Source organism: Moschus berezovskii, chromosome 22 (genome assembly GCF_049115385.1).
Source record: "Moschus berezovskii isolate FMDL1 chromosome 22, NW_MosBer_1.0, whole genome shotgun sequence".
Taxonomy (NCBI): Eukaryota; Metazoa; Chordata; class Mammalia; order Artiodactyla; family Moschidae; genus Moschus; species Moschus berezovskii.
Window position 1 is genome coordinate 9,038,454 of NC_142481.1, and position 71,137 is coordinate 9,109,590.

Below are 71,137 nucleotides of genomic sequence, written 5' to 3' on the forward strand. Positions count from 1 at the left end.
TGTAATGTCGTGCTGGAATGGGGTCTTGGACCAGAGAAAGGATATTAGGTAAAAACTAAGGAACTCTGAATAAAATATGGACTATCAGAATTCTTTTATTATCTTTACCATTTTCCTATACCCCCAAAAATATTGAACAAAATAATAATAAAGATTATTTAAAATATTTTTTCAGGCTATCCTAGTGGTCCAGTGGTTAAGATTCTGCCTGCCCACACAGGGAACAAAGGTTCAATACCTTGTCCGGAAAGTTTCCACATGCCATGGGGCAGCTGAGCCCCTGCGCCACATATTCGGCCCAACTGCATAAAGCCTGTGCTCAGCAAAGAGAGAGTAACCCCTGCTGGCTACTACTAAAGAAAGCTTGCACATGGCAACGAAGACTCAGAGCAGCCAAAAAAATAAATACATAAATTTTAAAAAACAACACTTATCAAAGTGATTCATTAAAAAAAATAAAATATATTTTCTTAATTCACCACATGTCTACACCCTCCATCTTGTTACTAAACTCCTGGTTCCCTCCCATGACGTCAAACTCAGGTTACTCCAGAATGTTCCCTGAATGACTTCACGATTGCCCAATATTGTCAGTCTTGTGACCCTCTATGAGGACAGTAGGCACAGTCCTCAGTGAACCAGGGAAGATTAATGATTGTTTGATGCTGACTATAAAGCAGACCTCCCAGACCAACAGTGACTATACTAAGGCTGAAACACCCACGAGAGGCACAAAGGTCTCACTGTCATGACAGGAGAGTGTGTGTGGTTTGAAGGGATACCCTTCCCGAGCATGGGATGCCCATTGGAACACCTGAGAGAGGTGCAGGAAATTTTATTATTAAAGATGAGGATGTCTTACTGCTGACTTACCCCAAATCAGGTAAGGAAGCAGGACCAGAAGCTGAGAAAGGCTTCCTCGTTCATTCAGCAGACAGGCGGAACTTTTTCTGTATGCCGACAGTGCGCTGGGGGAATGGAAATGCACACCAATACCGCTGAAGAGCTGACTCACTGGAGATGACCCTGATGCTGGGAAAGATTGAGGGCAGGAGGAGAAGGGGCAGCAGAGGAGGAGACGGTTAGATGGCACCACTGACTCAATGGACATGAGTTTGAGCAAGCTCTGGGGTGTACTGGAGGACTGGGAGGCCTGGTGTGCTGCAGGGGCCACGAAGAGTCGGACATGATGGAGCAACTGAACAACAAAAGCCACTGGCTTTCAGAGGAAAAGGATCTAGACAGGCAGTTACACAATAAACTGAGTGCTCAGAGGGATAATCTAAGGCCTCAGGGGAACCCACGGGAGTGAGTCACAAGGCAGACTCAGGTGTGGAAGAAGATGGCTGGCCAGGGAATCTATAGAAAAAAGGGGGAGGGAGGTAATTATGTGAGATGCACATGTTAACTAGTTTGACTGTGGAGGTCATTTCACAATGTGGTGTTATTGTTGTTGTTTAGTCGATAAGTCATTTCCAACTCTTTTGGGACCCCGTGGACTGTAGCCCACCAGGCTCCTCTGTCTTAGGGATTCTCCAGGCAAGAATACTGGAATGGGCTGTCATTTCCTTCTCCAGGGGTTCTTCCCAACCCAGGGATGGAACCTCCTACATTGGCAGGTGGATTCTTTACCACTGAGCCCCCGAGAATCCCTCACAATGTATACATATATCAAATTAACATGCATACCTTAAAGATATACATTCTATTTTTCAAGAATTTTGCTTTTTACCTTTTGATTATTATTATTACTTATTTTTGGCTGTGCTGGATCTTCATGTGAGTGGGCTACTCTCTAGCTGTGGTGGGCAGCTTCACTTGTGGATCACAGACTCTAGAGCTTCGGTAGGTGCAGTGTGCAGCTCAGCCATTGTGTACACGTGCTTAGTTGCCCTTAGCAGGTGGAATCTTCCTGGACCAAGGATGGAATCCGTGTCCTCTGCATTGGCAGGCAGATTCTTAACCACCAGGGGAGGCCTACACTCTTTCGCTTTTTAACTTTAAACAATATTTCTTTCCCTTGAAATTTATATATATATATATATAATACTTTAAAAATACATCATATGCGTTTCTATGTAAAGTATATCTTCATTCTTTTTCTCTTACTATTTCTGCTTTATTAAAGAAACCATAAGCTCCGTGCTAGCAAGAACAAGGCTTATCTAGTTACTTGTGTAACATAATGGGGCAATGGAGGGTTTAGTATTGCCGCGTTGACTCTCCTGCTTTTGAACTGACAATGTTAAATACATACATTTTCATTTGTTAGTTATAATCAATGGGGAGGGCAGGGAGTAAAACACAATTATCTCAGCAAAAAACAAAAAAGAGGAAGAAATGACATCTGTATTGAGATAAAAGGAATGAATGTGAAATTATTCTGTGAGAAGGGATAGCTTCTGATAAAGGTATCAGTATGGATCGTGGTCAGGTATTGGAAACGAGCCTGACAAATCCAAGGGACAGAAAGGATGTGAATTATGCCTGTGAGGGGTGGGGTCGTCGCAGGACTGTGGTTAGGCAAGAAGGAAGGCTGATGACCTTAGAAGTGGCGTGGTAGTGAAACGCCAAGGGCAGTGGGGACATAACCTATCACAGGTTTAATAAATACCCAAACGGCGGGAGCAACCCAAATGTCCACTGACAGATGAGACAGAATGTAGTCGCTGTGTATAACAGAACACTATCCAACCTTGAAAAGGAGTGAAGTTCTGACTCACGGGACAACATGGCCAAACTATGAAGACATTACCCGAAGCGAATTAAGTGAGACACCGTATGCCTGCACGTAAGCGAGGTTATCAGAAGCTGAAAGTAGAGTAGTTGGTAGAGACTGGCAGGGACTGGAAAGAGGGGAAATGGAAAGTTGTTACACAATGGGTCCAAAGTTTCGGTTTTGCACGATGAGAAAGTTCTGGAGGTTGGTTACACAACAGTGTAAATATACTTAGCCCAGCTGAAATGTACTCCTGAAAATGGTTAAGATGGTGCTTTGGATGATCTGTATACTTTATGAGGATTTTTAAAAGTCAGATTGAAATGGCTGACTGGAGAAGGAAATGGCAACCCACTCCAGTATTCTTGCCTGGAGAATCTCCGTGGACAGAGGTGTCTGGGGGGTACAGTCTGTGGGGTGGCAAAGAGTTGCACATGATTGAGCGACTAAGCACAAAATGACTGACCATGATTTTCCTTTCTTTATCTAGGAACGAACTGGTTGATGGAAACTGTCTGCCTGATTCATTCTAAGGGGGATCCCAAGTGGATCCAATCTGTGCCCATTGCGGAGCGCTCCCCTTGGGTAGAGGCTTTCAGTGGGTATAATCTACTAAAAGATAAGGAAGGCCCACGTTTCATCACTTCTCACCTGCCTGTCCAACTCTTTCCCAGGTCTTTCTTCAAGTCCAAGGCCAAGGTCAGTGCACGTAGTCAAGATAGACTTGATCAACACTCATTAAACTTTAACTTACCTAGCAACCAGTTGAAGATCTGATTGAAATGCAACTGTATTCAGTAGGTATGTGGTGGTCCTGAGATTCTGCTTGTATACACCACAGCCATACTAAGTACAAAGCTATAGATCATTCCAGAGGTTCTACAAGCCAAATGTAAACCAGAGACAAAGAGAAACCATAATGCCCAAACCTTAGGAAACCACATTAAAGCCTAACTAGAATTCATAACTGTATTATACCCTCCATAACACTCCTTTGAGAAAGAATGTTCAAACTACCGCACAATTGCACTCATTTCACATGCTAGTCAAGTAATGCTAAAAGTTCTCCAAGCCAGGGGTCAACAGTACATGAACCGAGAACTTCCCGATGTTCAAGCTGGATTGAGAAAAGGCAGAGAAACCAGAGATCAAATTGCTAAAATCGTTGGATCATCAAAAAGCAAGAGAATTCCAGAAACACATCTACTTCTGCTTAATGGACTACACTAAAGCTTTTGACTGTGTGGATCACAGCAAACTGTGAAAAATTCTTCAAGAGATGGCAATACCTGACCACCTGACCTGCCTTCTGAGAAATCTGTATGCAGGTCAAGAAGCAACAGTTAGAACTGGACATGGAACAACAGACTGGTTCCAAATCGGGAAAGGAGTATGTCAAGGCTGTATATTGTCACCCTGCTTATTTGATTTGTATGCAGAGTACCTCATGTGAAATGCCAGGTTGGAAGAAGAACAGCTGGAATCAAGATTGTCAGGAGAAATAATAATAAACTCAGATATGCAGAATGCAGCACCCTGATGGCAGAAAGGGAAGAAGAACTAAAGAGCCTTTTGATGAAAATGAAACCGGAGAGTGAAAAAGCTGGCTTAAAACTCAACATTCAAAAAATGAATCATTTTTTGATTCATTCAATTTAGTTCAGTCCCATCCGTTCAGTTCAGTTCAGTTGCTCAGTCATGTCTGACTCTTTGCGACCCCGTAGACAGCAGCACGCCAAGCCTCCCTGTCCATCACCGGAGTTTACTCAAACTCATGTCCATTGAGTCAGTGATGCCATCCAACCATCTCATCCTCTGTCATCCCCTTCTCCTCCTGCTTTCAATCTTTCCCAGCATCAGGGGTCTTTTCCAATGAGTCAGTTCTTCCCATCAGGTGGACAAAATATTGGAGTTTCAGCTTCAGCATCATTTCCCTTCCATTGAATATTCAGGACTGATTTCCTTTAGGATGGACTGGTTGGATCTCCTTGCAGTCCACGGGACTCTCAAGAGTCTTCTCCAACACCACAGTTCAAAAGCATCAATTCTTTGGTGGTCAGCTTTCTTTATGGTCCAACTCTCGCATCCATACATGACCACTGGAAAAACCATAGCCTTGACTAGATGGACCTTTGTTAGCAAAGCAATGTCTCTGCTTTTTAATATGCTATCTAGGTTGGTCATAACTTTTCTTCCAAGGAGCAAGCATCTTTTAATTTCATGGCTGCAGTCAACATCTGAACTGTTTTTAGAGCCCCAAAACAATTCAGAAAACAGAAATAGGAGCCACTGTTTCTATTGTTTCCCCATCTATTTACCATGAAGTGATGGGACCAGATGCCATGATCTTCATTTTCTGAATGTTGAGTTTTAAGCCAACTTTTTCACTCCCTTCTTTCACTTTCATCAAGAAGCTCTTTAGTTCTTCATTTTCTGCCATAAGGGTGGTGTCATCTGCATATCTGAGGTTATTGATCTTTCTCCCGGCAATCTTGATTCCAGCTTGTGCTTCATCTAGCCCAGCGTTTCTCTTGATGTTCTCTGCATATAAGTTAAGTAAGCAGGCTGACAATATACAACCTTGACGTACTCCTTTTCCAATTTGGAACCAGTCTGTTGTTCCATGTCCAGTTCTAACTGTTGCTTCTTGACCTGCATACAGATTTCTCAGGAGGCAGGTCAGGTGGTCTGGTATTCCCGCCTCTTGAAGAATTTTTCAGTTTGTTGTGATCCACACAGTCAAAGGCTTTGGTGTAGTCAATAACGCAGAAGTATATGTCTAGTCCCATCAGTTCATGGCAAATAGAGGGGGAAACAATGGAAACAGTGACGACTTTATTTTATTGTGCTCCAAAATTACTGCAGATGGTGACTGCAGCCATCAAATTAAAAGACACTTACTCCTTGCAAAAAGAAAACTAAGACCCACCTATATAGCATATTAAAATGCAGAGACAGGCAGAGGGTTTCCTGCTCGGCTCCTGCGGAGGACCAGCCTGCGACACTCTCAGACCAGCATCGTGACTGTGGACCTCTGGACCCTCAGCCCCGGCCCCTCTTCTGGAGGGTCTCTTGGAAGTCGTTCCGTGTCTCCAGACTCCACAGCCGGCCTTGAAGTCACAGCTGGGAGCCCAGATTGCTATGGAGGAGCAGAGACCCGCCAAACGCTTCCACTCGACGGCCCCCAATCAAGGTGCCCACGCGGCGCGCTGCCCTGGGGGAAGAGGAGGAGACCCTGGGGGGCCCGCCGGCCCCGCGCAGCCCTCGAGACCCTTGGCTTACGTGAAGCCCGTGAGATGTGAGGTGAGATGGGAGGCCTCCGGCTTCGTGGGAGGCGCCGCGCAGAGAGGCCGAACCCGCCGCCGACGGAGCGGCCACCGGGCCGGGAGGGACCCTCGCGCCCCGGGGGAGCTGGTGCGCCAGCTTGGGCCGCACCCGCGTGTGGAGCAGGGGCCCCGCCGGCCCCCGGAGCCTGAGGCCGGGCAGACGCAGGCCCTCGCGCCCAGCAGAGCGGCGGAGGCGGCGGCCGCGCGCGCGCTGACCCGCCAGGAGCTGCTGGATGCCTACGGACACTGGGACCTCAGAGAGGTCCGGCCTGCCCACTGCGCCTAAGTGGGCTTCGTGCCCGCGGGCTCTGCCGCGATCATGGTGCAGACGCAGGCCGGAGTCTACCTCTACTCTATCCCCGGGGCCCAGGTCCAGTCCCGCCAGCCTCCTTCTCTCTAAAGACCCCCGAGCCGCGACAACTGCAGTCCCAGCCCTGTGCCCTGTGCCCACCTGCATTGTCCGGGCTGAACCCTGAACCTGAATGCTCCCCTGCCAGCCTGCCAGCCCAGGTCTGCTTCCCAAAGACCAGCAGGACTGACGGGCGGGCAGAGGGGCCCAGGACGACCCCCCACCCCCACCCCGACACGGGGAGAAGCTGTGGGCGGTGCTCCCCAGCCAGCGGGGGCAGAGTCAGGATGCCCGGGTCCCTGGCGGCCTGCGGAAGGTGGCCAGCGGCTTCCTCTCGGAGGAGAGAGGCGGATGCTAAGCCGGGGGTGGGAGTGACACAGGGGCGAGGCTCCATCCTGTGATACTGCTGCCTGGGCAGGCCTGCAGGGAAGGCAGAACCGGCCAGACCACAGCGCTCCTTCAGCGGCATCGCGACTCCGGAGAACCCCGAGGAGACAGCCTGGGAGTCTGGTAGTCTCCGGTTCCATAACCCGTTCCAAGCTGGACCCGGGGGCTCGCAGACAGGAGGGGCTGGGGTAGCATCGAGGCATGGAAACAGGCCTGAAGGAAGCCCGCACCACCTGAGCACAGAAGCACACGGGCTGGTAGTAAAGCCCTTACTGGGAAAGCGCTGAGAACGTTCTTCAGCCAGGAGAGACAAAAAAGGGGGAAGGAAGAAGCAGGAAGCAGGGAGATGAGTGAACTGCATTATTATAAAGTCTGAATAAAGACAACCTGGGCTTCCCCTCAGACAGAACAGAATCTGCCTTCAATGTGGGAGACGAGAGTTTGATCCCTGGGTGGGGAAAATCCCCTGGAGTAGGAAATGGTAACCGACCGCAGTGTTCCTGCCTGGAGTCAGGGACAGAAGAGCTTGGAGGGCTACAACCCAAGGGGTGCCAAGGAGTCGGACACGACTGAGTGACTAACATTTTCTTTAAAGACAATCCTCAAAGAAGACAGAATGATCCAGAACATAGAAACCTGGGGGATGGAAGCGTTCAAAGGAGCTAAAAGTGACTGAGATTCTATCTGGTCCCTGGGGTCCTGGGGGTTGTTGAGCTGAAGGAGCAGAGCCCTGGATGTCTATAAGCAGGGGCGCCCGTTGGCAGCCTCTGAATGAGCTGGCATGAATAACTCCAAGCAGACTGAGGAACACGTGGACCCCTGACTCCTATGAATCAAACAAAAGGCATGGGAGTGACAGAAACACAGAGAAAGCAGGATGCTTTGGAAATGCCAAGGAAAGAGCAGGTGGAGGTGGCTTCTGCTCCCAGTTTCACTGGGAGTGCCTTACACACTTCACCACCAGGCAGGGGTTTTCCAGGGTTTCCTCCCAGCCCTGCTTGAACAAGTTGAGATCACTCCCATCTCCTCAGTCTGATAAGAGGTTTATGATTAACTGGATTTCCTATTTTGTTAAGCAGACTTTGACTGCCTGATTCATTTGTAAGAGAAAACATCCATGGAAAACCAAGAGAATTCTTCCTGTGAAAAATGTTTTCTTGTGTATTCAGTGATCTGCTTGAATAAACCTTTCTCCTGGCTTTAAAAAAATAAAAAATAAAAATAAAATAAAATGCAGAGACATTACTTTTCTGACAAAGGTCAAAGCTATGGTTTTTCCAGTAGTCATGTATGAATGTGAGAATTGGACCATAAAGAATGCTGAACACCGAAGAATTGATGCTTTTGAACTGCGGTTCTGGATAAGACTGTTGAGAGTCCCTTGGACTGCAAGGAGATCAAACCAGTCAATCCTAAAGGAAATCAATCTTGAATATTCTTCAAGGACTAACACTGAAGTTGAAGTGTCAATACTTCGGCCACCTGATGTGAAGAGCTGACTCATTAGAAAAGACCCTGATGTTGGGAGAGATTGAAAACAGGAGGTGAAGGGGATGACAGAGGATGAGATGGTTGGATGTCATCACTGACTCAATGGACATGCGTTTCAGCAAGCTTGGGAGATGGTGAAGAGTGGGGAGCAAGGCATGCTGCAGTCCATGGAGTCACAGAGTCGGACAAGACTGAGAGATTGAACAACAACAAACCAACCTTTGTTGCTCCAAAAAATACTTGTGTGCATGCTCAGTTGTGTCCTGGTTTTCCGTGGTGGCTCAGATGGTAAAGTGTCTCCTTGCAATTCAGGAGACCCAGGTTTGATCTCTGGGTCAGGAAGATCCCCTGGAGAAGGAAATGGCAACTCACTGTAGTATTCTTGCCTGGAAAATCCCATGGACAGAGGAGCCTGGTGGGCTCCAGCCCATGGGGTTGCAAAGAGTCAGACACGACTAAGCGACTGCACTTTCACTTGCTCTCAGCTATGTCCAACTCTTTTGCAACCCCATGGACTGTTGCCCCCCAGGCTCCTCTGTCTATGGGATTTTCCAGGCAAGAATCCTGCAATGAGTTTCCATGTCCTTCTTCAGGGGTCTTCCCAACCCAGGGATGGAACACAAATCTCCTGAGTCTTCTTGCATTGCAGGCAGGTTCTTTACCAATATACTTCAATTTAAAAAAGAGATTGTGAAACTTAAAATGATATTCACCTTTTTCGAAATTTCAGTATGTCACAGCACAATTAAGTTTTTTTCAACCCATCATTTTCTAAGATTATTTAAAATCAACCAATTTATATGTGACTGATTGGTGTTAGTGAAATGCCTGTACAGGGAAACTGAAATTTAGAGAGAGATGAGTGAAAGTCGTTTATTCGTGTCCGACTCTTTGCGACTCCATGGACTATGCAGTCCATGCAATTCTCCAGGCCAGGATACTGGAGTGGGTAGTCTTTCCCTTCTTCAGGGAATCTTCCCAACCCAGGGATCAAACCCAGGTCTCCCGCATTACAGGAGGATTCTTAACCAGCTGAGTCACAAGAGAAGACCAAGGGCCTAGAATAATGTCACAAAGAAAGCTGATACCGAATAGAGATATGATTCAGATGTTGAAATGCCAAGTATTCTTGCGTGTGTATGTGTCTGTATGTATGACTTAATCTTACGGGTTAGCTTGTTGAATCTCTATATACATAGCTAACTCGGAAACTTTCTTCCAGAACCTTGATTTAGAACATTTCTACTCCCCCAGAATGTTTCTCCACACACAGCCCCAGTCAATGTCCACCCATAGAGGCAACCGCTGTCCTCTGACTCTTCACTCAATAGTTTAGCTTGTTCTTGAACTTGATATACACAGACTCATATCACATGAACATCTGACTTCTTCTTTTTAATATCTGTTTTTCTGGAGTCTTAAAAAAAATTTTTTTTTAATTTTTAGCTCTGCTGAGTCTTTGCTTCTGCTTGGGCTTTTCTCTAGTTGCCAAAAGCAAGGGCTACTCTCCAGTTGCAGTGCTCGGGCTTCTCATTACGGTGAGATCTCTTGTTGCGGAGTTCGGGCGAGGGCTAGGGTGCTTGGGCTTCAGTAGTTGGGGCTATCGGGCTCTAGGGCACAGGCTCAATAGTTGTGGCACACGGGCCTAGCTGTCTGAGGCACGTGGGATCTTCCCAGACCAGAGATCGAACTCCTCCTGTCTCTTGCATTGGCAGGCACATTCTTTATCACTGAGCCACCAGGGAAGCCCGAACACCTGACTTCTTTCACTCAAGATAATTGTGGGTACACAACATCCTCAGGAGCTGGTTGGGTATAATATGAAACTGGACCCCAAGGCAGACCATTCCAGATTGGTAGGTGGCAGGTTTAATAAGCAAGGGAGGGGCTCTCCTGGTGGCTCAGTGGTGAAGAATCTGCTTACTAACCCAGGAGACATGGCTCCGATCACTGGTCCTGGAGGATCCTACATGCTGAGGAACAATTAAGCCTATGCACCACAGCTACTGAGCCTGGGAACCGAAACGACTGAAACCCACGTGCCCTGGAGCCTGTGATCAGCAACAGGGGAAGCCAATGCCATGAGAAGCCTGTGTACTGCAATGAGAACGCTGGCACAGCCACAGAGACCAAGCACAGTCAAAAATGAATCAACAAAATTATTTTTAAAAATAAGCAAGGGACTTACTGATGGGATGTGTCTTAGGCAGCCACAAGATGGGTAGCTTTCTGCCTGCCTACCCCATCTTAAAAGTTTGTATAGAGGACTTCACCTGGCTTGAGACATGTACAGGATCCCCATTGTTTCAACACCACATTACAACCTCAAGGCTCTATCCTTGGGCAGCTTCTGGTGCAGAGAAGTCAAGTGGAACACACTCCTTCTATAAATGTATAAGGGGGAGGGGTAAGGTGCCTCTATTTGCCTACATCCAGCTCACAGGTCAGTGATTCAATGAGTCAAACCTCCATGAATTTCCCCAACAATAACTGGGGGGAAATTCATTCATGATGTTGTGTATGCACAGATATATATTGTTGTGTGTCACTAAGGATCACATGATTTGTTCATCTATTCTATCAGTAATCTTTACAGTATGCAAATATAATATCAGTGACGTATTAAAATCTTCCTGTGCTTCCCATTATGTGGGTGCATGCTAAGTCATGTCTGACTCTTTGCAACCCCATGGACTGTAACCCACCAGGCTCCTCTATCCACGAGATTCTCTAGGCAAGAATACTTGACTGGGTTGCCATTTCTTTCTCAGGGATCATCCCAACCCAGGGACTGAGCCCACATCCCTGGCATCTCTTGCAATGACAGGCAGATTCTTTAGTCTATAGTATCCCAGAGGAAAAGAACAATGCTTTCCTCTTCCTAGTTAGGGCCTTACTGTTGGTCCAGTGACTAGTTCACAGGAACTTTAAAATACACATTTGATTAATTAATTTAATAAGTAATTCATTAAAATAACCCATTGGTATTTAAAGGGCACTTTCTAGGAATTGGTTTTTTCAACATTTTTATAACGATCAAGAAGGTTGGAAAATGACTATTGATTTTTCATGATCCAATTTTTCTCTTTAAGATGATCTACCTCATCAGAAATCCCAGAGATGTTTTAGTGTCTGGTTATTTTTTCTGGAGGAGTGCAAAATTTGTTAAGAGACCACAGTCACTGGAACAGTACTTTGAATGGTTCGTCAAAGGAAATGGTGAGTGAATGTAAAACATGAAAGCTGGGAGTTGTCAGAGTCCTTCTGCAGACCTCTTCTTATTTTTTTACCCAACTTGATGTCTCTACATCTAACCAATGCAAGAGTGTAGGGTTCCATCACCACTGGAACCCAAAGTTTCTAAATCCACATACTATCTTGTAAAGCAGGAGAACTTCAACCAGCCCTTTTGTTTGCCCCATCAGAAACCATCCTAGCCGTTTTCTGAATCTCCATGACCTAATACTAACACAAAGCATTCACATTCTTCTCCTGTCCCCTCCTAAAATTGAGACTCTCCTAAATCTCCTGACTAGGAGACTTTCTGAAAGGCAGCTTTCCTTGGCTTCCTGGACAATACAATCCTGACTTTCCACCATTTAAGGGTGCATCTTTCTAAAAGTCCCTTAATTCTCTTGTCCTCTGTGTCTAAAAACTGTATGCATTACCCCAGGTCCTTTATGGGCTTCCCAGGTGGCTCAGTGGGTAAAGAATCTGGCTGTAATACAGGAGATGCAGGAGATACAGGTTCTGTCCCTGGGTCGGGAAGATCTCCTGGAGGAGGGCATGACAACCCACTCCAGTATTCTTGCCAGGAAAATCCCATAGACAGAGGAGCCTGGCAGGCTCCAGTCCCTGGGGTTGCAGAGAGCCAGACACGACTGAAGTGACTTAGCACGCACACACCCAGGACCTCTATACTTTTTTAAATTAATTATTTATTTATCTGGCTGCATCAGGTCTTAGACGTGGAAGGTGAATTCTTCCATCTTAGTTGTGGCTTGGGGGTTCTTTCATTGCAGCATGTGGGATCTAGTTCCCTGACCAGGGGTAGAACCCTGGCCCCCTGAATTGGAGCATAGTCTTAGCCACTGGACCACCAGGGAAAGCCCTCTATACTTTTAATTATGCAGAACTTCTAAGCATTCTCAGATACTTGAAGTGTTGCAGTTTTTCTAAAAACTATGTGGTGAATCTAGTATCACATCGAGGTCATATTTTTTATTGAGTTGATCCTGAGTGAACTCTTCAGCCATATCTCCTGCTTTGCTTGAGACTACTCTTTCAGAAAAAGAGCAATAAGACTTCCCTGGTGGTCCAGTGGTTCAGAATTTGCCTGCCAAGGCAGGGGACACGGGTTCGATCCCTGGTCCGGGAAAATCCCACATGCCATGGGGCAACTAAGTGTGTGCACTGCAATACTGAAACTATTCCCTGCTTTGGGAAACCGAGTCAGTTTCCCAAGGAATAATAATTCCAACAGAAACAATGAAGGAAAGATGACGGCGGGGGCGGGGGAAGTGTTGTGAGAATGTACCTAACAAGCAAAAATATCTAAATGCTGAACAGATAAGAGGCAAAAAAAAAAAAAGCCATTTCTCAGACCACACGACTCTCTAGACAAGATCTCCTTACAGACCGTTGAAAACTGTATAAAAACCTGCTGCAAAGGAATTAGGCTTGTTAAAGGGCAAATGCAGGGTGGTGGATACCAGTTATAACAAGCGTAAATGTGCCTGGCGTTGTGCTAGCAATTGTGCCCACAGAGTGAACATATATATGAACCCCTGCTTTCATTCCGTGGGCCATCTACTCACTCTTTCTGCCTCCCCTCCATGCAGTGCCATTCGGATCGTGGTTCGACCACACTCAGGGCTGGATGTCCATGAGAGACAAGGAGAACTTCCTGATACTGAGCTATGAAGAGATGAAATGGGTAACGATTGCTCTGAGAGTCAGCACACTCTCTCCCCACCATCTGCACTCTGCCCACCTTCCCTCCATTCCCCTGTGTCTCCCTTCCTCCTTCTCAAAGTTTAGCCTATAGTCAACAGGAGTGAGAATAGCAATACCTGGTCTTCACTGCCTTATTTCTGGTTCACACTTCAAAACTTCATGCTCTCTTTCTTCACATGGTTTTCTCTGTTTCACCATAAGGTGAAGGACTTTTTTACAAAAGACTTTTATTTGTGTATTGCCTGTGCTGGGTCTTCATGGCTGTCCTCAGGCTTTCTCTAGCTGCGATGAGTGGGGGCTACTTTTTGCTGCGGTGTGTGGGCTTCTTAGTGCGGTGGCTTCTCTTGCTGTGGAGCACAGGCTCCAGGTGTGCAGGCTGAGCAGTTGTGGTGCCCGGATTCTAGAGCACAAGCTCAATAGTTATGCCACATGGGCTGAGTTGCTCCAAGGTACACGGTATCTTCCCGGACTAGGGATCGAACCCATGTCTCCTGCACTGAAAGGCAGAATCTTATCCACTGAGCCATCAGGGAAGCCCTTTGCTTTGTTTTTGTTAGGATTTTTGTTTTGTTTTGTTTTTTTCCATGTTATTGTTTTTGCTTTTATTTTTACTTTTTCAGGTGTGTGATTTCTTGGTAGACCAGGCTAAATGCTCATGGAATAAAGAAAAAAAATTAAAGCATTATAGCTCTAAGAGAAAAGTCTGATTCAAAGCAAAGCTTTTCTGGTTATAAAATCCATTTTCTTATCATAATCTCAAGATCATGAGCCAAGTATTGATATAATAAATAAGAAGATATGGTAATGCTCTCTTGTGTTCTTCAAATGATAGTTGTGAAAAACAGCATTATTTGGGCACGTAGCCAACACTTGAAATCAAATCCTTATATTTTCATCAGGCTTTCCCTGAAACTCTCTTGCCTAATCCTGATCATAATTGTCTAGAAGCCCTTCTGAAGTCTCTTTAGAAACCCAGCATTTTGGTGTTTTAAGGTGTCCTGAATTCAACTATACTGGGAAATCCATCATGGTCCTTCCATGTATTTTTTTCAACCTTTCTCTAAGTCATTTTTAAATTTAACAAACATGATATTATTAAAGTATAGTTCCTTACAGAGTATATAGTTTTTACTGTCCTGCAAAGTGAATCAGCTAAGTGTTTACATATATCCCGTTCTTTGGATTTCCTTCCTGTTCGGGTCAGCACAGCATTACTAGAGCTCTCTGTGCCATACAGCAGGCTCTCATCAGTTACCTGTCCTGACCTTAGCACCGACAGCGTCTGTGTGTCAGTGTCAGCCTCTCCGTCCCTCTGGGCTCCCCAACTCTGTCCCTACTCACGTCTCTACGTTATCTTCTCTTGTCTTCTGCCCTCTCCTCCTCCTCTGTCTGCTGTCTCCTCCCCTCATCTCCTTTTCTACGTTCTTGCTCTTTCACATAATCTCAGACTTTCTCTTCTTCTAGGACACGAGGAGCACTGTGGAGAAGATCTGCCAATTCCTGGGCCAGACACTAGAACCAGAAGAACTGAACTCAGTCCTCAAGAACAGTTCTTTCCAGGCCATGAGAGAAAACAATATGTCCAATTGTTCCCTCCTGAAGGGTCAGTATTTAGAAGAGAATGGAGAACTTTTGAGAAAAGGTAAAAGAAAACGTTCTGCCTTCAAAATGGATCAGACTATGTAGAGATTATTCTTGGCTTATAATAGGGCACTAACCATGGGGAGTAGGTAGGGACTGTTTGAATTTATCAACTTAAATTGCTCATCACTTGAGATCGTCTCTTGTGAGCCCTTATCAGGGCATTTCTTTTTAGAGTATTGATGTGGGCTGCAGGTTTTTGAGAAAGTTTATTATTTTAAGGTTCATTTGTTTTGTTGTGGATCATTTTGAAGTTTATTGAACTCGTTACAATATGCTGCTGCTGCTGCTACTGCTAAGTTACTTCAGTCGTGTCCGACTCTGTGCGACCCCATAGACGGCAGCCCACCAGGCTCCGCTGTCCCTGGGATTCTCCAGGCAAGAACACTGGAGTGGGTTGCCATTTCCTTCTCCAATACATGAAAGTGAAAAGTGAAAGTGAAGTCGCTCAGTCGTGTCTGACTCTTAGTGACCCCATGGACTGCAGCCTACCAAGCTCCTCCGTCCATGGGATTTTCCAGGCAAGAGTACTGGAGTGGGTTGCCATTGCCCTCTCCCGTTACAATATAGTTTCTGTTTTATGTCTTGGTTATTTGGCTGCAAAATAAATAGTGGCATGACCAAATAAATAATAAACAATTTTTAAAAAGCAGAGATTAGTTAGACATCTAATACAATAATCCAGGTGAGAAATGATGTTGGCTTGGATGGAGGTGGCAGAAATAGTTGTGAAAAGTGACTACACACTGGTTATTACAGACCCAGTGCATTGCAACTTGCCAGGCTCCTCTGTCCATGAGATTCTCCAGACAAGAATAATGGAGTTGCCATGCCCTCCTCCAGGGGATCTTCCCAACCCAGATATTGAACCTGGGTCTCCTGCATTACAAGCAGATTCTTTATCATTTGAGCCACCAGGCAAGATCTGTTATAGAAAAGAGAGCAGTATTATTGCTGATGAATTTCACACAAGATGAGCTGGGAGAGGAGAGAAGGCAGGAAATTGTTCCAAGCAGGCAGAAGTGTAAATGAGTATGGCCACTAGGTATATGAAAACAGCAAACCATTGGTCATTCTGCTATATTAACTGGGATTTCCATGTCAAACAGACAGAAGGAGATAGATCGAGGGCTTCCCTGATGGTCTAGTGGCTAAGAATCTGCCTGACAATGCACAGGACACAGGTTTGATTAGTTGCCCACTGGCCGCAGGCAACAGAGTCCATGCACCACAACGGCTGAGGCCAATTCTAGAGCATGTGCTCGGCAACAAGAGAAGCCTGCACACTGCAACTGGGGAATAGGCCCCACTCAGTGTAACTGGAGAAAGCCTGTGCCCAGCAACAAAGACCCAGCACAGCCACAGATCAACAAACTTTTTAAAATAAATAAAATAAAACAGGTAAGAATGTGTTGTGTACTGCTTAACATCAATAAATTAAAAGAAACAGATCTAGAAGACATGTGTTAGAGTCTTGAGACCTACCCCTAGATCTGACGTGAGTCTCTATTTTACGTTTGTCAGGCGTGACTGGGGACTGGAAAAATTACTTCACGGTGGCCCAAGCTGAAACCTTTGATAAACTATTCCAGGAAAAGATGGCAGACCTTCCTCAAGATCTGTTCCCATGGAAATAATATTCACAAACTTCTTGATACTACGCGGACAATGATATTTGCTTTCCTGTCCTCGTACATGTGAAGGACTAGGAGTAATCCCATTAAACCTGTTATCTGATCCTGGTGCTTCAGTTGATCAAATCTCTGCATCTTTGAGGACTTGACTGTTTAAATTTTCAGGGTACCCCTAATTCACTCCGTGGTATCCCAGCTGTCAACAAATGTTTATAGTGTTTCATTTCATTCATACAGAGTGGTCAAGAAACAACATAAGAGTCATTGTTGCTGTTTTCAGCCACTAAGCTGTGTCCAACACTTTGTGACCCATTGAACTGCAGCACGCCAGGGTCCTCTGTCACCGACTATCTGCAAGTTGGCTCAAATGCATGTCCATTGAGTCTGTGATGCAATCTAACCATCTCATCCTCTGACGCCCCTTTCTCCTTTTGCCCTCAGTCTTTCCCAGCGGCAGTCTTTTCCAAGGATCGGCTCTTCACATCAGGTGGTCCAAGTACTGGAGCTTCAACTTCAGTATCAGGCCTTCCAATGAGTATTCAGGGTTGATTTCCTTAGGACTGACTGGATTGATCTCCTTGCTGTCCAAGGGACTCTCAAGAGTCTTCTGCAGCACAGAAGCACCACAATTCGAAAAGATCGATTCTTTGGGGCTCAGCCTTCTTTATGGTCCAACTCTCACATCTGCTGAGTCAAAACTGTGGTGTTTCTAGTAGTCCTATATGGATATGGTAGAGAAGCCGTGGATGGTCTTAATTTTAGCTGACTGAAGCCCACCAGGAAATGATAACAACCTAGATGTTTCTTTAATTACTTCTGGAGTCAATATTTCAGAAGCAGGCATTCTTCCTTTTGCTTGTTGTGTGAATGTGGGAAACCTTGAATCGTACAGTCCTCTACTGGGTAATAGAAGGTGGGACCCATAAAATAACAATTGCTATTATAGATTTTCAGTGTGGCCAAAAAGAGAATTCTCTCAGCTCAGCCCCAAAAACCTGGAAGCATTTCATAAATTTTCAGTATGTTAATGATGAAATGATAAAATGGCCTAAGAACTGGATCCTGCTATGTAGTTAGGTATTTAAATTCACCCCCATACCTGTGAGTCTAAAGCAAATTCTTGACTCTTACGCTTAAAATGACAGATTTCAGGAATTCCCTGGTGATCCAGCGGTTAAAACTCTGTGCTTTCAAAGCAGGGGGTGTCGGTTTGATCCCTGAACAGGGAACTAAGATCGCACAGGCTACACAGAGTGGCCAATACTAATAATAGTAATAGATTTCTTTAAAAATAGATTGCTTAAAAAGAAAAAACTGAGAGATTTCAGTCCATGGTATCTCAATTTCCCTCTGGCTTATCATCACTACATCTATTTATTTAGTTTTATTTTGAATTTTTAAGGGCTTCACCGATAGCTCAGTTGGTAAAGAACCCCCCTGCAATGCAGGATACCCCGGTTCGATTCCTGGGTCAGGAAGATCCCCTGGAGAATGGATAAGCTACTCACTCCAGTAGTCTGGCCTGGAGAATTCCATGGACTGCGTAGCCCATGGGGTCACAGAGTTGGACATGACTGAACAACTTTTTTTTATTTTTAATTATCTTCAAACTTAGGGAAATCTTGCAAGAAATACACACAAAATCCTTGTACATAATTCACACAGATTTACCAACAGTAATCTTTTGCAACTTTTACTAGAATATGCTCTCATTTCTTTCACTCTCATATATAATATAAACTTTTTCAGCCATTTGAGAGTAAGTTACAGAAATCCTTTCCTTTTATCCCTCAAAACTTCAGCGTATGGGGCTTCTCTGGTGGCTCAGTGGTTAAGAGTCCACCTGTCAATGCAGGAGACACGGGTTCCTCCCTGGACTGTGAAGATCCCACATGACACAGAGCAACTAAGCCTGTGCGCCACGACTATTGAGCCTGTGCTCCGGAGCCCGGGAGCCACACTACTGAAGCCCTCGTGCCCTAGAGCCTATGCTCCACAAGAGAAACCACAGCAATGAGAAATCTTCCCCCTGCAACTAGAGATAGACCCCGCTTGCCACAACTAGAGAAGAAGCCTGGGCAGCAACTAAGACCCAGCAGAGTTAAAAATAAATAAATACAATTATTTTTTTAAAAAAACTTTATATTTTCTAAGATCAAAAATATTTACCTTATCAGTTCAGTTCAGTTCAGTCGCTCAGTCGTGTCCGACTCTTTGCGACCCCATGAATCACAGCACGCCAGGCCTCCCTGTCCATCACCAACTCCCAGAGTTCACTCAAACTCATGTCCATCGAGTTGGTGATGCCATCCAGCCATCTCATTCTCTGTCGTCCCCTTCTCCTCCCGCCCCCAACCCTTCCCAGCATCAGAGTCTTTTCCAGTGAGTCAACTCGTCGCATGAGGTGGCCAAAGTATTGCAGTTTCAGCTTTAGCATCAGTCCTTCCAATGAACACCCAGGACTGATCTCCTTTAGAATGGACTGGTTGGATCTCCTTGCAGTCCAAGGGACTCTCAAGAGTCTTCTCCAGCACCAGTTCAAAAGCATCAATTCTTCGGTGATCAGCTTTCTTCACAGTCCAACTCTCACATGCATACATGACCACGGGAAAAACCATAGCCTTGACTAGACAGACCTTGGTTGGCAAAGTAATGTCTCTGCTTTTCAATATACTATCTAGGTTGGTCATAACTTTCCTTCCAAGGAGTAAGCGTCTTTTAATTTCATGGCTGCAATCAGCATCCGCAGTGATTTTGGAGCCCCAAAAAATAAAGTCTGACACTGTTTCCACTGTTTCCCCATCTATTTCCCATGAAGTGATGGGACCAGATGCCATGATCTTTGTTTTCTGAATGTTGAGCTTCAAGCCAACCTTTTCACGCTCCTCTTTCACTTTCATCAAGAGGTTCTTTAGTTCCTCTTCACTTTCTGCCATAAGGGTGGTGTCATCTGCATATCTGAGGTTATTGATATTTCTCCTGGCAATCTTGATTCCAGCTTGTGCTTCTACCAGCCCAGCGTTCCTCATGATGTACTCTGCATATAAGTTAAATAAGCAGGGTGACAATATACAGCCTTGACGTACTCCTTTTCCTATTTGGAACCAGTCTGTTGTTCCATGTACAGTTCTGACTGTTGCTTCCTGACCTGCATACAGGTTTCTCAAGAGGCAGGTCAGGTGGTCTGGTATTCCCATCTCTTTCAGAATGTTCCACAGTTTCTTGTGATCCACACAGTCAAAGGCTTTGGCACAGTCAATGAAGCAGAAATAGATGTTTTTCTGGAACTCTCTTGCTTTCTCCATGATTCAGCGGATGTTGGCAATTTGATCTCTGGTGCCTCTGCCTTTTCTAAAACCTGCTTGAACATCTGGGAGTTCATGGTTCACATATTGCTGAAGCCTGGCTTGGAGAATTTTGAGCATGATTTTACTAGCGTGTGAGATGAGTGCAATTGTGCAGTAGTTTGAGCATTCTTTGGCGTTGCCTTTCTTTGGGATTTACCTTATAATCACACAAAAATGATAGAAATTGGGGAAGTTTGTATTGATGCAGTGTTATTATCTAATCCACAGTGTGCATTCAAATGTGGTCAACTGTCCCAGTAATGAAATAATAGCATTTTCTGTGATCTAGAAGTCAATCCAGGATTTAATTACATTCTCCTCTACCTGGAACATATCCTCAGTTTTTCTTTTTGTTTTAAATAACATTTTGATAATTTAAGTGGTGGCACACAATAGTTTTAGAGAAGATCCTCAATAAGAGTTTACACAATATGTTCTCATTAATACCTTCACATCTAGACTTCATGTTTTAAATATGCCCATATAAAAAGGAAGGAAGGTAAGGAGTTCCCTGGCAGTCCAGTGGTTAAGACTCTGAGCTTCCAAAGCAAGGAGCACGAGTTCAATCTCTGATCAGAGAACTAAGATCCCCCATGCCATGAGGCATGGCCAAAAAATTTAGAAAAAAAACAAAGACGGGGAGAGTACATTTACCATGGGGAAATCTAACAAACATTACTTCTGCCAGGTGATCAAAGTCAACATCAACAATGAGATGTCAGGTTGATAGCAAATACTCTCTAAATGTTGTGACTGTACTAGTATTTTACCTCCATGATCTTCCTCTCCAAAACCCAGAAACCCAGTCTAATTAGGAGAAAAATATCGGGCACACCCCACGAGAAGGACTTCTCCAAAATACCCGACCAGTAATCCTCAAAACTGTCAAAGTCATCAAAGACAAGGAAAGTCTGAGAAACTGTCATAGCTAAGAGAGGTCTAAGGAGACATGAAGATCCAATGTAATATAGTGTCTGGGATGGGACCTTGGGCCACAGAAAGGATATTAGGTAAAAACTAAGGAAGTCTGAATAAAGTAAGGACTGTGAGAATTCTTTACAATTTTCCTATACATCTAAAAGTGTTGAAAAAAATAACGACGCTTATTTAATATATATATATATATATTTTTTAGGACTTCCCTGGTGATCCAGTGGTTAGAATTCTGCCTGCCAATGCAAGGGACACAGGTTTGATACCTGGTCTGGGAAGTTTCTACATGCCATGGCACAACTTAGCCCCCGTGCCACATGTACAGCCCAGCTGCCTAGACCCCCAGCTTGTCAAAAAGAGAGTAACCCCTGCTTGCTGCAGCTACAAAAAGCCCACGCACAACAATGAAGACGTAACCCAGCCAATATATAAATAATTCTTAAAGATATACATTTTTAATCCACCACATGTCTACACCCTCCATCTTGTTACTAAACTCGTGGTTCCCTCCCATGAAGTCAAACTCAGGTTGCCCCACAATGTTCTCTGAATGACTTCACGGTTGCCCAATATTATCAATCTTGTGATCCTCTCAGTTTATGGGCAGGCACACTCATCAACGACCTGGGAGAGATTAATGATTATTCCATGTTGACTATAAAACGGACCTCCCAGTCCAGCAGTGACTACAGCTAAAAGGCTCACAAGAGGTACAAAGCGCTCATCGTCATGACAGGAAAGTTTGTGTGGTTTGAAGGGATACCCTTCCCAAGCGTGGATTATTCACCTGAACACCTGAGAGAGGTGCAGAAGAGTTTTCCTATTAGAGATGAAGATGTCTTACTGCTGACTTTCCCCAAATCAGGTAAGAAGCAGGATCAGATGCTGACAGGCTGTGGCTGTGGCCCTCATTCTTCAGTAGACAGATGGAACGCTTTCTGTATGCTGACGATGCATCAGGGGACTAGAATGTGTACCAATACCCCTGATGTTCAGAGAAAAGGGTCGAGCCAGGCAGTTCCACAGTCAGCTGAGTGCTCAGAGTGGGTGATCAAAGGCATCGGAGGAAACACGGGGATGAAGCCTAAGGCAGCTTCAGCTGTCTGTCGAGAGGAGTGGGAGAAGATGCAGAGTGAAGTCTCTAGAGGAAATGGGCTGCTGTGTAGTCGCTCAGTCCTGTCTGCCTCGTTGTGAAACCCCATAGACTGCAGCCCACCAGGCTCCTCTGTCCATGGGATTCTCCAGGTAAGGACACTGGAGAGGGTTGCCATCTCCTTCTCCAGGGGAGCTTCCTGACCCAGGAACTGAATGCTAATCTCTTCTTTCCCCTGCATTGGCAGGTGGATTCTTTATCACTGAGCCACCAGGGAAGCCCTAGAAGAAGTAGCGGAGGGAGGTAATTCTGTGAGATGATGTAATAGTTAATTAGCTTGACAGTGGTAGTCTTTTCACAACGTGACATGTAACGAACAAACACGAACACCTTAAATATTCACATTCTTTTTTAAATAGAATTTTGCTTCTTGCTTTTATTATTACTGTTGATTTATTTTGGACTGTGTTAGGTCTTCACTGCTGCGTGGGCCTTCTCAGGCTGCAGTGTGAGGGCTTCTCTAGAGGTAACTTCTCGCGTTGTGGAGCCCGGGTTCTAGGGCTTCAGTAGTTCAGTGACTCATGGCTCAGTAGTCCCGGCGCACGGGCTTAGTTGCCCCACTGACTGTGGGATCTTCCCAGGTCAGGGATCGAACCAATGTCTCCTGCATTGGCAGGCGGATTCTTTACCGCTGAGCCCCCAGGTATGCCCTATTTCTGCTTTATATGAAAGAGACAATAGGCTCCGTGCTAGCAGAAACAAGCCTTATCCTGTTACTTGTATAATGGAGCAGTGGAGAGTTTAGTCTTGCCGAGCTGCCCCTACTGTTTTTGAACTGAGGGTGTTAAATATATACGTCCTTAATTTGTTAGCAATAAGTCAATAAAACAAGATGGGAGGGCTGGATTGAGGAATAAATCATAACTACCGCAGCCAAAAAGCAAGTAGAAGAAATGACGTTAAATTGAGATCAAAAAGCATGAATAAGGGGCTTCCCTGGTGGTCTAGAGGTTACGAATCCACCTGCTAATGGAAGGGACAAAGGTCCGATCCCTGGTCAAGGAAGATTCCACATCCTGTGGCGCAGCCAAGCCTGTATACCGCAGCTATTGAGCCAGGGCTCTAGGGCCCACAAGCCACAACTGCTGAGCCCGTGTGCCTAGAGCCTGTGCTCCACAAGAAAAGAAGCCACTGCAATGAGAAGGCTTCTCAGTAGCCCCTGCTCACTGCAACTAGAAAGCCCGAGGGCAGCAATGAAGACACAGCACAGCCCTAAATAATAAATAAATAAATAACTTTTTTTAGAAAAAGGAAAGAATTAGCAGCAGGAAAATAAAATGATTTTCTTTTTTCAAAAAAGAGTGAATGTGAAACTATTTCGTGAAAAGAGATATTTTCCAGGATTTCCCTGATGGTCCAGTGGTTAACAATGCCCCTGCCAATGCAGGGGACATGGGTTCAATCCCTGGTCCAGGAAGATCCTCCATGCTGTGGAGCAATTATGCCCATAGCCTGCAGGCTCTAGAGCCCGTGCTCTGCAACAAGAGAATCGCTGCAATGAGAAGCCCGAGCATCACAACTAGAGAGTAGCCCCCTGCTCACCACAGCTGGAGAAAGCCCAAGTACAGCAGGACCCAGCCAGAACTAAATGCATAAATAAATAGAACTTTTCAAAAAGGAGAGATTTTCCAGTAAAGGTATCAGCATGGACAGTGATCAGGAATTGGAAAAGAACTTGATAAATTTACTGAACTGAAAGGATATCCATCAGATATCTATGAGGGGTGGGGTCACAGAGGGACTGTGATTGGGCAAGAAGCAACGCTGAAGTCATCAGAAGTGCTGTGGTAATGATGAGCCAAGGGCAATGGGAATCTGTTCAAAGGCGAAGAGAACGGGAACATGTTCAAAGGATTTAAGCAAATAACTGAAGCATATAAACAACCCAAAGGTCCATTGACAGATGAATGGGCAAACTAAATTTACTATCCACATATTGAGATTATTATTCAGCTTTAGAAAGGAATGGAGTTCTGACACTTGCTACAACACGGATAAACTATGAAGACACAGTATGTATGGAGTGAAGTTATCGGGGACCAGCCTTGATATGGCCCAGAGTATCCTTGGGATGAACGGCGTCGGCGTCAGAGAGAGAGAGAGACAGGGGCTGATGATTCCTTGGTTTACGCAGGAAACCAATAAAACCCCAGCACGGCGTTTGCTCTGTTTACGTAGGCTGCAGGCGCCCCCTCGAATCACTGGAGGTACCCCACCAGGGCACCCCCTCGAGTGGGTCTTAGAAACCCAGGCAGATAAGTAAACGCAGAGGGCCCAGTGCTCCAAGGATCTCAACCAGAAAAAGGAGAATAGAGAAAAGGATGGAAAAAGAGAACAACACGGGGAGACCAAGCTTCAGTGAGCAAGGCCCAAAACTTTATTTTCCAGTGCTGCTTTTATACCCTAAGTTGTGCACATAAAAAATAGAGAAGGAGAGGTATAGAGTCACGCCAAAATCACGCGGGGTCAGCAGTCTTGACCCTTATCAGGATCAGGGCTTATTTTTGTATGTCTCATGATATACAAAAGTTTTAGGTGGTTTACATCATCTTCTGGCCAGGAGGCCTGCTAACAGTTTATGGCCCTCTCTCCTAACAAACGTTAGTTAGCTAGAAAAAGTCTTATATTCTTTTAAGGTGATTTTCCTAAAGTCAGGTGCTAGACATATGACAAAGTTACATTCCTATAAGGCACAGGTGTAGTGAGCTACAAGAAAGGAATTTATTAACTTAAGATCTGATGTGGTTAAATCAAAGGCTACTACTTATATTCTCTATATGTGATTAATATATTTCCAAGGATACAATAGATAGAGGAAACTTTGCAGCAAGCATTGATTCAACAATGAAATCTTTTTTAGTACTATTCTAATGATTTTAACTTCTTCAACAGATCCCTGTATTTTAGAATATTAGCCTTTCTGTCCTTGCATGGCTGGGAGGCTATAAACAGTCACACTCATAGTTGTAAGAGCCTGGACAAACTTGTCATACTAGTTAGAAAGCTATCAGAGGGGCTTGGATTGGAACACTCCTATTAAGCCAAGGAGAACTTTTTAACTACAGCTCTGAATTAATGTTTTCAGAGAAAGGTGGTTGGGGGGCAGCCCCCGTAAGTATTGGAGGACTTGATAAGAGGCATAAGATAGTAAGGCAGTCAGACTCCGGTTTTCTTTGGGGTAGATGCTCAGGTAAGTCCAGGGGGTTCCTCAAGTCCTGATTAGCCTTTGCCCGTCAGGTCTCTTCCCCAATTGACCTTTGCCACGGGTAGGATTTCCCTCACTGGCTCCCGGCATGAAGTGAAAGTTTTAATCACCCAGTTGTGTCTGATTCTTCATGATCCCATAGATTCTAGCCCTTCAGGCTCCTCTGTCCATGGGATTCTCCAGGCAAGAATACTGTAGTTTGTAGCCATTCCCTTCTCCAGCGGATCTTCCCAACCCAGGGATCGAACCCGGGTCTTCTGCATTACAGGCAGATTTTTTATCATCTGAGCCACCAAGCTCTGCATGGTATGTATGACTCCACTTAAATGAGGTATCAGAAACAGAAAGTAGAATGGTTGCCAGGGTCTGGAAGGAGAAGAAAATGGGAAGTTGTTACTTAACGGGCAAGAGGTTCAGCTGTGAGAGATGGAAAAGTTCTGGAGATCGTTTGCACAACCATGTAGATATATTTAACCCTCCAGAGCTGTACAGGGCTGCCTGGTGGCTCAGCAGTAAAGAGTCCACCTGCCAACGCAGGAGACTTGGGTACAATCCCTGGGTCGGGAAGATCCCCTGGAAAAGGAAATGGCAACCCACTCTGGTATTCTTTTTTTTCTTTATTTTTAAAATTAATTTATTTAGTTTAATTGAAGGCTAATTACTTTACAATATTGTAGTGGTTTTGCCATACATTGACATGAATCAGCCATGGGTGTACATGTGTTCTCCATCCCAAACCCCCCTCCCACCTCCTTCCCCATCCCATCCCTCAAGGTCTTCCCAGTGCACCAGCCCTGAGCACCCTGTCTCATGCACTGAACCTGGACTGGCGATCGATTTCACATATGGTAATACACATGTTTCAATGCTCTTCTCTCAAATCATCCCACCCCCGCCTTCTCCCAGAGTCTAAAAGTCTGTTCTTTACATCTGTGTCTCTTCTGCTGTCTGGTATACAGGGTCATTGTTACCTCTTTCTAAATTCCATATATATGCATTAATATACTGTATTAGTGTTTTTCTTTCTAACTTACTTCACTCAGTATAATAGACTCCAGTTTCATCCACCTCATTAGCACTGATTCAAATGCATTCTTTTTAATAGCTGCCACTCCGGTATTCTTGCCTGGGAAATCCCATGGACAGAGAAGCCTGGAGGGCTACAGTCCATGGGGTTGCAAAAAGAGTTGGATATAACTGAATGGCTAAACAACAACTGAACTGTAATTTAAAGATGGTTAAGATGGTACCTTTTATGATCTGTATACATTATAAGAATTTTTATATGTCAGATTAAAATGATTGATCCTATTTTTCCTTTCTTTATCTAGGAACGAACTGGTTGATTGAAACTGTCTGCCTGATTTACTCCAAGGGGGATCCCAAGTGGGTCCAATCTGAGCCTATCTGGGACCGCTCCCCCTGGATAGAGACTAAGTCTGGGTATGAATTACTAAAGGAGAAGGAAGGCCCACGTCTCATCAGTTCTCACCTCCCCATCCAGTTCTTCCCCAAGTCTTTCTTCAAATCCAAGGCCAAGGTCAGTGTACAGCAGTCAAGACAGTCTTCATCAGGGCTTCCCTGATGGTCCAGTGGTACTCTGTTACTTAAGTCGTGTCCAACTCTTTTCGACCCCATGGACTGTAACCCACCAGGCTCCTCTGTCCCTGAGATTCTCCAGGCAAGAATACTGGAGTAGGTTGCCATGCCCTCCTCCAGGGGATCTTCCCAAGCCAGGGATTGAAGCTGTATCTCCTGTGTCTCCTACATTGCAAATGGATTATTTACTGTTGAGCCAGCAGGGAAGCCCCACTGCAGGGGATACAAGTTCAGTCCCTGGTCGGGGAAGCTCTGCATGCCTTGGGGTGCAGCCAAAAAACAAAAATATAAAATAAAGATAGGCTTGAGCAATGCTTGTTAAACTTTAAGTTGCCTGAGAATCTCTTGGAGATCTGATTGAAGTGCAATTGTATTCAGTAGGTATGGGCTGGGACCTGGGAGTCTATATTTGGTGGTGACACAGCCATACTGGAATACAAATGTGTAGACCATTCTGTAGGTTATGCTAGCCAGGTGTAAGCCAGAGACCAGGGGAAACGATAATGCCAAAATCTTAGAAAACCACGTTTAAAGTCGAACTAGAATTTATAATTGTGTTATACCCTGAATAATCCTCCTTTGTTGCTCTAAAAAAAATAATAATAATTAGCCAGTCTGAATTAAATAAATACCTCCTGCCATTTTTGTAGAAGCACCAGAGAGTCGCTCATATGAGAAGCAGCACGCTTACATCCATGCCTAGATTCAGGGTGATTACTCTGCCTTCATGACTGGTTTTTCTAACCACTATGTGTTTCAATATCCAGCTGATATTTTGGTTGGTTTGTTTGTTTGGCTGTACCATACAGCAGGTGTGATCCTATTTCACTGACTAGGGATCAAACCCACACCCCCTGCAGTGGAAGCACAGAATCTTAGCCACTGGACCACCAGGGAATTCTTTGGCTTTTTCTCCATTTTTATGAAAATCAAGAAGGTTGGGGAAAAGAAGGTTAGAAAATGACTTGATTTTTCATTATCCTACTTTTCTCTTTAAGATGATCTACCTCATCAGAAATCCCAGAGATATTTTTGTGTCTGGTTATTTTTTCTGGAGGAGTGCAAAATTTGTTGAGAGACCAGAATCACTGGAAGAATATTTTGAATGGTTCATCCAAGGAAACAGTAAGTGAATGTAAAATATGAAAGCTAGGGGTTGCCAGAGTCCTTCATCAGACCTCTTTATTTTTTTCTTTTAAATGCAACCTGATGTCTCTACATCTTCCCAAGCCATGAGTACCTCCATCACCACTGGAAACCAGATTTTCTAAATCCACATACTGTCTTGTAGAGCAGCAGAACCTCAACTAGCCTTTTTGCCCCATCAGAAACTATCCTAGCTATTTTCTGAGTCTTCAGGATCTGATATTATAACTGAGCACTCATATTTTTTTCTCTACTCTCCTAATCTATGACTTTCTGAAAGTCAGCTTTCAATGGCTTTCTGGACAATACAAACCTGACTTTTCACCAGTTTTCAGATTCATCTTCTTTACTCCTTTATTTATTTATTTTTGGCCACACTGGGTCTTCATTGCAGCATGGGCTTTTCTCTAGTTGCTGAGAGTAAGGGCTACTCTTCATTGCAGTGCACGGGTTTCTCATTGCACTGGCTTCTCCTGTTGTGGAGCTGGGGTTCTAGGGTGCAAACTTCAGTAGTTGTGGCACGTGGGCTGAGTAATTGCAACTCCCAAGATGAAGATCAAAGATCCCAGACAAACAAATAAATATTATTTTAAAAAAGAAAGAAAGGCTAAGGTATGGTAGTGTTAGCCACTCAGTAGTGTCCAACTCTTTGCGACCCCATGGACTGTAGCCTGCCAGGCTCCTCTGGCCATAGAATTCTCCAGGCGAGAAAACTGGAGCGGGTTGCCAAACAACTAACAGGAGTGCAACTCCACCCGTTAGCTGATAATTGGATTAAAGCTTTACTGAGAGAGGCTCTGTCCACCAGAGCAAAACACAAACAGATAAACGATACTGGAAGGAATCAGTTCCAGAATAACTGAGGCAGAAGAATGAATAAGAGACCTGGAGGACGGAACGGTGGAAACCACTGCCACGAAACGGAATATAGAAAGAGAATGAAAAAAAGAAAATGAAGACAGCCCAAGAAGCCTCTGGGACAACATCAAAGGCACCAACATTTGTATTATCGGAGTCAGAGAAGAAAAAGAGAGAAAGGACCCAAGAAAATATTCGAAGAGACAATAGCTGAAAACTTCATAAATAGTCAGCCAAGTCCAGGAAGCTCAGAGAGTTCCAGCGGGATAAACCCAAAGAGGAACCCACTGAGACACATAGTAATCAAACTGACAAAAATTAAGGACAAAGATCAAATATTAAAAGCAACAAGGGAAAATGACAAATGACATATAAGGGAGCTCCCATAAGGTTTATCAGCTGATCTCTCAACAGGAACTCTACAAGCCAGAAGGGAATGGCACGATATATTTAAAGTGATGAAAGGGAAGAACTGACCACCAAGAACACTCTACCCAACATGACTGTCATTCAGATTTGATGGAGAAATCAAAAGCTTTCCAGACAAGCAGAAGTTAAGAGAATTCAGCACCACCAAACCAACTTTACAACAAATGCTAAAGGAACTTTTCTAGGCAGGAAATACAAGAGAAGGGAAAGACCTACATAAAATACACCTGAAACGATTAAGAAAATGGTAATAGGATCATACATATCAATAATTAACTTACATGTAAATGGATTAAATGCACCAACCAAAAAACACAGACTGGCTGATTGGATGAAAACATGCATATATGCATTTCCGCTTACCAGTCACTCTACTTAAGCACCCAACTTGTACATAATTATTTTATATTGTTGAGTTAATCACATTTCCATTATGGATTGCATTTTTAATTATCTTTTACTTTTTGTCTGGCTATTGATTGTAAAAAGCTAATAAATATCTTTAAAACAACAGAATAGGAAAAACAAGAGATCTCTTCAAGAAAATTAGAGATTCCAAGGGAACATTTCATACAAAGATGGGCTCGATAAAGGACAGAAATGGTATGGACCTAACAGAAGCAGAAGATATTAAGAAGAGGTGGCAAGAATACACAGAAGAACTGTACAAAAAAGATCTTCACGACCAAGATAATCACGATAACGTGATCACTGACCTAGAGCTGGACATCTTGGAATGTGAAGTCAAGTGGGCCTTAGAAAGCATCACTACAAACAAAGCTAGTGGAGGTGATGGAATTCCAGTTGAGCTATTTCAAATATTGAAAGATGATGCTGTGAAAGTGCTGCACTCAATATGCCAGCAAATTTGGAAAACTCAGCAGTGGCCACAGGACTGGAAGAGGTCAGTCTTCATTCCAATCCCAAAGAAAGGCAATGCCAAAAAATGCTCAAACTACCGCACAATTGCACTCATCTCACACACTGGTAAAGTCATGCTCAAAATTCTCCAAGCCAGGCTTCAGCAATATGTGAACCATGAACTCCCAGATGTTCAAGCAGGTTTTAGAAAAGGAAGAGGCACCAGAGATCAAATTGCCAACATCTGCTGGGTCATGGAGAAAGCAAGAGAGTTCCAGAAAAACATCTATTTCTGCTTCATTGACTATGCCAAAGCCTTTGACTGTGTGGATCACAAGAAACTATGGAACATTCTGAAAGAGATGGGAATACCAGACCACCTGACCTGCCTCTTGAGAAACCTGTATGCAGGTCAGGAAGCAACAGTCAGAACTGGACATGGAATAACAGACTGGTTCCAAATAGGAAAAGGAGTATGTCAAGGTTATATATTGTCACCCTGCTTATTTAACTTATATGCAGAATACATCATGAGGAACGCTGGGCTGGAAGAAGCACAAGCTGGAATCAAGACTGCTGGGAGAAATATCAATAACCTCAGATATGCAGATGACACCACCCTTATGGCGGAAAGTGAAGAGGAACTAAAGAGCCTCTTGAGGAAACTGAAAGAGGAGAGTGAAAAGGTTGGCTTGAAGCTCAACATTCAGAAAACAAAGATCATGGCATCTGGTCCCGTCACTTCATGGGAAATAGATGGGGAAACAGTGGAAACAGTGTCAGACTTTATTTTTGGGGGCTCCAAAATCACTGCGGATGCTGATTGCAGCCATGAAATTAAAAGACGCTTACTCCTTAGAAGGAAAGTTATGACCAACCTAGATAGTATATTGAAAAGCAGAGACATTACTTTGCCAACCAAGGTCCGTCTAGTTAAGGCTATGGTTTTTCCAGTGGTCATGTATGGATGTGAGAGTTGGACTGTGAAGAAAGCTGATCATCGAAGAATTGATGCTTTTGAACTGTGGTGCTGGAGAAGACTCTTGAGAGTCCCTTGTACTGCAAGGAGATCCAACCAGTCCATTCTAAAGGAGATCAGTCCTGGGTGTTCATTGGAAGGACTGATGCTAAAGCTGAAACTGCAATACTTTGGCCACCTCATGCGACGAGTTGACTCACTGGAAAAGACTCTGATGCTGGGAAGGATTGGGGGCGGGAGGAGACGGGGACGACAGAGAATGAGATGGCTGGATGGCATCACCGACTCTGTGGACATGAGTTTGAGTGAACTCCGGGAGTTGGTGATGGACAGGGAGGCCTGGCGTGCTGTGATTCATGGGGTCTCAAAGAATTGGACACGACTGAGTGACTGAACTGAACTATTGTGATTATGTAACTGTTACTCACTTAACACCACTGTATCATGATTGATCAATGGAAAATAATAGAATTCTATATCACCAAAACTACCATTTAATAGAAAAACCTGTCATCACTTTTTAAAATCCAGATACATATTAGAATTACCTTGAAATTTTTCAAAAAATACAAATGCCCAAGTTTTGCATTTTTTCTCCAAAGCTCCAGATATGTTTCTAATAAGAAACCATGTTTAAAAACAACTGGACTTTACGCTGATCTTTTATCCAGCTTGTTTCACTTTTTCTATTTCATATTCATTGATCCCATTTCATTTAGTTTATGCTTTCCAATTTCTCCATCTCTTCATTTTTTTTGATGTTCTTTCTCAAGCCTTTATCAAACATAGTAGAAAAGCTTTCATATACACATATGTGTGTACAAAATATGTATAATATATATTTTAGAAACTTATGAACTTTTGCCTACCTATACAACTTATAACATTTTGATCCCACTTGTTTGACTTAGTATGAATAGAATGCTCGATTTCTAATTAAAAAAAAGACTAGATATGCAAAAAGCAACAAAGGTTTAGCGTATAGCACAGGGAACTGTAGTCAATATCTTGTAATAACCTATAATGGAAAATAATCTGAAAAATAATATATGCATATTGTTGTTGCTCAGTCACTAAGTCGTGTCTGATTCTTTGTGATCCCACGGACTGCAGCATGCCAGGCTCTTCTGTCTCACAGATTCTGCTGAGATTCATGGCCATCAAGTCGGTGATACTATCTGACCATCTCATCCTCTGCCGCCCCCTTCTCCTTTTGCCTTCAGTCTTTCCCAGCATCAAGGTCTTTTCCAGTGAGTTGGCTCTTTCCATCAAGTGGCCAAAGTATTGGAACTTCCACTTCAGCATCATTCCTTCCAATGAATATTCACGATTGATTTCCTTAGGATTGACTGGTTTGATCTCCTTGCTGTCCAATATATATAACTGAATCATCTTGCTGTGCACCGGAAACATTGTAAGTCAACTGTCCTTCAATAAAATATACATATATACTGCTGCTGCTGCTGCTGCTATGTCGTTTCAGTCATGTCCGACTCTGTGCGACCCCATAGATGGCAGCCCACCAGGCTCCGCCGTCCCTGGGATTCTCCAGGCAAGAACACTGGAGTGGGTTGCCATTTCCTTCTCCAAAGCATGAAAGTGAAAAGTGAAAGTGAAGTCGCTCAGTCGTGTCCGACTCTTCACGATCCTAGTACCAGGCTCCTCCGTCCATGGGATTTTCCAGGCAAGAGTACTGGAGTGGGTTGCCATTGCCTTTTCCGATATATACTAAGAAAAAAAAAAATACGGGGAAAGGAAATCTTCAAGAAGACATGCCTGAGAATCTCCTCATTGATGAAATTGTTTGAAGAACCATAAAGCCTTGCAAAGAATTATTACAAATAAATCACCTAGCCTCTAAGAAAGCTGTAGTAGAAAAAGGAAAGAAAACCTTAAACCAGAGGAAAGACACTTTCCCAAAGAATAATGATTCCAAAAGCAACATTGAAGGCAAGATGATGGGGCGGGGGGGTGGGGGAGGGGAGGGGCGGCAGCGAGGAAGCAAGAGGTGTGGGAATGGTGAGAATACACCTAACAACTAAACATTCGAAAGGCAGAACATATTAGGGGCAACCAGAACGCTATTTCTCAGGTCACATGGCTCTCTGAACAAGATCTCCTTATAGCATATAAACCTGTATACAAAACCTGCTTCAAATGGACTAGCCTTGTCTTATTTTATTTGGTTTCTAAAGTTTTTGTTAATTTATTTTTGGCCACGTTGGGTCTTCATTGCTTTGCTCGGGCTTTAGTTGTGGTGAGAGGGGCTGCTCTCTGGTTGCAGTGTGTGAGCTTCTCATTGCGGTGGCTTGTCTCTGTTGTGGAGCACGGGCTCTAGGCGTGTGGGCTTTGGTAGTCGTGGCCCACGGCCTCAGTTGCTCCAAGTCATGTGAAGTCTTCCTGGTCCAGGGATCGAACCCTTGTCCCCTGCACTGGCAGGCCGATTCTTATCCACTGCGCCACCAGGGAAGTCCTAGGCTTTTTAAAGGGCTAATGCCTGATGCTGGATACTAGTTACAACCAGCATAAATGTGCCCAGCGTTGTGCTAGCGTTTATGGCCACAGAGTGAACATGTATGGACCCCTGCTTTCATTCCGTGGGGCCTCTACTCACTCTTTCTGCCTCCCCTCCATGCAGTGCCATTCGGATCGTGGTTCGACCACACTCGGGGCTGGATGTCCATGAGAGACAAGGAGAACTTCCTGATACTGAGCTATGAAGAGATGAAATGGGTAACGATTGCTCTTAGAGTCAGCACACTCGTTCTCATCTTCACTCGCTCTAACTTCCCTCCCTTCTTTAGCCTGTGCATGGTCATTAGGAGTGAGAACTTAGCCCTGTTTACGGTCAAACGCCACGCTCTCTTTCGTCATGTCTTCTTCTTCATCTCGTCTTACAACATCCAAGAACCGACTCATTGGAAAAGACCCTGATGCTGGGAAAGATTGAAAGATTGAAGGCAGGAGAAGGGGATGACAGAGGATGAGATGGTTGGATGGCATCACCAACTCGATGGACATGAGTTTGAGCAAGCTCTAGGAGTTGGTCATGGACAGGGAAGCCTGGCATGCTGCTGTCCATGGGGTTGCAGAGTCAGATGTGACTAAGCGACTGGACTGAACTGAACTGAACAACATCCAAAGGGCTTTTCCCATATACTGAGGCAGAATACAGTGGTTTGTACTCACACTGGTCACTGGTTCTATCATTTCTAGAGGTATATCCCTTGATACTACTGATAACCTAATAGAGGGGTTTGAGAAAGAAGACGGGAATGGGTAGAAGCAAGCTGGGTTCCAGAGAAGTGTTCAGCTGTCTGACATCCCAGATGGACTGGTAGGAGAAAAATTAAGTCATAAAATCAATCAGTATGATTACTCTGAGGCCAAGTACTGAACTGAGCAGTGATAGGCAGGAAAAGCTGGCATATGAAACTCAAAACCAATAAAGGTGATGAAACCACAGAAAGAAGAATTTTAACCTTTACTGGTATCTTGGAGAAAAGAAAAATAACACAAACACTGGCTTTTGCTTCTATCTGAGAAACATTACTTTCCATCATCTTCTTCCAGCTACTTCTATTCAATCCTCTATGGCATCCACACAAATTTCCTTTTTACCAAGGAGTCTTTTGTTTTCTTTTCTCTCTCTCTCTCTTTTTTTTTCCTGGGGGAGGTGGGATGGTAATTTTTGTTTGCTTGTTCGGTGTTGCTTTTTTCCTTTTTCCTTCTTTTTTCAATGTTCTTTTGTTCTTTGATGTTTTACCGCTGTGTGTTTTCTTATCAGATCATAGTGAAGGCTCATGGAATAAAGAAAAAAAATTAAAGCATTTTAGCTCTAAGAGGAAAGTCTCTGATTCAAAGCAAAGCCTTTCTGGTTATAAAACCCATTTTCTTATAATCTCCCAGGATCATGGGCCAAGAACTAATTATTGAGATAATAAATAAGAAGACATGGTAAAGCTCTCTTGTGTTATTCAAATGTTAGTTGTGAAAAACAGCATTATTTGGGCACATAGCCAAGGCTTGAAATTAATTCCTTAAATTTTTGTCAACTTCTCCTTGAAACTCTCCTGCCTAATCCTGCTCATAATTGTCTAGAAGCCCTTCTAAAGTCTCTTTGGAAAACCCAGTATTTTAGTGTTAAAGGAGCCTGGTGGGCTGCAGTCCATGGGGTCGCTAAGGGTCGGACACGACTGAGCAACTTCACTTTCACACATTGGAGAAGGAAATGGCAACCCACTCCAGTGTTCTTGCCTGGAGAATCCCAGGGAAGGGGGAGCCTGGTGGGCTTCCATCTATGGAGTCACACAGAGTCGGACACGACTGAAGTGACTTAGCAGCAGCAGCAGTCTTGAATTCAACTATACTGGGAAATCCATCATGGTCCTTCCATCTTTTGTTTTCCCAACTGTTCTCTAAGTCATTTTTTGTTTGTTTGTTTACTTTATCTCTTAAAATTTTTAGCTCAGTGGTAAAGAATTCGCCTGCCAATCCAGAAGCCCCAGGAGACACGGGTTCAATCCCTGAGTTGGGAAGATGCCCTGGAGAAGGAAATGGTAACCCACTCCAAGGCTCTTGCCTGGAAAATCCTGTGGACAGAGGAGTCTGGTGGGCTACAGTCCATGGGGTCACAAAGAGTCGGACACAACTAAGCACACACACACATACTTGCTTTACAATGTTTGCTGTACAACAAAGTGAATCAGCTAAGTGTTTACATATATCCCGTTCTTTGGATTTCCTTCCCGTTCGGGTCAGCACAGCATTACTAGAGCTCTCTGTGCCATACGGCAGGCTTTTGTCAGTTACCTGTCCCTGACCTTAGCACCGACAGCGTCTGTGTGTCAGTGTCAGCCTCTCAGTCCCTCTGGGCTCCCCAACTCTGTCCCTACTCACGTCTCTACGTTTTCTTCTCTTGTCCTCTCCCCTCTCCTCCTCCTCTGTCTGCTGTCTCCTCCCCTCATCTTCTTTTCTACGTTCTTGCTCTTTCACATAACCTCTCAGACTTTCTCTTCTTCTAGGACACGAGGAGCACTGTGGAGAAGATCTGCCAATTCCTGGGCCAGACACTAGAACCAGAAGAACTGAACTCAGTCCTCAAGAACAGTTCTTTCCAGGTCATGAAAGAAAACAATATGTCCAATTTTTCCCTCCTGAAGGGTCAGTATTTTGAGGAAAATGGACTTCTTTTGAGGAAAGGTAAAAGAAAACATGCTGCCTTCAAAATGGATCAGAAAATGTAGAAGTTATTCTTATCCTGACAGCAGGGCACTAACCATTGGGAGTAGGGACTGTTTGAATTTATCAGCTTAAATTGCTCATCACTTGGAAATGTCTCTTGTGAGCCCTTATGAGGGTGTCTCTTTTTGTAGTACTGAGGCGGGCTGCAGGCGCTTGGAGAAAGTTTTTCAGGTATAGCATGGTGATCGGTCTTATATGCAAGGCCATTCAAACTCTCCCTGTCTCAGAATTTAACATGGAAGATATCTCTTCTGCAAACAGTAACCAGGTTAATCCACTATTCTTGATAACTCGCTAGCTGTGATTGACCCAGAAAATAAGGACAGGATTGGAAAAGTTCGTGTTTGTGTTACTCCTGGTGATTGAACATAGAAAAATATCCTCAACAACAACAACAACACAAATGTATGAAGAACACCTCAATTGGAAAAAGGAAAGAGGAAAGACTTTTCACTTAGCTGAGAGTCTGTCTTGTTATCAGACATTATAAAGCCTCCTGTGATAAGAAATTAATCATGTCCAATTAATCATGTGGCTCCCAGGCTTAGTTGCTCTGTGAACTCAAGATGAATGAACAGAATATACAACATAGAGGGGAGGAGCCTGTTTTCCCAGAATCCTATAGTTCAAATAGATTGAGGATGTGATTCATGCAAGGAAGAAATGAAATGGACAATCCTGGTGGTCCAGGGGCCAATACTCCATCTCCCAATGCTTCCCTGGTCAGACAACTAGATCCCACAGGCTGCAACTAAGACTTCAAATGCCACAGCTAAAGACCCCACATGCGACAACAAAGATCAAAGATCTCGAGTGCCAAAACTAAGACATGGCACAGCCAAATAAATAAATAAAAATAAACAATTTTTTAAAAACCAGAAAGACCAGTTAGATTTCTAATACAATAATCCAGGTGAGAAACGATGTTAACTTGGATATAGGTGGTAGAAATAGAGGTTGCGAACAGTGGCTAAATACTGGTTATATCAGAAAACAGAGCTGCATTGTCGCCAACCAGTTATACACTGGGAGAGAGAAGAACAAGGAATTGTTGCAAGCAGGCAGAAGTCTAAATGGCTATGACTGCCAGGCAGTAAAAAGCAACAAACCATTGGTCATTCTGCATTATTAGCTATGATTTCCATGTCAAGCAGACAGAAGAAATAGATCCAGGGCTTCCTTGGTGGTCCAGGCGTTAAGAATCAGCCTCTAGCACAGGGGCATGGGTACAATCCCACATGCCTTGGGACAACTAAGCCAATGCACTGTAACTACTGAGCTCCTGTTCCAGAAGAGAGGCCACTGCAATGAGAAGTCCTAGCACAACTGGAAAGCAGCTCCCAACTGCCACAACCAGAGAAAGCCAGTAGCAGCAACAGTGACCCAGTGCAGCCATAAATAAATAGATAAATAATTTTTAAAAATAAAAGGTGTGAGAATGTATTGTGTACTACTTAATAGCAATACACTTTTAAAAAGAAAAGCAATAGATCCAGGAAGACATGTAGTGGATGAGACCAACCCCCAGATCTGATCGGAGTCTGTGTTTTATGTTTGTCAGGCATAATTGGGGACTGGAAAAATTACTTCACGGTGGCCCAAGCTGAAATCTTTGATAAACTATTCCAGGAGAAGATGGCAGACCTTCCTCAAGAGCTGTTCCCATGGGAATAATGCTCTAAATCTTCCGGATCTTATATGGATATTGATATTTGTTCTTCTGCCCTTAAACATGGGAGTGATTGGGGGTAATTGCATAAAACCTGTTATTTCATTGTGGTGTTTTGAGTGATCAAATCTCTGTATTTGACAACTTGACTGTTAAAATTTATCAGGATATCCCCTAATTCACTTTGTGGCATCCGACTTTTTAAAAATGTTTATCATGTTTCATTTCATTCCTATAGAGTGTTAAAGAAATAATATATCTATTACCTCCCAATTTTGTCAATTTTTAAATAAAACTGAGAAATAAAATAAAGCAGATAAGACACCTTCTCTTTCCTTGCCTATATCTCTACAATTTACTATTATGATGACCCTGAAGTATATCATTTCCAACCTAGCATTATTCTCTTAGTATGTGGTGTTTGACCATAAACAATATATTGAATTTATGGAGTCTTTTTAAACCTAGAAAAACAGCGTCCTGCATAATGCATTCATCAACTTGCCTTTCAATTCAGTATTTTCTGTTTGGGTGCATAACATGTTGATTGTATAACTCATTCATTATTAGGTATTGAGATTTATAATTTAGTCGCCTATCTTCCCTCAGATTAATTTGGATCACTTCCCTGCCAATTTCTCCCAATTTAAAACACAGCTTTAGCCTAACATATGGTCTAACCTTGGAGAATGTTGGATAAATGGATTTTTTTAATGTGATATATACAAACAATGGGATATTATTACTGAGTCTTAAAGAAGAAAGACGTTCTGTGAAATATGGATGAACTCGAAGGGCATTCGTATTAGTGAAATAAATCAGGCAGAAGAACAAATAGTGTGTGATTCCACTTACACAAGGAACATAAAAGACTCAGAGTCATAGAAAAAGAAAGCAGAATGGTGGTTGCCAAGGGCTGGGGGAAGAGGACATGGGGAGCTGTCACTCATCAGATACTCTCTCAGTCATACAAGATACAAGAATATGTTCTAGAGACTTACTCTACAATGTTGTGCTTATAGTTAATACTGGGTTGTGCATTTAACACTTTGTTAGAGGACTTCCCTGGTGGTCCACTGGTTAAAAATTAACCTGCTGATGTAGGGAACACAGGTTCAATTCCTGATCTGGGAACTAAGATCCCACATGCCGCAGGGCAACTAAGCCCATGCTCTGCAACTACTGAGTCTGTGCTCCAGAGCCCAGGAGCCACAACTACTGAAGCCCTAGGGCTCTAGAGCCACTGCAATGAGAAGCCACACACAGCAACTAGAGGAAAAACCACACAGCAACAAAGAACCAGCATAGCCAAAAATAAATAAATAAGTAAATTAGTTAAAAAAAATTTTTTAATCAATCAGTATACTTCATCATACCCACAAACTAAAGTAAGAAAATCACATAAGTGTATCAACTGATGCAGAAAAATCATTTAATAAAATTCAATATATATCCTTTTCCCAGTAGTTCTTTATTTTATTTTATTAAATGTTTGGCCTTACTGTGCAGCATGCAGGATCTTATATCCCCCCACCGGGATCAAACCTGCAGTGAAAGCACCAAGTCCCAACCCCCAGACGGCCAGGGAAGTCCTCCAGTACAGATCTTTTTACCTCCTTCCGTTCCATTCCGTCGCTCAGTCGTGTCCGACTCTTTGCGACCCCATGGACTGTAGCCTACCAGGCTTCTCCGTCCATGGGATTCTCCAGGCAAGAATACTGGAGTGGGTTACCATTTCCTGCTCCAGGGGATCTTCCTGACCCAGGGATCGAACCCGGGTTTCCCGCATTGGAGGCAGACGCGTTAACCTCTGAGCCACCAGGGAAGCCCTTTTACCTCCTTGAGTAGGTTTATTCCCAAGTATTTTATTCTTTTGCTACAATTGTAAATGGGATTGTTGGCTTAATTTCTCTTTCTGGTAGTTTGTGGTTAGTGTATAGAAATACAACAGATTTCTGTATATTAATTTTGTATCCTCAGCGTCACCAAATTCATTCATGAGTTCTAGTAGGTTTTTGTTGGCACCTTTAAGATTTTGTTTTGTACAGAATCATGTCCTCTGTAAACACTGACAGTTTTACTTCTTTCTTTCTATTTAGATTCCTTTCATTTCACTGTGGGGCTTCCCCAGTGGCTCAGATGGTACAGTCTGCCTGCAATGGAGACCTGGGTTCAGTCGCTGGGTAGGGGAGATCCCCTGGAGAAGGAAATGGCAACCCGCTTCAGTATGCTTGCCTAGAGAATTCCATGGACAGAGGAGCCTGGTGGGCTACAGTCCATGGGGTGGGAAAGAGTCAGACACGACTGAGTGACTGGAATTCCACTATTTCACTGTGGGCGAAGCCAGGTCCTGGGACTCAGGTTAGCCTACTGGCAGGCAGAGCTGGGTCCTGGGGCCTGGTGGCAGGGCCCAGGGGTTGCAGAGCAAGTGTAGGGCCACTGGTGGGTGGGGTCAGTTCTGTCACAGTTAGCTGTAGGGCCCAGGGTATCTCGATGTTGTGTTGACCTGCTAGTAGATTGGACCTGGGCCCAGCCAGTCCCCGGGGAAAGATGTGGCCTGCTAGTGGGTGGGCCTGGTCTGCAGACTGCAGGCCGCTCCTGTCTGACTCCCTGGTGGGTGGAGCTGTGCTAGAGGCTCTTGTTGTTCAGTTGCTCAGTCGTACGGGAAATTTTTAAGACCTGCCAACCGGAAGTTACCACCTTCCTTCTTCCTGAGCTGAATGGGAATTCCAGATGCTTCAGTCATTGTGGATGGTGAGGACACAGCCTGAGATTGTGGAGGGAGGTGGAATAGAGCCTGGGAGAGCTTGCTAGGGGGTGGCAAAGATTCCTGGATTCAGAAGGGGGTGGGGGGATCCCTAGGAGCACCACCCTCCCTCCCCCACGCCCAGAGTGAGTCTGAATCTTATCTCTCCCCTCTTCTGTCCCCGAATGCTCACAGGGACTTCCCCCACCTGGGCTCCTTCTCCTGGAAAAAACAGAAGATTAGACTCCTCCCTGCCCTACCCTACAATGTCAGGGTTTGAGTGGGATGGGGTTCCAGGGAGTTGTGTGTGTACATCCCCACCAGGCTCTGTTGGATAGTCAAGAGGGTTCTCATTACACCCTGGCATTCTGTCTCCCCCTCCCCCATCCCCCGGCATGTCCCCCCAGAGCCTGTCACATGAGCGTCCCCCTCCCAAATCTGATCTAATTCTCTCTTTGCTCTGCTGAGGCCGGCCTGGCCTTAAGAGGATTGGAACATTTGCTAAATGGGACCAGGCCAGGGTCAGAGGACCCACTGTAGGGGGAATTCAGGAGGCAGGGCTGCCGCAGGGAGGCAGTAAAGGAAGAGGCTGATGGAGAGATAAGACGACTAGAGAGAAGAGATGAGATATTCCTACAGCAGTTTGGTAAATTCAAAGAAGGGGATAACAAACACTCCCTAGCTCTATAGGAGACAGTGCTTACAAGATGACCTTGAACTTTATGAATTTTCAAATTATCAAGCCCCAAACAACATCCAGATATGTTATGAAATTTTTTAAAATTGAGCCAGGTCCCTAAATACAAAATAAATCTGTCCACAGAATCCTATATACAGAACACAGATTTTTTTAAAATTTTTTATTTTTTTAAATTTTAATTGGAGGATAATTACTTTATAATATTGTGATTTTGCCATACATTCCCATGAATCAACCATGGGTGTACATGTGTTCCCCATCCTGAACCCCCCTCCCACCTCTTTCCCCATCCCATCTCTCAGGGTCATCCCAGTGCACCAGCCCTGACCACCTGCCTCATGCATCGAACTGGACTCGTCATCTGTTTCACATATGCTAATATACATGTTTTCAGTGCTATTCTCTCAAATCATCCCACCCTCGCCTTCTCCCACAGAGTCCAAAAGTCTGTTCTTTACATCTGTGTCTCTTTTGCTGTCTTACATGTAGGGTCACCATTACTATCTTTCTAAATTCCATATATATGCATTAATATACTGTATTGGTATTTTTCTTTCTGACTTACTTCATTCTGTATAACAGGCTCCAGTTTCATCCACCTCATTAGAAGTGATTCAAATGCATTCTTTTTAATAGCTGAATAATATTCCATTGTGTATATGTACCACAGCTTTCTTATCCATTCGTCTGCCAATGGACATCTAGGCAGAACACAGATTTTTTTTAAAAAATTTAAATTCATCTAAACTATCAGGTAATCACAAGACAAAGCACTAGAAATAAACCTACAGAAATAATAACACTTAGCGGAGAATTTTTGTAAACAACCAAATGAACGATTGATAAGTAATATACCTAGATCAGAAGGCTCAGTATTGTGAAGATGCCAATTAGCTCCAAAACTATTTCTGGATTTAATGCCCCCTTTTTTAATTTGCAAACATTTATTTGAAACTACAGGTAAGGGTAGACAAGCAAAAACAAAAATCAAGGGAAGGTAAAGATTTAAGGCAATTTTAATGTAATACCCTATTAGGCTGGTGAAAAGTCCTATAACAAGTTCCCACAAGAGTGAAACAGACGCTGTGAACAATAATTCCACCTCTGACTTAGAAATTCACAGAAATACCCACTTGCGCCTCAAATGCTAACGAGGGCGGGGACATTCAGAGCTTTGAGACCTGAGATGGCCTCATCAGTTCAGTTCAGTTCAGTTCAGTTCAGTCGCTCAGTCGTGTCCGACTCTCCGCGACCCCATGAATCACAGCACGCCAGGCCTCCCTGTCCATCACCAACTCCCGGAGTACACTCAAACTCATGTCCACAGAATCGGTGACGCCATCCAGCCATCTCATTCTCTGTCGTCCCCTTCTCCTCCCGCCCCCAACCTTTCCCAGCATCAGAGTCTTTTCCAGTGAGTCAACTCGTCGCATGAGGTGGCCAAAGTATTGCTGTTTCAGCTTTAGCATCAATCCCTCCAATGAACATCCAGGATTGATCTCCTTTAGAATGGACTGGTTGGATCTCCTTGCAGTATAAGGGACTCTCAAGAGTCTTCTCCAACACCACAGTTCAAAAGCATCAATTCTTCGGCGATCAGCCTTCTTCACAGTCCAACTCTCACATCCATACATGACAACAGGAAAAACCATTGCCTTGACTAGACGGACCTTGGTTGGCAAAGTAATGTCTCTGCTTTTTAATATACTATCAAGGTTGGTCATAACTTTCCTTCCAAGGAGCAAGCGTCTTTTAATTTCATGGCTGCAATCAGCATCTGCAGTGATTTTGGAGCCCAAAAAAACAAAGTCTGACACTGTTTCCACTGTTTTTCCATCTATTTCCCATGAAGTGATGGGACCAGATGCCATGATCTTTGTTTTCTGAATGTTGAGCTTCAAGCCAACCTTTTCACTCTCCTCTTTCACTTTCATCAAGAGGCTTTTGAGTTCCTCTTCACTTTCTGCCATAAGGGTAGTGTCATCTGCATATCTGAGGTTATTGATATTTCTCCCAGCAATCTTGATTCCAGCTTGTGCTTCTTCCAGCCCAGCGTTCCTCATGATGTACTCTGCACATAGTGACACATAAAATAACGCCCCCTCCCCAGGCTGGATCAAGGGAGGTGCGGTCCCTTTGTGGACAATAAACCAGCTGTGAAGACGAAGCCATGGGCGTCCCCATGGGCACGTGCAGACTCACAAGGCCCTCATCCCCTCTGGCCGTCTGCAGGACTTTGCAGGGACAGATGACCACGACCCTATAAACTCGTGAACTGCCGGGGGCCTGTGTCATTCTCATCCGCGAAGCTATCTCCTGTTTGGTACCTAGACGTAGGGGAGATCTCCTGGGGTGAGAACAGCAGGGCACAGTCAGGAAGCGGAAGAGGATCCGGGCGGTAGTTCGCGGCGTCGGGGTCCCGAGGCCAGCCCGGGGCCGGGGCCGGGGCCGGAGCAGCCGGGCCGTACACGTGGACGCCCTGTGCCGGGACCCACGTGGCCGGGTGGTGGCTGGAGACGCCGGGCTCGGGCGCTGGGAGCACCCCCGCGGGGCTGGGGGGAGGAGGGCGGCTGTAGAAGCCCGGGCTATCTGGGAAACGCGGGCTCGCAGCTGCGGCTGCAGATTCCGGGGCGGGGGCGGGGGTCCAGGGGTCTCCGGGGTCCGTGGGCGCGTCGCCGGCCCTCTGGTATCCGCCCTCGGCCTGCCGTCGCTCCAGACGGGAGCGCTGGGCCCGGCGGTCCTTGAGCCACACCTGGGGGTGCAGAGGGGACCGGGAGGAGGGGGTGTGAGAGGCGAGGGGCCCCGCAACATCGCCTCTGCTGGGGGGGAGGCTGTCCTGCTGAGAGTCCCGCCTCCCCTCCCCCTCCGCCCCCCACCCAATTAGAGGCTCCTGGGGTTCAGGAGGCGGCGGGAAGGGGCGCAGAGGGCAGGGCTTGGGCACCCACGGGGCAGGAAGGGGTCTGCCCGAGAGGGTGCGCGGGGTCAGAGGCCCTGAGGGCTGGGCACCGGGACACCCCGGGGCAATGGGGGCGTCAGGCAGGCCGGATGCGGTTGGCGGGGTGCAGCACAGGGTTGAGGCGGCCGGGGCTCCAGCCCTGGGTCCACAGCGGGGAGACCCCTTGCTTGCTGCGGGACCCGGGGCAGCCCTGGCCCCTCTGGCCTCGCGGTCCCCAGCAGAAGCCCCGGGAGGGCGGAGGGGCGGCCCCGGGCGGGAAGCTCAGACCTGCACTCTGTGTTCGTCCAGGTGGAGCCTGGCCGCCAGGCGCAGGCGGTCCTGGTAGCTCGGGTACTCGTTCTTCAGGAAGGCTTCTTTGAGCGCCTCCAACTGCTCTTTGCTGTACACCGTGCGCTCCCGCCGCTTTCTGTTCGGGGGCGCTGACCTCTGCGTGGGGCCTGACCACCGGGGAGACAGGGTCCCATGAGCCCAGGAACCGGCCCCAGCCCGCCTGGCACCCTCCCCCTCCCTGGACCAGACCCAGGTGAGCGGGTGGGACTCAGGCCCGAGGGCGGGAGAAGCCTGGGGCATCCGGAGTGAGGTTGTTGGTCAGACCTTGGCTGTCCGCCCTCCAGCCCTAACCCCTGCAATTCTCTGGGCCTCAGTGAGCACAGCTTGGAAATGGGCTTGATCTCAGCCCGTGGAGTATTTATTCCAGGACTCTGCCCTGGGAAGGCAGGCAGGACAGGCTCCTTGGTGACCCTTGGTGCTCTCCCCAACCCCCTACCATCTCCCATCCAAGGGGAGAGCCACCCTGACAGGCAACCCCCGAGGGCCAGGCTCTCTCCTCCTCTCCCTCAATAATGTGATTCCACCCCCAAACTCCGCTAAGTCCCAGGAGGCCAGACTCACTCATAATGGACTCAGGTTCTTGCATCCTCCTGCTGTTCTGCTGTCAGAGTTTGAGGCTCTGCTCACAGGCCTGGGACAGAAACCCCAGGTTTATGCTGTGCCCACCTAGGCACACCCTAAGGGTTCTGAAACCCACCCTCTCTTGCCCCACCCTCAGCCTCCCTGCCTGGCAAGAGAGTGATTAATAATTGGTTAATCCTTTTATTATTGAGCAACTACTAGTGGGCGCAATAAAAAAGCTAGTTTAAAACTCAACATTCAAAAATTAGGATCGTGGCATCCAGTCTCATCACTTCATGGCAAACAGATGGGGAAAAAAGTGGAAACAGTGACAGACTTTATTTTCTTGGGCTCCAAAATCACTCCAGAAGGTGACTGAAGCCATGAAATTAAAAGACCTTGCTCCTTGGAAAGAATGCTATGACAAACCTAGACAGCATATTAAAAAGCAGAGACATCACTTTGCCAACAAAGGTCTGTCTAGTCAAAGCTATGGTTTTTCCAGTAGTCATATACGGATGTGAGAGTTGGACCATAAATAAAGCTGAGCACGGAAGAACTGATGCTTTCAAATTGTTCTGGAGAAGACTCTTGAGAGTCCCTTGGAACAGCAAAGAGATCAAACCAGTCAATCCTAAAAGAAATCAGCCCTGAATGTTCACTGGAAGGACTGATGCTGAAGCTGAAGCTCCACTACTTTGGTGGATGCAAAGAGCTGACTCACTGGAAAAGACCCTGATGCTAGGAAAGATTGAAAGCAGGAGGAAAAGAGGGCAACCGAGGATGAGATGGTTGGATGGCATCATCGAATCAATGGCCATGAGTTTGTGCAAACTCCAGGAGACAGTGAAGGACAGGGAAGCCTGGTGTGCTGCAGCCCATGGCGTCGCAGAGTCAGACACGACTTAGGGACCGAACAATTAGTGGGTCCTGTCCTGGAAGCCACCAAGAACCCTCCGTATTAAGACACCTTGGGGGAACTTCCCTGGTGGTCTGGTGCTAAGACTCTGTGCTTCCAGTGCGGGGGGCCCGGGTTCAATCCCTGGTCAGGGAACTAGTCCCACATGCCACAACGAAGATAGAAGATCCCTATGTTTCAACTAAGACCCGGGGCAGTCAAATAAATAAATATATTAAAAAAAAAAAAAAAAAAAGACAGCTTGGCTCCTTCCCTCTGTGGATGAATGAACTGAATCTGGTTTGTCTGTTGGATCTTGGATCCTAGAAGCCTAGCTTTGTGTTTCTCCAGGCTGCATAGTGCTGGGGTCTAAGCATTATACTGAACTTGGGGCAGGGGTCTCCTGGGACTGGGGGCAAGGGAGAACACAGCTCATGATGCTCATCCCCTGGGACTTTTATTATCATCAGTGCCAGATGACAACTAATTAAGTGATCAAGTACGACATAAAGCAAAGAGATCTTGTTATTCAATTTACATCACTCTCTGATGCTCATGGGGCAACCTGCCATCAGCAGTTACTCTGCTTCCTGTTTGGCAACCTTCTGCCATAACCGGAGATCTTTTCTGCTTCTGGAGCAGCTGGGAACCCTTGGTCACCAAGACAGCTGATGGCACTGCTGTCGACAAGAGAGAACCTAGTAACATCCTTGGTCTATAAGATATGACTCTAGGCTGCCTTCTCCCTAGTGTTTAAAAAGTTTTATTGAAGTGTATTTGATTCAAAATACCATGTTAATTTCTGCTATACAGCACAGTGATTCAGTTATACATCAGTTCAGTTCAGTTCAGTCGCTCAGTTGTGTCCGACTCTTTGCGACCCCATGGATTGCAGCACACCAGGCCTCCCTGTCCATCACCAACTCCCGGAGTTTACTCAAAACTGTTACTCAAAACAGTTATACATATATAGACATTATTTTTCATATCATTTTCCATTCTGGCTTACTCAGGATTCTGAATAGAGTTCCCTGTGCTATACAGTAAGACTTTGCTGTTTTTGCATTCTATCTATAATAGTTTGCATTTGCTAATCTCAAACTCCTAATCCTTCCCCCACCCACCCTCCCCCCATCATGGGCTCCCTACCTTTGAAAGGAAATTAAATGGAACAGTGTGATGTTTAATGAGCAAAGACTGAGAAGAGGCCTCATGCCGGGGACAGGTAGCTGAGGGGATGGAGAATCTGGCTTTCCCGTGTTTGGGGAGATTAGGTTGGTTATTAAGACAGGCTTGGTGATTGCTGTCAATACCCTCAGCCAGAGACCGTCAGAAAGCCCCGCTGTTCGTGCAAATTGATTGTCTCATTGGGCTTCTCGGGTGGCTCAACGGTAAAGAATCCGTCTGCCAAACAGGAGATGCAGATTCAATCCCTGGGTCGGGAAGATTCCCTGGAGGAGGAAATGGCAACCCACCCTGGTATTCTCGCCTGGAGAATCCCATGGACAGAGGAGCCTAGTGGCCTACAGTCCACGGGGTCACAAAAAAGTCGGACAGGACTTAGTGACTAAACAACCAACAACCAAACAATTGTCTCATTGCAATGAGGGAGAACACATCATGGGAACCTTAGGGGCATCTCAGCAAGAGGCTGTTCGAAAGGACCTATCAGGGACTTCCCTGGTGGTGCAGATGGTAAAGAATCTGCCTGCATGTGGGAGACCCAGGTTCAATCCCTGGGTCCGGAAGATCCCCTGGAAAAGGGAATGCAACTCCTGTATTCTTGCCTGGAGAATCCCACGGACAGAGGAACCTGGCGGGCTACATTCCATAGAGTCCCACAGAGTCGGACACGACTGAAGCAACTTAGCACACACACACTGTAAGAGACAGCCCATCTGGCCCACCCTGGTCCCTACCCCTGGTCTCAGTCCCAGAGCTTGGCTTGTTTTACTGGCAAGAAGGGGCCAGCAAGGCAGAAAGTGGAGTGTGGAGGGGTAAGCCACCACCAGATTGTGCCAACCTTGGAGAAACCCTAAAATTGTTCCCAGAAAACAGAGAAAGGGAAAATGAGAGTTATAGAGATAGAAAGACAAACTGATATGAGAAGCAGTCAAACACAAAAATATCAATATTTATAAGAGAGAGGGAGGGACTTCCCTGATGGTTAAGAATCCACCTGCAGGGAACATGGTCCGGGAAGATTCCACATGCAGCTAAAGCCCGTGTGTCACAACTACTGAGCCCGCACCCCGCACGCCCTAGAGCCTGGGCTCTGCAACAAGAGAAGCCCCCGCAACGAGAGGCCAGCACATCGCAACTGGAGAGCAGCTCCTGCTCGCTCACCCCAAGTAGAGAAGGCCTGCTTGCAGCAATGAAGATCCAGCCCAGCCAAAAAATAATATAAATAATTTCGCTTTAAAAAAAGAGAGAAAGGGAAGAAGAGAAACAGAGAAATCAACCACATTTTTCTTATTTGTGGCACTTATGTACTATTTTAAATGTTTTCTATTTGGCTGTGCTGTGTGGCATGAGGGATCTGCCTTGGGAGAGAGGAGTCGTGACCGCTGGGCCGCCAGGGAAGTCTCAATGGCTTGTAATTATTAACTGGGGTCTCAGCTCTCCTTACCCCTTCCTCTGCCATGACAAACTCGTCTCGCACCTTCTCTCCTCCCAGTTGGGTCCACAGGATACAATTACATATATGTTAACTAAATGAACTACAAAATTAACCTTCCTTAAAATAAAAAAAAGCCTCCTCCAGGCCCATATGCTTCACTGTTGAATTCTATCACATACTTGAAGAAGAAATAAGACCTTGCACAAACTCCCCTCCCAACATCTGTCTTTTCTTTCCCTACCTAATCTCCTCCTCCACTCTGCTTTCTGTTCTGCATTTTCTACTCCATTTCCACCCTCTCTTGACCTCTTTCCCTGTCCTTCACCTCCTCCAAACTGTGGGGGGCTGAAAGGATCACCTTTGAAGTCACCAAACAGAGAATGCGTTTGCACACTCTGCAACCCCAGGGCTGTTCCATTATCTCCCAGACTCTGCCTTTTCATCTATAACTTGAAACCACCAGGATGGCTGGGACAGGACCCCGATCACTTTGGGAAAGTTACTTAACCCCTCCTGATCCATCAAATAGGGGTGATGGGGGCGGCCCCTACCTCATGAGGTTGCCATGAAGATTTAATAAGGGAGAAATACAGGAGTGCCTGCCACACTGTAAGCCCTTCGTAATGAATTTAGCTGTGGACTTTCTTGGTGGTACAGTGGGTAAGAATCTGCCTGACAGTGCAGGGGACATGAGTTCGATCCCTGGTCCAGGAAGATTCTGCGTGCCGTGGCGCAACTAAGCCCGTGGGCCACAGCTAGTGAGATGGCTCACCTACAGCCCATGCTTCAGGAAGGGAGGTCACTGCAATGAGAAGCCTGCACACCGCAATGAGAGGGTCGCCCCCTCTGGCGGCAAGGAACACCCAGCACAACCAGAAAAGAATTCAGCTGTGATTTTATTACTATTTTGTGTCCCAAGCATGGTTTCACATGGAAGGGACAAGGGTGGATGAAGCCATGACTTAGTTAAACTCACTTGTCTCCACGAAGTCCCCTTCCCCCAATGGGTCATGGGTTTGAACCTAATCCCCACTAATTCCCCTGCCATTCTGCTGAGGCTGGGCCATCATAAGAGGATTGGAGCATTTGCTAAATTAGTCCTGTTCAGGGACAGAGGAAACAGCCAGGGAGGGGCTCAGAGATCAGGAGAAGCAGGAGGTCGGTCGGAGACATATGGGGGTGAGGAGAGAGACGAAGAGAGGAATAACACTTGAGCTTGAGACCAAAGAAGAAAGAGACAGGCGGGAGAGAAGCAAGGAGGAGAGGCAGGAACAGGGAGGAGGGGGGAAATGCCAGGAGGTCCGGAGGGTCTGCCTTCCAGCACGAGGCCTGTACATCTCAGTTCTTGCCTCTTCCTGGTTGTGGGACCTCGAGCAGGTCACCTGGCCTGCCTCTGCCTCGGTTTGCTCATTTGTGAAATGAAGATGATCATAGCATCTCTCTGATAATAATAGCATCTCTCTGGTAGACTGCTTCGAGAATGTGGAGAGTTAGGACTAACTTTCTCCAGTACTGGCAGATAGTACCTGCTGAGTAAGTTTTTCTTTTCTTTCCCTTACAATTCATTGAGGTATAATTCATATGCTATAAATTCCAACCATTTTAACCATGCAGTTTGATGAGTTTGGGCAATCATGTACACTCATGGAAATACCACCAGAATCAAGATAGGGGATATTTCTAGCGCCTCAAAAAAGAGCCCCTTTGGAGGACTTCCCTGGTGATCCAGTGGTTAAGACTCCATGCTTCCGAGGCAGGTGATACTGGTTCAATCCCTGGTCGGGGAACTAACATCCCACATGCCGAGTGGTTTGGGCAAAATAAATTTTTAATTTTTTTTTAAAGGGGAAGCCCTTTTGTCCCTTTGTGGTGAATCTGATCTATTGATTCCCCAGCTCCTGCTAATCACTAGTCACCTTCTGCCACTGGTTTTATCTTTCCTAGAATTTCTTGGACGTGGAATCATGCCACATACACTGCTTAGAACCTGGTTTCTTCCACTCATTACTGTGTCATTCATCCAGTTGTTCTGTGCACCAGGAGTTCATTCCGCTCTATTGCTGAAGACATTCTCTAGATTCACCAGCTGTTTTTAGCCATTCACCTATTGACGGACATTTGGACCTTTTCCAGGTTGAGGCCATTATGAATAAAGCTGCTATGAAGGGCACAAGTACAACCTCAGGGGAAATGCTAGGTTAAGATACACATTTAGCATAATGGTTTCAAGGTTGACAGCAGACTGTCCCCATCTTTTGGTTATTGTGAATAGCTCTGCTGTGAACACAAGAGCACACCTTTTTGAACACCTGTTTTTCAATTCTTGGCTCAGTTTGTAAAGAATCTGCCTGCCATGCGGGAGATCCCGGTTCGATTCCTGGGTCGGGAAGATCCCCTGGAGGAGGGAACTGCTACCCACTCCAGGATTCTGGCCTGGAGAATCCCATGGACAGGGGAGCCTGGTGGGCTACAGTCCATGGAGTCACAAAGAGTCGGACATGACTGAACGACTTTCACAATAGACTAAGGGGTGGAATTGCTGGATCCTATCTAATTCCAGAACTTTTTCATCACCCCAAAGAGAAACTCTCTCACCCATTAAGCAGTTCCTCCCCAACTTCCCCTCCCCCCAGCAAACACGAATCTGTTTTCCATCTGCATGGATTTGCCTCTTCTGGACATTTCACGTAAAGGGATTAATTTGATATGGAGCCTTTTATGTCTTTTTTCTTCTGTGAATGTGTTTAATACCGTTGAGTTGCACACTTTAAAATGATAATAATGGTCACTTTTATGTGATGTGCATTTTACTATACAAATAAACACTTATTGGGTTCTTACCATGGACCAGACTTCAGGGCCAAACACTTAACATAATGACATTTAGTTCTCTCGAGGTGGGTCTTCTCAATGTCTCACGTTACTGAGGGGAAAACTGAAGTCGGAAAGAATGGATTGCCGAAGGTCATAGGACCAGACGCGGCTGAGCCAGGCTCAAACAGCAAGTCTGTCTGACCTCATTAGTTAAACACACACACACATTTTAACCCAGGATCCAGCGAACAAGAGGGGCATTAGCAGAGATTGATGACCTGGAGTTGGAGAAACAGAAAGGCAAAGGGTAAGGATAAGAGAAGAGGAGGAAAGAAAGAAAAAGTTAAAAATCAGCAAAAAGAAATGTGGACCTTGGAGTCTGAGATTTGACAGTCAAGAAGGAAAAGGGGGTTGGGGAAAAAAGAGAGAGAAAAGACAAGAGACAGAAGAGAAATGGTGGGAAGCTGAAAGTGACCAGAACGGGGGAAGGGAGGGAAGGGAAGGTGGCAAGCACGGAAAGGGGAAGGGGGAGGTGTGAGATGAAGCTGCAGAGCGTTGGAGCCTGATGGGGAGGGCTCCAAGAATTCCTCTTCCTTCGAGAGCCAGTCGCTAAGCACCTCCCAGCACACCACTCCCTTCCCAAGCTCCTTGAATCCTCATGTGGACCACTGAGGCAGGAAGCATGGTCACCACCCCCTTGCAGCGAGGGGTCATAGCAGGTGGAAGCTGGCCGTCTGAAGCCCATACTCCTGCTTAACTGGCTTTACAGAGACGTCACAGTGAGCAGACAGGGAAATCACAAGGACACACCCATGGCCCCAGAGACAGGAGTGTTTACCTCCACGCCCCTCCACGGAAACAAAACAAATCACCCAGACTTTAAGCAGGATCCAACATTTTAATCATTTTCACTCCACAGGTGGCCAGCGAAGGGAGACCTGGGGCTCCAGTGAGTGGGCAAGGGGAGGACAGAGGACCTGACATAGACTGAGGGAGACCTCTTGTTCTGCCCCCACTTCCTTTGACACTCTTCCTGGCTTTAGGAATCCCTGAGGGACAGCTGAAGAACCAGCCTTCAGGAGACCGGCCCAGGAGAAGGAACCTGGAATCTCCTGAAAGATTTGACTCCTTCCTCTGTCCAACTCCTAGAGAACTCTCAGAAGACCCCAGGAAGTTGAGGGGAGGGGGGTCCTCTTAAAGTCTTACTCTCGTTGGCCTGTGTCTGTGGTCCCCCCACCCAGATTCTATTACTGCCTCTGAATCATTTGCATAAGACACACCCTCCTCTGTGAATGGAGAACTTGGTGAGTGAGGCAGGGAGAGACTCTACTCACACCTGAGACCCCAACCTCCAGCAAAGAGTGTGGGAGCCCCTGCAAAAGGCCTAATGGACACTGCATCCTGGTCCCAGCGTTTACACAGATCCAGGGCACAATGCCGTCTCCTACCTGCCCCTCCATGGCAAATTTTTGCCTGGATCGGGGGATTGACATCCATCCCGCATGTCAATATATGTTGTCTTTTTCTCTGTTTAGATATTGCTTCCCACAGTGGATTCTGGGTCTAATGTCCCAGCATGACTCGGACCCAGGGGAGATGATGCGTAAGCCGTCTTTGGGGGCTCTAGTGATCTCAGGGTGCCGCTCATGGTTCCTCCTGACTTGGCATCATCTGATGCCACGTGTCTCTCTTTGCATCAGCCGCCTCCTCCTGACCTTGCTTCCTGCCCAGGGGGCCTGGAGCCAGCTTGTCCTGGCTAGTGAGCACAGAGTGTAAGGGTCTCTTCCTAAGTTCAGGGACCTCAGGCTGATGCCTTGACATGAGCCACAGTGGGGGTATTTACACCACAGAAATGGGCAACAATGACAAACCAGGATTTCCTCTTCCTTCCAGAGCCCGTTTTAAGCACCTCCCAGCATAGCACTTCCTTCCCACACTGCTTTCTTTCACTCCTGGCCTTGTAAAACCCACCAGTGAATGGCTCGTGCCCCCTGCCTCCCCCACTCCAAAATAAAAGAACTCAGATTGAGAAAGTAGGTGCCAAAGTACCAGACTTCCAAGAGTGTTGGAATGCCTGCGTCCTTCTTCAGATTCTTACACTGCTTGTCTCTGCGGCCATGGGTCAGACTGTATTCAAAGAAATACGGTGTTGCCCCAGGAAAATTTCCCAGGCCAAGCTCTATTTACAGTCCAATCCCACAATCGAAACTGAAAACAAAACCTCTAGAAGAGGGAGTGTGAGTGTGGGATGTGGGGCCACCCCCAAACCCCTTTCTCTTGCCCCACCCCCATCTCGTATATGTTTACAGGTGGGAAGCCTGTTCCCTGTTCTTCGCTTGGAAATAGCCACAATCATAGCTGGTGTACCCCACGCCGCAACCGTGATTCTTCCCGTGTTTGGGTGAAGTTCACCTTTAAAAAAATGCTAAAACGAAAGAAAACAAAGTAGACGTGAAACAGGCAACTTGCCTTCCATTCTTCCAGCAGGTAAGCCTTTCCAGTGTCATGAATGAACGAATGATGAAATGTCTTTAAGGAGAAACTAACAAGAAGAAGAAAACGTGTGTGTGTGTGTGTACACAGCCCCCTAAACCTATCATGTAAACCTGACATCTGTGAAATCTGGAAAATTACCAAATGAATTTCTGAACAGTAAAGTAGGTGCCAAAGTACCAAACTTCCAAGAGAGTTGGCCTAAAGGCTCCATCCTGGGGCTTCGTAAAGTCTTTGGAATTTCTAGAAGGATCTCTACCCATGAGCTAAAGACATGTCCCGAATGGGAAGTTAAGGAATCAAGCCTCCCAACCTGTTTGTTCAACAGCACTGTGATTCTGTGACCTAAACATGACCCCAGGTCAACTGCAAGTTTGGTTTAATTTCATCTCAGGGTGAATTCTCAGCACCAGTTCTGGAGTCTGGGGCTCACGGTTTGAAATGCCGACTGGACTCCGTATGAGACCACCTTGGGGTTGAGAGGGTGACTAAGACCTATCGAGCTCCCCGGGAGGAGGGGGTGGACTGTGTCGGTCACTGGAGCTAAAGAGGCCTTGACCTTTGGAAGGACTCCTGCCACCTCGCCCGGGATGCTGTCCCAGGGCAGGCTGGACAACGTGCAGGGGAGCAAGAGATGGAGAGAGGAGGAGCTTCTACAAGATCTGAAACTTCCAGGCACTCTGATCCTTGTAGTCCAGGGGGTCCATGGGGTTGTAGGTGAATTTCCAGGTGCCTGTGGGGTCCTTGAATTCTAAGCTGTCCACAGGGCTGTAGGTGCCATAGCTCTGGCCTGACAGGGAGGTAGGGGACTGGGTCAGGGAGGGGCCCACGGAGGGGCCTGAAAGGGGGCTGAGGGCCGGGCCCCCCAATGGGGGCACCATGGGAGACAGGTAGGGGTCCAGGCCACTGAAATAGGAGCTCGGAGACCCATAGGCTGAGGGGGAAGAGCAGAAAGCAGAGGCGGGGGCGTAGGTCATGGCGTAGGGCGCTGAGGTCAGAGAGGGGCCCGAGGCCACTAGCCCTGCCCGCTGCGCCTCAGGCAAAGGGGACTCTGAGGCCGGACTCCAAATGGACACCGTGGCCACTGCCGTGGTGGGGGAGCCCGAGGGCCCGGGGAGAGGGGGGCTGTAGGAATCTGAGATGCCCAGGGGATCTGGACAGACATCCGTGGAGGACCTTGGAGATGTGCCTGCCTTCCTCTTGGCAGGACGAGCCTTGGCTTGTGCCCCTGGGGGCTGCTGCTGCTGTTTCTGCTGCTGCCGCTGCTGCCGACATTTAGCCCGGCGGTTCTTGAACCAAACCTGGGGGGCAAGATGGGAGATGAGGGAGGGCGAGTGGGCAGGAGGCCCAGGGGAGCCTTCGTGATGCCCAGGAGTGATGATGCTTCTCGGTGAAGCCTGCCAGAGTCATAACTCTCCACTTGGCAATCGGCTATGGGGCACTCTGGGGGCTTCCCAGGGGGCTCAGGGGTGAAGAATCCACCTGCCAGTGCAGGAGACGTGAGTTTGATCCCTGGGTCAGGAAGATTCCCTGAAGAAGGAAATGGCAACCCACGCCAGCATTCTTGCCTGGGAAATCCCTGGGACAGAGGAGCCTGGTGGGCTACAGTCCATGGGGTCACAAAGAGTCAGACACGCCTGAGCAGCGAAACAACAACAACATGGGCACTCTGTTCATCCACCATCCACCCAGTTATTTATATATGCGATTGCACAGTCACACACATACCATCATATACAATACACACAATTGTACATGCATACATTTGTGTGTACACACAGTTACCCACATATACACACATTCTTCCAGCCAATCATAAGTACATACCTACTATCACGCAACATACAAATCTATCCCTATGCATTCACCTGTCCACCTAATCATTCATACATGCATGCAGACATACAATCACACATACGGACATTCATCATCTAATCATATGCACACACATAACAGTCGTGTATAAGTACAGTCGTATGTATATACACACAGTGATGGGCTTCCCTGGTGGCTCAGATGATAAGGAATCTGCCTGCCTGCAATGCAGGAGACCTGGCTTTGATCAAGGGAATGGCTACCCACTCCAGTGTTCTTGCCTGGAGAATTCCATGGACAGAGGAGCCTGGTGGGCTACAGTCAATGGGGTCGCAGAGTACGACATGACAGAGAGACTGACACTTTCACCTCACATACAGTGATACATACTTTCATCTTTCCAATCCTATGTACATATGTACACATATTATCATACAAACATATATACATCCATATATACATTTATATACACATCATACATACATACAATCCAACACACATATATACATTTATCCATCCATCCATGCATCCATCCATCCATCCATCCATGCATCCATCCATCCATTCATCCACGCATCCATCCATCCATACATCCATGCATCCATCCATCCATCCATCCATGCATGCATCCATCCATCCATGCATCCATCCATCCACCCATCCATCCATCCATCCATCCACGCATCCATCCATCCATTCATCCACGCATCCATCCATCCATGCATCCATCCATCCATTCATCCATGCATCCATGCATCCATCCATGCATCCATCCATCCATGCATCCATGCATGCATGCATCCATCCATCCATCCATGCGTCCATCCATCCATCCATCCATGCATCCGTCCATGCATCCATCCATCCATGCATCCATGCATCCATCCATGCATCCATCCATCCATTCATCCACGCATCCATCCATCCATTCATCCACGCATCCATCCATCCATTCATCCATGCATCCATCCATCCATGCATCCATCCATCCATTCATCCACGCATCCATCCATCCATTCATCCATGCATCCATCCATCCATGCATCCATCCATCCATTCATCCACGCATCCATCCATCCATTCATCCATGCATCCATCCATCCACGCATCCATCCATCCATTCATCCACGCATGCATCCATCCATCCATCCACGCATCCATCCATCCATTCATCCACGCATCCATCCATCCATTCATCCATGCATCCATCCATCCATGCATCCATCCATCCATTCATCCACGCATCCATCCATCCATTCATCCATGCATGCATCCATCCATGCATCCATCCATCCATTCATCCACGCATCCATCCATGCATGCATCCATCCATCCATCCATGCATCCATCCATCCATTCATCCACGCATCCATGCATCCATCCATGCATCCATCCATGCATCCGTCCATGCATCCATGCATCCATCCATGCATCCATCCATCCATTCATCCACGCATCCATGCATCCATCCATGCATCCATCCACGCATCCATCCATCCATTCATCCACGCATCCATCCATCCATTCATCCATGCATCCATCCATCCATCCATCCATCCATCCATCCATCCACACATCCATCCATGCATCCATCCACGCATGCATCCATCCATCCATCCACGCATCCATCCATCCATTCATCCACGCATCCATCCATCCATGCATCCATCCATCCAACCATGCATCCATCCATCCATCCATGCATCCATCCATCCATCCATTCATCCACACATCCATCCATCCATGCATCCATCCATCCAACCATGCATCCATCCATCCATCCATGCATCCATCCATCCATCCATTCATCCACACATCCATCCATCCATGCATCCATCCATCCAACCATGGATCCATCCATCCATCTATGCATGCAGCCATCCATCCATCCATGCAGCCATCCACCCATCCATTCAATTATTTAATAAACATGTTTTCTTCTACTCCTTTGGGGACACACCAGTGAAGCTGACATTCTAGTTGAGAGAGACAGCATATAAATAAATAGTAAGGAAGGAAATCACATAGAATTTTAGAAAGTGATAAATACTATGGGAGGACCAATTGAGCAGAGTAAGGGGGAGTAGCAGAGTTGGGATGGCGGGAAAAAGTTGCAGCTTCTAATGCCAAGGGTGGTGTGGGTCTCATTGACTGGCAAGGTGACTAGATTGGTTGATAAACAAAGGCTTGAACAGGATGTAGGGAATATATCTTCCAGGTAGAGGGAACAGAGAGTGTTCTTGGTGGGAATGCCAAAGGAAGGACCAGGGGAGGGCTGATGGAGTAGAATGAGAAGGGATAGGCGTGTGAGAGACGAAGCCAGTGAGATAATGGGGATGAGGGATTAACAGGACGCTGTGTGACTTCGGCTCTTCCTCTGCGACCTCTCCCACTTCCCTCCGCTCTGGATCCCAGGAAGGACTAGAGGAGCCCAGGGACCAGGACACCCCACCTGAACCCTGGACTCGGGCAGGTTGATCTTCAGAGCCACCTCCTCACGGGCATACACGTCCGGGTACTGAGTCTTGGCAAACAGGGCTTCCAGCTCTTCCAGCTGGCTTCGCGTGAAGGTGGTCCGTTCCCGCCGTTGCTTTCTTGGGGCGCCTGGGATGAGGACAGAAAAACAGGACCTTTGGGTGACCTGAGACTCTGTTCTCTGCATCTGCTGACGCAAGGTCCTGAGAAGGCATGGGATGCCGACAAGCCTCTTCTGGGTGTTCTTCTGCCCAAACTAAGGGTGCTGATTCCCAGAGCTTCCAGACCTCACTCGTCCCCCTTTGCCTGTCCTTAAGGGTACTCTTGCCTCCCCTGAGGAGAACTGGCTTTAGCTGTGTAAGGTATATGAGTTTGGCTTTTATCTCCTTTCTAAAATTTCTTCTGCACTAAGACATTCACTTGAAACACGACATTTGGGATACCCAGCCTATAAAAGAGGCAGGACCGTAATGGTCACCTTAATAAAAGAATAATACCATCAAAAATAGAACGCTCCCTTCTCTAAGAAATAAAGCATTGCTGACAGATGGGAATTCCTTCGGGTCCCCCTTCCAGATGGCTTCCCTCCCTCACCCGAGAGGGAACCACTGTCCTAAATTGCTATGAAGATCCACATGATTTCCTGCATCCCTAAGAGATGTGGGGTGGTGCTTTGCATTTACAGATGAACCCGTTTGGCTGGTGCATGGCCCTGATGTCACCCTTGTAAGTGCCCATCCTCTTCCTGAGGGCAAGGGACCCCAGAAGATGGGGGCCAGCCTGGGAGGGGTGGGGAGGACGACTGTACTCACTTGGGTAGGACACAGCTGGGTGCATCAGATCCACACTGGGGCCACTCAGGGCCAAGGTGTTGACGGAATAGTGGGGCCCCGGGTTCATATACGCCATCATGATCTTCGGGGATGCTGGGGCCCAGGTCAGAGGGCCTGCAAGATAAGGGTGGGTGCTCACAAACTCCCCAGTTCATCACCGCCTCGGTCGCTTCCTAGATCCATGACCTTGGGCAACTTATTCCCCTGCTCTGTGCTGGGCTTCCTCACCTATAAAACAGCCCTCTGCTTGAGGTCGTCAAAGAGTCCCTGGGACTCTGTAAAGCCAAGATCAAAAGCTTTAATGAGCATTCTAAATGGAAGCTCCTATTCCTACTCTACCCTTTAAAAGAGCTTCTGACCAACTCCCTTGTGCAAGACCGTCCCCTCCCCGAGAGTGTTAGTCGCTCAGTCATTCTGACTTCTTGCAACATGTGGACTGTAGCCCTCCAGGCTCCTCTGTCCAGGGGAGTCTCCAGGCAAGAATACTGCAGTGGGTTGCCATGGCTTTCTCCAGGGGATCTTCCTAACCCCTAGGACCTCCAAAAGGATGTTCAGCCTCACACAGAATCATGGCGAACAGGGAAACCGTTGTCTCAGTCTGCCAGGGATGGAGAGTTTTCTAGGGATGTGGGATTTCAGTGACAAATCGGAAAAGTCCCTGACAAATCGGGATGGTTAGCGACCCCAAGGGAGTCACAGTCAAATGACAGCAACTAATGATCTCCCATGACTATTTTTGACCCATCAAGCTGGCAAAGATCAGAGAGGCTTAGTAACTCCAGGGCTGGCCTCAAAACAGGCTTCTCGTGTCAGATGGGTGACAGTGTGGATGGAACAAACTGCAAACATTTATCAAAGAAAAATGCCGTCTTTCCTTGGTCCCAGCAATTCGCCTTCAAGGTGCCTCGGTCACCTCATCAGAAGGTGGGAATGAAAAATAGCACTTACACCTTTAGTTCGATGTGAGGGTCAAATGAATTATTGTGCATCTGATACTTAAAATAGCACCTGATATGCAGCAAACACTACCAACTGTGGCAGTTATTATTATTTGCAAGCAGACGTTTGCATAGATTTTATGCTAGGACACTTCTTATTGGAGTATAGTTCATTTACAACGTTGTGTTAGTTTCTGGTATACAGCAAAGTGATTCAGTTCTGTATTTTTTTCATATTATAGGTTATAATATAATAACCATTATAGGTTATTACAAGATATTGAATAGAGTTCCTTGTGTAGGTGTTTATTGTTTCACTCCTTTATATACCGTAGTGTGTTTCTGTTCATCCCAAACTCCTAATTTATCCCTCTCCACCCAAGCTAGGATTTTTAATGCAGCATATTTATAATCACCACAATGTGGAAGCACCCTATACATCCACCAAAGAGGACGTAGTAAGTAAGTTATGCAATTTAAGTAAGTTATGTTACAATTATGGCACATCCGGGCAAGAGGTACTATAAAGTCATTAAAAACTGTACTTCTCTGTGAATGGACTTGAAACGACCTCTAGTATATAGTTAAGGAAAGATTATCCTGGGACTTCCCTGGTGGTCCAGTGGTTAAGAGTCCACCTTCCGATGCAGGGGATGTGGGTTCGGTCCCTGGTCGGGGAACTAAGATCCCACGTGCTGCGGGGCAGGTAAGCCTGAGTGCTGCAATGACTGAGCCCACATGCTCTGGAGCCAGTGAGCTGCAACTAAAACCCAGCACGGCCAAATCAATAGATTAGAAAAAAGATTGTCCTCAACTTGGCAATGAGACAAATGGTTGACGGCAAGTCACTTCCTGGTTATCTAGACGACCAAGCCAAGCATTAGTTCTTTTTCTAGGAGACTGTACCCTTGTTCAATTGATTCTTCACTATTGATGAGGATCCAGACACCGACAAGTTCAATGGCAAATTTCAGATGTTTGGTTGCCAATGACTTGTCTCTGGTAGAAAAGATAATCCCAGGGTTACAGTTTTGCTGCCTGTAGAACTTGAACTAGTTTTGTACCTAACCTGACCAGCTTTTTTCGGCACAACTTTTTCTGAATAACAGTGTTAACCTCTCTTCCTTGAATTCTCCTTGGAAACAGCCGGTTCACGACTTAAATCTTTGTTTTCGGCTTATTATGTGTGCCTAAGAGTCAGGTTTTTATTTTTTTAATTACATTTTGGCAATATGGGGGTGTGTATCTGTGTATTAGATATCATATTTTACCAAATTATGGGCTTCCCCAGTGACTCAGTGGTAAAAGAATCCACCGGCTAATGCAGGAGACACAGGTTCAACCCCTGGGTGGGGAAGATCCCCTGGAGAAGGAAATGGCAACCCACTCCAGTCTTCTTGCCTGGGAAATCCCGTAGACAGAGGAGCCTGGCAAACTACAGTCCATGGGGTCACAAAAGATTTGGACATGACTGAGCGACTAAACAACAAAACCAAATTATACATACAACATATATTCAAAGGGGAAAAAATGCAGTGCTATGTATATATCATTTATTACTAAATTATATATACTATATATATTTCAAAGGAAAAAAACAGTGTGTATAGCATGCTACCACTTGTGATTTTTAAAAATATATACGTACATATATTTCTGCCTGCCAATGCAGGAGACTTTTTGTTTTTTTTAAATGGGCAACCCTTTTTTCCTTGCCCCCGTTACTGAACCTGTGGATGCGAGCGGTGGCCATTCCCAGGATGAACAAGCACACGCCCAAGACGGCGATCCCGGGGAGAACCTCGAACCACATCGCGGTGCCGTTTCCCCAATGCAGGAGACTTAACAAACACAAGTTCAGTCCCTGGGTCGGGAAGATCCCCTGGAGAAGGACATAGCAGCCCACTCCAGTATTCTTGCCTGGAGAATCCCATGGACAGAGGAGCCTGGTGGGCTATGGTCCATGGAGTCGCAGAGAGTTGGACATGCCTGAAGCAACTGAGCACAGCAGATATACATATATTTATATGTTCCTATTGCATAGAACATTCCCAGGAAGAGGGACATAATACACAGTAAACATGGCTGCCTCTGAGGAGCTGTGCTGTATCCATACCTTGTTTTACAGTTTGGATTACTTTTTAACCATGTGTGTGTAAATTACCCTTTCAACAACAAAACCAACAATACCACCTATTTAAAAGAGAGAGAGACGCTCTCCAGGGCTCCCTATCGCTCTAGTTAAGATGACCTCGGGAGACCTTTCAGCCTCTCCAGAAACTTCCAATAACTGTTCTGGGCCAGGAATGCCTCTCTCCCAGCCCAAAACCCCTCTCACCAACTAACTAATCCCTTCTCCTCCTCCAGGACAGAGCTCAAACATAATTTCCCAGGAGAGCCAGCCCACACCCTAAACAGGATGTCTCACACACACACACACACACTTTTTCCTGTTCTTCAGGAATCACACATACTAAATATCACATATTTATAAATACGTTTGCCTCTCTATCTCCCCTAATCCTGCTACCTGAGAATGGAGACTAGGAACATTTTAGTCCCTGGGGTGTCCCCAGCATGCCCAATAAATATTTCCAATATAAATAAATGCTTAAAATTGGATGGTGTTTATGTGAGCTCCCACCTCATCCTTCTCTCACTGCCCTGTCCTTCTCAACCCTCGTTTGTGAGAGTTTTATTTATCATAAATTGAAGTTCTGCTGTCCACTCAGTAAATATTGTCTGAGAATCAACCATGCTCTAAGGTCTAGGGAGACAATAAGAAATAAGACACACAGCATCTCTGCTCTCATGGGATTGAAATTTGAGGTTCTGATTAGGGAAACAAACATCGAACAAGGAAACAGACTTTTCTTAAGAAACTCAAAATGCTTCCAGAGAGTTTCAAGAACTCCAAGGAAAATTAAATGGGGTAGTAAGAAATTAAAAGACGCTTGCTCTTTGGAAGGAAAGCTATGACAAACCCAGACAGCGTATTCAAAAGCAGAGACATCACTTTGCCAACAAAGGTCCATGTAGTCAAAGCTATTGTTTTTCTGGCAGTCACATACGGATGTGAGAGCTGGGCCATAAAGAAGGCTGAGATGCTTAATTGTGTTGCTAGAGAAGACTCCCTAAGAGTCCCTTGGACAGCAAGGAGAACAAATGAGTCAATCCTAAAAGGGAGTCAACACTGAATATTCATTCAAAGAGCTGATGCCGAAGCTGAAGCTCCCATTCTTTGGCCACCTGGTGAGAAGAACCAACTCACTGGAAAAAACCCTGATGCTGGGAAAGATTGAAGGCAGGAGGAGAAAGGGAAGACAGGGGATGAGATGGTTGGATGGCATCGCTGACTCAATGGTCATGAGTTTGAGCAGGCTCCGTGAGATGGTGAAGGACGAGGAAGCCTGGCGTGCTGCAGTCCGTGGGGGTCACAAAAAGTAAGGCACGACTTAGTGACTGAACAATGAACGACAAAATAAGAGTGATGGGGTTTGAGGTGAGGGTTAGTCGCCTGATTTAGGTGAATGATCAGGGAAGTCAGATGTCAATCAGGGCTTTTGTCACTTGAGGGCTTGACTGAGGCTGGACAGTCAGATTCCTGGGGGTTCATTCCTATTGTGTCGGCTCAATTCTTGCCACACAGACCTCACCACAGGACTGCTCAAGCATGCTCTGGGAAGCATGATCAGGGAAGATCAGGGAAGACCTCTCTCTAAGGAGGCGACGTTGGGGCTGCAAAACGAAGGACTCTGGGTTCACTGAGAGGATCTCAGGGTAGAGGTCTCCAGGCAGAGGGAGCGGCAGGTGCAAAGGTCTGAAGGCTGGAATCGTTTCATCTCGTGGGAGGAGAACCAAGGTGTCCAGCGCTACTGGAGCAGGCTGATCAGGATGGAAAGTGAACTAGGAGCGTGTAGGACCTGATAGAAAGGTCTCGGGGTGCTCCGTGTCGATGTTAATCATAAAAGTAGAGACAACACACAAATCCTAAGAATCAAGAGGTGTCCTAGGTAATGACTGGTATTTACACCCTGGAGTTGTTCCCTCCCACGGAGCAGGGCTGCACGTGCGACCAATAAGATATCGTGGAAACGACAGTGTGACCTCTGAGGCCGGCCCTCTCTCTCTCTCTAGCAAAGCAGCTGTCGTGCCGAACATGCTTGCGCAGTCCTGGAGGTCTGTGCGGCAAGAACTGAGGCCTCCTGCTGACAGCCATGGGAATGAACCCCCAGGAATCTGACTGTCCAGCCTCAGTCAAGCCCTCAAGTGACCAAAGCCCTGACTGACATCCGACTACCACAGCACAAGAGACCCTGAGCTGGAATCATCCAGTGATGCTGGCCCTGGATTCCTGTGACCTCAGAAACTTTTGCCCGTTGTTCAGTTGCTCAGCCATGTCCAACTCTGTGGCCCCATGGACTGCAGCACCCCAGGCTTCCCTCTCCTTCACCATCTCCCAAAGTTTGCTCAAACTCAGGTCCATTGAGTCAGTTGATGGTTGCCATCCAACCATCTCATCCTCTGTTGTCCCCTTTCTCCTCCTCCCTTCAATCTTTCCCAGCATCAGGGTCTTTTCCAATGAGTCAGCTCTTCACATCAGGTGGCCAAAGGATTGGAGCTTCAGCTTCAACATCAGTCCTTCCAATGAATATTCAGGGTTTATTTCCTTGAGGAAACTACACAACATCATAAATATGTATTTGTTTCAAGTTGCTAGGTTTGGGGTTAACTTGTTACACAGCCACAGATAACTAATTCACAAGACTTCCCAGTGCAACATGGCATTGTGTCCTCAGCCCAAGCCTGGGTTGTAGAGACAGTTACTATTATGTTCATATTTTATAACCGAGAACATCTGCAGACTCAGGTGCTGGGACTTCCCTGGGTCACTCAGGCTGTGAGTGGGGACCACCCTCCTGGAGGCCCTGTCCTCCCAGTTCCCAGCCTGGATCTCCTCTGTCACCTTCTTTTCCTCCAAGGACTGATGATATTTCATCAGACCCTCACGAGAAAAGGGAAACAGGGAGCCTGGTGAACTTGCCTGCTAGGGACAATTTGCAGAGCTTGGAACAAAAGCATCCATTTCTAGGTCTTCCCTGGTGGTACAGTGGATAGGAATCTGCCTGCCAATGCAAGAGACACAGGTTTGATCCCTGATCCAGGAAGATTCTACATGCCTCGAAGCAATTAAGCCCGTGAGTTACAACTCCTGAGAATGCATGCCCTAGAGCTTCGAAACAAGAGAAATCACTGCAGTGAGAAGTCCATGCATCTCAACAAAGAGTAGCCCCTGCTCGCCGAAGCTAGAGATAGCCTACGCAGCAAAGAAGACCAAGAGCCACCAAGAATAAATAAATGATTTTTTTAAAAATCCATTTCTACTGTCTTCACCAGGGAATCTGCATCGAGTTACCTGGCTAAGGGGTTGGTCTTACAGGAAAGCCTAGCTCTCTCTCCCTGGGAGAATCCCATTCTACAGGCAGGAAACCTGAGCCTCAGGGAGATGAGGGTGCTCGACCAGAATCAAGCAGCTGATAATGATAGTGACCTCCAAGGTCGAGGGTTTGCCCACTCTGCAGCGGGTGGTGGACAATGCACCAGCAAAGAACGATAACAACAAAAGTGATGTAGGACACCCACCAAAGCCCTTCTCTGGGTTTGGCAACGAGATGAGGTGGTCGATGATATCAGACCGTCTGGACTTCTCTCCTCCAAACAGACGTTGTGTGTCTAACCTCCAAGAGCGCAGACAACCACCACGGTGCCCATCTCTGGTTGAGAATGTGCAGTGAGCCTGACAGCGATCCTTTATCATCTAGCCAGGCAAATTTCAAGGCAGTGATGTGTCATAGTCCCAAACGGTTGAGCTGGGAAAATCACTGTCCTTGCACTGGGGACCAACCAGTGGGGCCTGAGGCTGTTGCTCAGAGCTCCTGGGGTTCGGCAGCTCTGGGGCCAGACTCCCACCTGAGCAGGTACTCGGACAGGTGAGGTCTGAAGGCTCACAGCCACCCTGTGGGTTGTCCTGGTGGTAATCTGTGGCTGGAGAAACCAAGCCTTGGGGGAGGAAGGCGCCTGCCTCCGGGCAGGCAGAAAGTCCTCCATCCATTAGGACCTCAAGTTGGAATCCCCAGCTGCTCGGAAACAAGATCTCCAGGAACAATAATCCAGTGAAATCGTCCCACGGGATAGGTCCTATTGTCACATCCATTCCACAGAGGAGGACACCGAGCTCCAAGAAGCAGAGTCCCGGGTCCCATCACACAGGTCAGCAGCAGAGCCCGCACCCTCCCCGCTAGCCTGCACCCTCCCGACCACCAAGCTACACAATCTCAGGATGCTCCCCACAGCCCCCTGTGGAGCTCACATGCCCACTTCTCAGATGAGGAAACTGAGGCTGAAGGGGGTTCTGTCAATTTCTGAGGACACACAGGGGTGAGTGGCACAGTCAGGAATAAAACCCAGATATCTTGGACCTCAGAGCATTGCCTTGTCCCCCAAATATGCTCAGGACCCCCCAAAGTGAGATGAGGCCAGCCCTCTCCCCTGCACTCACAGTAAGCCCAGGTCTGAGACATGAGCTTCCCATGGCCCATCTAACTGGATCATGACAACAACTTGTCATTGTCCCCACTTTGCAAATGAGGATACTGAGGCTCCGAGTGACCTCACACAGACCCATATGGCTCCACCTCAGTCTGAGCAAGACCCACCCAGCTTTGCTGGATCTCTGCAGCCCGCACCAGCTCGGTCACCCAAGAGACAAGCAGCTGACCATGTCATGTGGCAGCCTGGATGGACGGGAGTTTGGCAGAGAATGGATACACGTTTATGTAGGGCTGAGTCCCTTTGCTGTCCACCTGAAACTATCACAACATTGTTGATCGGCTATACTCCAACACAACATAAAAAGTTTAAACTTTAAAAAAGAGAGAAGAATCTGGGGGTCGTGCTCACCATCCAGGATTGGACGTGGGGAAAGCAAGAGCCTCAGGGGACAGTGAGGTCCCCAGATAATCAATTCACCCCCGTTGCATCCCCAAACCATCTCCCAGCCCCCTGGGGTGGTCTCCTAGTCTCCCCTTCCTGCCTCCTGCTGCAGCCGCAAAACCTCGCCGCTCGGTGTGCGTGTCTCTCCGATTCTATTTCGCTCATCCATCCATCCATCCATCTATTCAACAAATACTTAAGCATACCAACCACACGGCAGGCACTGGGAGGAAATCAAGGTTCACTGGGGGAGACGGCCACAGTAGATGAACGCACACAAGAAGAGGGAGTTTCAGGCTGTGCTAAGTTGTGAAGAAAATGCAAGCAGATGTGCCAAGGAGTTGCCTTCAGGCTGTGAAAAGTGCCCAACCCTAGGAGCTAGAGGGCTTGGTCATGTCACCTCCCCAACAAGCTGCGCTGAAGGAGCCTGCGTGCCATGGGCCAGGTTCTCCTGTCCATCCTCGCTGCCCCAGGCTGCCATATTTCCCCAAACATCAGGACAGACACTTTGATCCCTGTACGATCGTCCAGCCAACATCATACACTCCGGCTCCTCAACCCTGTGCCAGACCCTGAAAACACAACCATGAACAAAGTGAACCCACGTCCGGAACCATCCTCTCCCCTCTCTCGTCCCCACTTCCTTGGCTGCTCCTGCGGACACTCACCTTCAGAGAGTGGGGACGGGGCTCTCCTGGGGGGCCCGGGGATGGAGTCATCAGACGGAGGGGCTGAAGGAAACGGGTCCCCTCACACAGGGAGATTTTAAGCCCTGGCTGGGAGTGATGTCATCTGCCGTGGCCTGGATCTCGGAGGGTAATCCTGGCCCAAGGGTGGGGGACTCGACTGGGCGCCAGGAGGTGACATTGGCGGGGAGGGGGAGGGGCGCCCGTCTGCCTAATCCCCTCCTCTCCCCCCACCCCGCCCCCCGCAACCATGACATCTTGGCAATTAGGGCTGATGGGGATGGGAGGCCCCAGCACCCTGGGACCAGGAGCCTGTACTCCTCAGGGAAGTTCTTCCTTAGGTCTAACTAGAGTCCCTCGAGCTTTAGCTGCTGTTCCATCAAAGAGGAAGGAGAGCCAGGTTGGGTGTTCTGAGAGATCATTCGAGAAACAAGGGGCGCGGGGCTTTCCGGCTCCCTCTCCTGGGTCGTCTTTTCTCTCCCCAGCAGTCTATCTGCCCACTAAGTCATCTCTGCACGGCCCTGTTGTTTCCTGCTCTGCCTCAGTTTCCCTGTTTCTTCTTTCTTTGCCTCGGCTTCTGTCACTTGTTGCTGTTCAGTCGCCCAGTCGTATCTGACTCTTTCCCACCCCGTGGACGGCAGCGCGCCAGGCTTCCCTGTCCTTCACCATCTCCCGGAGTTTGCTCAAACTCATGTCCGTTGAGTCAGTGATGCCACGCGACCATCCCCATCGCTGTTTGATATCAGCTTCTCCCATTTCCTACCCCACCCCCGACCCCCGCGCGCTGTCCACCTGAATCATCTCCATCTCTATCTGTCCCTCCCTTCCTCCATGCCCTCCGTCTTTGCTTGGGATTTCTGTGACTCCGTTTCTCTTTGCTCTGGCCCTCAAGGCTCCTGCCAGTCTGCCTTGAGGGCCCCTCTCTCGTTCCTCGGCTCTGGCCCCTCTGGTCCTATCTTTGTTGATTTATCGGTCGGTCTGGGTCCCTCTTGCTGACTCTATCATTCTCTCTCTGGGCCCTGTTCCTGTTCTGATTTTGGTTTCTGTCCTTGTCTCTCTGTGTCTACAAGCACATGGGCTTCCCGAGTGGCTCAGATGGTAAAGATGCTGCCTGCAAGGCGGGAGACCCAGGTTCAGTCCCTAGGTTGGGAAGATCCCCTGGAGAAGGGAATGGCAACCCACTCCAGTATTCTTGCCTGGAGAATTCCACGGACAGAGGAGCCTGGCGGGTTACAGTCCACGGGGTCACAAAGAGCCAGACACGACTGAACGACTAACGCACACACACACACACTTGCCTCCCTGTGATTCCAGTCTCCCCCACCCCACCAGCACCTCTGTCCTTTATCCAACCTCTTAAACTTCAGTTTCTGTTCCTGTCTCTCCCTCTGATTCTTGCTCTCTAGTTCCTCCTCCACTTCTTTCTCCCTATCTTCATACCTTTCTTGATCTGTACTTCTGACTCTGTTGTTTCTGCCTCCCTCTGAATTTTCTCTTCTCTGCCCTTTTCTGGGTGTATGTCTATGTGTGTGTGTGTGTCTGGATGTAAATATCTCCCTGAGCTCCTGAGCCCACGCAGGTCTGTTTTCCATCCCAATGTATCCCAACACCTACCTACATGCGTGCGTGAGGTCTCAGTAATCCCGCCTTGTGGCTGGCCCTTGTGTCTCACCATAAGGGGCCCTTTCTTCCTTCACTACCCCCCCAACCCCCTGCCAGGAGAGATTAAGGCCAGCAGCCTGGCTGGGGAACCAGGAGCTGTCTCATTAGCTTGAGCCAGGGGTGACAGGGAGAGAAGGAGGGGCTGCCTGACCCTCACTGACCGGCCAAAAGGCTACTGATGGGCAGACCCAGTCCTGTAGCAGACCCTCCGGCCCACCGGAGAGGGGAAAGAAAGCTGGTCATCAGAGAGAGGAAGAAAGAACAGGTCCTTGGGGACTGCCCTGGAGGTCCAGGGTTCAAGAATGTGTGCTTCCACTATAGGGGGCACATGTTCAGTCCCTGGTCTGGGAACTAAGATCCCACACAAGGGGCTTCCCTGGTGATTCAGTGATGGAGAATCCACCTGTCAGCGCAGGAGACACAGTTCAATCCCTGGTCCGGGAAAATCCTGGAGCAACTAAGCCCACACGCCACAGCTACTGAGCCTGCGCTCCAGAGTTCACGCTCCACAAGAGAAGCCACCGCAAAGAGAAGTCCAAGCACCGCACTAGAGACAAGCCCTCACAGCAGTGGAAACCCAGCACAGCCAAACTAATTATTAATGTATTTAAAAGATCCCATATGAAAACAAAGCAAAAAAGAACAAGTCTTCAAAAGCCTCTGGGAGAAGGTGTCAGCTCCTTTTATCACTTCCCTCAAATTTTCCCACCCAGAGTCCCACCAGGCTGGGTAGGTGTGGACAGGTGGGTTTCAGGCCAGGCAGGTGGTTCTGGGATGTCAATTAAGCTGAGTCTAAATCCAGGCTACTCCTCCCCTGAGGCAAATAGCTTTCTTTTCTCATCTACACCCAGAAGAAAACTTTGGCAATCAGCCTTGCTTTCTCCCTTTTTTCCTCAGCATACCCCTCCTCCACACACACATCAGATCCACCCATAAATCCTGTCATCTCTTCTTTCAACTAACTGTCCAGCTAAAAATGACAAAACACTGCTGGGAGAAAGGAAACAAGACTCAAGTCAATAGTGACATATGGGCTTCCCTAGTGGCTCAGATGGTAAAGAATCTGCCTGCAATGCAGAGGACCCAGGCTACACTCCATGGGGGTCCCAAAGAGTTGGACATGACTAAGTGACAAATACACATGCGGGAATGACAAAGATCAAAGATATATTTCTTGGGACTTACTTCTCTGGTGGTCCAGTGGCTATAGTCAGCCATATAGTCGACATATGGTGACATATAGTCTGCCCTCCTAGAAAAAAAGGAGAAATGTTTTCTTGACCTCAAGAAGCAGGCAAAGATTTCTTGAATGGGACACGGACAGCAGTAACCATAGGGGTGGGAAAAGGGCGGGAGGTTCGAGAGGGAGGGAACACGTACACCTGTGGTTGATTGGTGTGTGGTGGAAACCAACACAATATTGTAAAGCAGTTGTCTTCCAATTTAAAAAATCTTTTTAAAAATTAGACTGAATTAGAATGGGGAACTTCTACCCTCAAAAAACTTCAAGTTAAAGAAAATCCTAGCTACAGTCTGTTAGAAGATATTTGCAAAACCTTATAGCTGGCAAAGAACGTGTATCCAGAATACATAAGGAAGACTCCAACTCAGTAATAAAATAGCTGAAAGAGACCCTTCACAAAATATATACAAATGGCCAATAAGTGCACAAAGATAGTCTTTGTCACTGG

General features: G+C 46.6%; 4 protein-coding genes across 4 annotated transcripts; 2 read left to right on the top strand and 2 right to left on the bottom strand.

The window, feature by feature from the left end:
- Positions 1 to 748: 748 nt before the first annotated feature.
- On the top strand, positions 749 to 16,530 carry LOC129546189 (sulfotransferase 2A1-like). Its single transcript, XM_055411051.2, is given in 7 exon segments — positions 749 to 830; positions 833 to 883; positions 3,210 to 3,418; positions 11,365 to 11,491; positions 13,114 to 13,208; positions 14,693 to 14,870; positions 16,394 to 16,530. Coding segments are annotated over 7 exon segments (855 nt in total). The 3' UTR covers positions 16,507 to 16,530.
- A 4,969-nt stretch (positions 16,531 to 21,499) lies between these two features.
- Positions 21,500 to 38,229, top strand: LOC129546190 (sulfotransferase 2A1-like). The gene is made up of 6 exons (XM_055411052.2): positions 21,500 to 21,648; positions 26,473 to 26,681; positions 27,739 to 27,865; positions 33,652 to 33,746; positions 36,038 to 36,215; positions 37,819 to 38,229. Exons 1-6 carry the CDS (start codon positions 21,513 to 21,515, stop codon positions 37,929 to 37,931), a joined length of 858 nt encoding a protein of 285 aa, XP_055267027.1. The 5' UTR covers positions 21,500 to 21,512; the 3' UTR covers positions 37,932 to 38,229.
- A 5,403-nt stretch (positions 38,230 to 43,632) lies between these two features.
- Positions 43,633 to 44,898, bottom strand: LOC148774325 (uncharacterized). Its single transcript, XM_088829963.1, has 3 exons — positions 44,596 to 44,898; positions 44,379 to 44,498; positions 43,633 to 44,124 (listed from the first exon to the last, which is right to left on the bottom strand). The coding sequence occupies exons 1-3, from the start codon at positions 44,896 to 44,898 to the stop codon at positions 43,633 to 43,635; spliced, it is 915 nt and encodes a 304-aa protein (XP_088686089.1).
- Positions 44,899 to 54,697: 9,799 nt separating this feature from the next.
- On the bottom strand, positions 54,698 to 59,276 carry LOC129546191 (cone-rod homeobox protein). Its single transcript, XM_055411053.2, has 3 exons — positions 59,147 to 59,276; positions 58,312 to 58,463; positions 54,698 to 55,345 (listed from the first exon to the last, which is right to left on the bottom strand). Exons 1-3 carry the CDS (start codon positions 59,244 to 59,246, stop codon positions 54,698 to 54,700), a joined length of 900 nt encoding a protein of 299 aa, XP_055267028.1. The 5' UTR covers positions 59,247 to 59,276.
- Between the last annotated feature and the right edge of the window lie 11,861 nt (positions 59,277 to 71,137).

Coding starts and splice junctions, on each gene's coding strand:
- LOC148774325 (XM_088829963.1), bottom strand. CDS start 44,898: ATGCCCCAGGCTTCTCCCGCCCTCGGGCCTGAGTCCCACCCGCTCACC. Junction 44,499..44,595: donor TGGACGAACACAGAGTGCAG/GTCTGAGCTTCC, acceptor CGGGTCCCGCAG/CAAGCAAGGGGTCTCCCCGC. Junction 44,125..44,378: donor CATTGCCCCGGGGTGTCCCG/GTGCCCAGCCCT, acceptor CTGCACCCCCAG/GTGTGGCTCAAGGACCGCCG.
- LOC129546190 (XM_055411052.2), top strand. CDS start 21,513: ATGACAGGAAAGTTTGTGTGGTTTGAAGGGATACCCTTCCCAAGCGTG. Junction 26,682..27,738: donor TCTTCAAATCCAAGGCCAAG/GTCAGTGTACAG, acceptor TTTCTCTTTAAG/ATGATCTACCTCATCAGAAA. Junction 27,866..33,651: donor ATGGTTCATCCAAGGAAACA/GTAAGTGAATGT, acceptor CCCTCCATGCAG/TGCCATTCGGATCGTGGTTC.
- LOC129546191 (XM_055411053.2), bottom strand. CDS start 59,246: ATGATGGCGTATATGAACCCGGGGCCCCACTATTCCGTCAACACCTTG. Junction 58,464..59,146: donor CCCAGCTGTGTCCTACCCAA/GTGAGTACAGTC, acceptor TCCTCATCCCAG/GCGCCCCAAGAAAGCAACGG. Junction 55,346..58,311: donor TGCCCGAGTCCAGGGTTCAG/GTGGGGTGTCCT, acceptor CTTGCCCCCCAG/GTTTGGTTCAAGAACCGCCG.